General features: G+C 41.4%; 1 protein-coding gene across 4 annotated transcripts; it reads left to right on the top strand.

Annotated features, from left to right (window-relative positions):
• The first annotated feature begins 8,366 nt into the window (after positions 1-8,366).
• Positions 8,367-53,096, top strand: Traf5 (TNF receptor associated factor 5). 4 transcript variants are annotated; one of them, XM_071600100.1, is made up of 12 exons: positions 8,367-8,491; positions 8,894-8,990; positions 32,735-32,953; positions 34,291-34,348; positions 36,973-37,074; positions 40,068-40,232; positions 40,826-40,903; positions 41,193-41,267; positions 44,366-44,458; positions 48,006-48,146; positions 49,537-49,705; positions 50,815-53,096. In XM_071600100.1, the coding sequence occupies exons 2-12, from the start codon at positions 8,944-8,946 to the stop codon at positions 51,390-51,392; spliced, it is 1,725 nt and encodes a 574-aa protein (XP_071456201.1). In that variant the 5' UTR covers positions 8,367-8,491; positions 8,894-8,943; the 3' UTR covers positions 51,393-53,096. The 4 variants fall into 4 exon arrangements, with proteins under 4 accessions (XP_071456201.1, XP_027790527.1, XP_027790528.1 ...); XM_027934726.2 differs by having other exon boundaries at positions 8,873-8,990; XM_027934727.2 differs by lacking the exon at positions 8,894-8,990.
• The last annotated feature ends 572 nt before the right edge of the window (positions 53,097-53,668 follow it).

Below are 53,668 nucleotides of genomic sequence, written 5' to 3'. Positions count from 1 at the left end.
GAAGCAAGCTGACATGATGGGGAGGCCCTTGTAGCAAGGAGCTAAGGAGAGCCTTCTGCCAAACCAGCAAAGAACTCGGGCTCTCAATTCAACAACGTGCTAGGAATTGAATCCTACCAACAACTATGTTGTGCACTTGGCAATTGATCTTTCCTCAGTTGGGCCTTAAGATGACTGGAGCCCAGCCAACAACTTAATTATAGCCTGTGAGAAACCATGAAGTAGAGAACTTGGCCAAGCTGTGTCAGAGCTTTACTCACAGAAACTCCCAATTAGAGTGTACTGTTTTGAGCTGCTAAATTTGGGGTAATTTGTTTTGTAGCAATTAAAAACTAATACAGTAAATAAGTATATACCATGTTAACACTCATCTAAAGGAAGTTGGAGTTATTAACGTCAGGCAAAGATTTCAAAGCAAAGAATATTATCAGGGATAAAGATAGTTATTTAATAATGATAAAGTTGTCTGTTCATCAAGAGGATCTCTGTTAAAACTGCAAGAAGAAATAGGCAAGTCTACCACTATAGTTAGTGTTTTTAAAATCCATCTCTTGAAAATTGATAGTGTAAAACCGAAAAAGTCAGAATATTACTTGAAAACATTTACCAGTCACCTTTACCTAATTGAAACTAGATAGTTCTACCCCACAATTGCAGAATATTCTTTTCATGTGTACAAAAAATATTTCCAAGATGGATCATATTCTGTGCCACAAACAAGTTTTAATAAGTGGAAAAAGGATTCAGATCATCCAAAGTATGTTCCCTGAGTATAATGGAATTAGAAATCAACAACAAGCTGGGTTTTGTGACACGTGTGCAATCCCAGAGACTCAGGAGGCTGAGACAGGAGGATTGCAAGTTCAAAGTTAACCTTAGCAAGTTAGGCCCTAAGTGACTTATCGAGACGCTGTCTCAAAATCAAAATTATAAAGGACTGGGGATACAGCTCAATAGTTAAGTGCCCCTGGCTTCAATCACCAGTACCAAAAAATAGAAACAGCAGAAAGAAATCTGGAATATCCCCCAAATATTTGAAAATTAAATCTCATACTTAAAAATAACCTATATTTCAGAAAAGAAAGTATAAAAGAAATTAGGAAATAAATGTTAGTGTAAACTATATCAAAATAAATAATGCATATGCAACAATGCCATACTTAGACAGAAATTGATAGCTTTAAATGCATAAGAAAGATCTCCAATCATCTAAACTTGTTCTTGAAAAGCTAGCAAGACAGCAGCAAACCCAACAAAACCTAGCAAAAGACAGGAAATAAAGATTACCGTCTAATGAAATAGATAAAAAGAAAGTCACTGAAACCAATAGTTGCTTCTTGAAAAAAACAACAAAATGATTATGGTTAGAAAGAATGACCAAGAAAAAGACCCAGTACCAAAACACACACACACACACACACGAATGATGGATATCTAAACTGAAAGAAGAGAGATCATCACTACCAATCAACAGAAAATAGAATTATAAAAAAATATTATGAATATACCAAGACATTTGAAAGTGTTTAACAAATCTTACCAAAACTGTCTCATAAAGCAATAGAAAACCTGAATCAAGTAAAAATAAATTTATAACAAAATCTTTACACAGGAATGTCCTGACCCAGTAAATTTACTGGTAAATTCTATCAAGCCCTTAGGAAACAATACCAAGCCTATCCAAAATCTTAGAATATACAGGTTTTGAAAAAAAAATCCTACTCATTCGATGAGAATATTAGTGGTCTGATTCAAAGCCAGATGAAGACATTACAAGAAAAATAAAACTTAATATCTCTCATGAGCAGAGATTCAAGGATCTTTAACAAAATATTAGCAAGTCAAATCCAGCAACATTCAAAAAGGACTATACATTATCCCATGGAGTTTATACACCAGGGCTTCTCAACATCAGCACTATTGACATTTTAGGCTAGGTAATTCTTTATTATGCACTGTAGGATGTTTAGCCTCTACCCACCAGATCCACCCTCCCTACTAGTTTAACAATCAAAAATTTCTCCAGACATTGTCAAATATTCCCTAGAGAGCAAAATCACCTGCAGTTGAGAATCACTGCAATATCCCATACTAATAAAATGAGGAACAAAAGACAGGAATATATTAATAGACATAGAAGAGGGCATTTAACAAAATCCAAAACCTATTCATGACTTTTTAAAACTTTCAGAAAACTAGGACTATACCAGAACTCCTTCAACCTGATAAGGGTATCTACAAAAAAACTATAGTATAGTAACAACATATTTAACCAAATGCTTTTCCCTAGGATAAAGACCAAGGCAAGGATGTCTGCTCTCACCACTTTATCATTTTACTGGATGTATGAGCCAGTGCAATAAGGCAAGAAAAACAAAGGCATACATATTGGAAAGGAAGAACTAAAATAAATTGTCCTCTTTACAGATGACAAAATCTTTTATGTAAAAAATTCTAAGAAAACACCAAAAACCTACTAGATAATTGACAAGTTTAACAAAGGATACAAGATGAATATAAAATAAGCTTCATTTTCATATATTATGAATGAATGATCTAAGAAGTTAAAAAGTTATTTGCAAGAAATTTAATAAAAATGTGCAAGATCTGTCCACTGAAAACTATAAAATATTGATGAGGGAAATAAATTTAAAGATCTACATAAATGAAGGGTAGTACTGTGTTCATGGATTGGAAGACTTGTATTTGTTACAATGGCATTCTCAAATTGATTTATGGATTCAACCTAATTCCTGTAAAATTCTAGAAGGCTTATTTTATACAAAATGGTAAGCTAATTTCAAAAAATTTTGGTAATATAAATGACCTGGACCAGGGTTCAGCGAGACTTTTTCTATAAATGGCCAGAGAGTAAATATTTTAGGTCTTGCAGTCCATAATCTGTCACAGATACTTTACTATTGTAGTACAAAAATAACTGTTAGAAAACATACATGAATGGCATATCTCTGTGTCAATAAAATTTACAAAGACATCAACCCTAACTTAGATTAGCAAAAAATATTTTGAAGAAGAATAATATTGGGTGAGTTACTCTGATTTCCACACTTGTTTTTAGTTTCAATAATCAAAGCAGTATGATATTGGTGAAAAGATAGGTATAGGCCAATGGAGAAGAAAGACTCCAGAAATAAACTCACACATACATGCTCAATTAATTTTCAGTGAATGTTCTGAGATAATTCATTGATAGAAAGGTTAGAACACGTGTATGCAAAAACAAAAAGCAAAACCTAACCTTGATCCTTACCCTACAACATGCACAAAAATCAACTTGAGATAGATCATAGGCTTAAATGTAAGAACAAAAACTATACACTTATAGAAGAAAACAAGTCACCAAAAGCATGATTCATAATAGAAAAAAATGATAAACTGTTTTATCAAACTTCAAAAGTGTTGCTTTCCAAGGAACACAGAAAAATGAAAGGGCAAACTGCTGACCAGGAGAAAATATTTGCAAAATATATACCTGAAAAGAGATTTGCATCCAGAATGCATTTTTAAAAACTCTTACAGCTTATATAATAAAAGGGGAAGAAAAGTTAAAGGGAGTGAAAGATTCCAACAAATACTTGCCAAAGAAGATATGCAAATGGAAGCACATGAAAAGATGCTCTCATCATTATTCATAAAGGAAATGCAAAGCGAAGCCACAGATGCAGGAACACCTACAAGAATGGTTAATATAAAAAAAGACTGACAATAGCAAGAATTGTCAGGGATGTGGAGAAACTGGAATTCTTTCACATGGCTGGCAGAAATGTAATATGATACAGTCACTTTGGAAAACTATTTGGGGATTTCTAAAAAATTAAATGTACTTTTACTCCTACTTACCTATTTAAAGAAAAATTAAAATATATATGAATACAAAAAGTTGTTTTCACAGAAGCATTATTCATTAGAGTCAAGTACTCCACAATAACAAGGAAAAACTGCTGATATATGCAATATCATAGATAAACCCTCAAAAATATTCTGACACAAAATACTGCACATTTAAATGACTTTTTTTCCAAAAATGCAAAGCTCTAGAAAGAAAGCAGATCTTCTCCTACCTTAGGCCAGGCTGACAGTAGGGTTGACCTCAAACAGACACAAAGGGTGATGGATTTGGTCTAAAATTTTATTGTGGCTATGATTGCACAACTGTGTACATTTACTAAAATCTCATTGATGAGGTAAATTTAATGGTATTAAAACTATTAAAGTTTTAAAAAATAAGAAAGAAAAAATATGGACCCAGAAGAGCTGTACAAAGGACACAGCAGCCCCAGATGGCATGCCACAATAAGACACCCTCATGGTGCCAACTGAGGTAGCATGGAATTCCCAGGATGATCTCAAGGTCATGGAATACTGAGGTATGTTGGGGTCCAAAATATTGAATTTTAATTATCAATGTTTCCCAGGAAAGGCCCTTCCTGAGTTTATGCCTTTCCTTCATAATGCTTCTGACTTGTTTTTTGTGAAATGGAAGATATGACTAGAGAGGTTACAAAATTATTTCTTGAAATCTCTTCATAGAGAATAAGTGTCATTCTCGAAATACCAAATAGTTTTCCTGATTATTCACCTATTCCCAAATCTGACACAATCAAATTGTACTAATCAATCTATGATCCTACTTCATGGTTCCTAAGGCTAAATAAGTTTAAACTCTGTATTTTAATGCTTTATAGTGAGTACACAGAATTAATATGTTCCAGTGTTTTTTCCAACAGTGGTAGGAATTGCATTGTATGAATGTTAATAAATGAACTGTCAAAATGACTAGAATCCAGGCCTACATTTAAAACAATAAACTAAAAAGTACACTATTAGACAAGTGAATTGTGAAAAGAGATGGGAAGGGGGAAGATGTATGGATTAAAAGTGTCCCACTGGAGCAAATACAGAAAATATGGCCATGGGTATAATATGTGTCTGCTTCTTAAAAATTGGTGCTGACAATTACATAGAACATAGACTCTGGACGGTACTCAACCATGCTAATTCCCTACCTCTGACCTCCACGGGTCTACTAAATCATTGTTTCCTGATTACCTGATCTAAATAACTCTACATCATGTATAACCAGAAGAATAAGGAGTTATACTCCATTTATGATGTGTCAAAAGTTATTCTACTATCATGTATAACTAATTAGAACAAATCAAAAAATAATTTTTAAAAAATGGTGTTGAGCTGGGCATGGTAGCCCATGCCTATAATCCCAGTGACTCTGGAGGCTGAGGCAGGAGGATTGAAAGTTCAAAGCCAGCCTCAGCAAAAAGCGAGATGCTAAGCAACTCAGAGAGACCCTGTCTCTAAATAAAATAAAAAATAGGGCTGAGGATTTGGCTCATTGATGGAGTGCCCCTGAGTTCAATCCCTGGTACCAAAAAAAAAAAAAAAAAAGGTGCTAAATTTACAGTAGATAATAATAAAAAGTGATTGTTTCTTAAGGTCCAAAGTGAAAATAAAGTGTTTCTTATTTCAGCTGCAGGATACACATAAGATAGGCTTTCTGGGAATATGGATCTTTTTTTTTTTAATTTACATCAGTTTTAAGAGAAATTCCCCTGCCTCCCTCAGCATTCCCTGCCTCTCTTTGTGGTCAAACACACTAAGTGGCAGAACTGAGGTAAAAGTTATCTGATGGAAGCAAAAGGAACACATATCACTGCATCATAACATGAAACACAGACAACCCACAAACATTCATTCATTTACTGCCTCAGTGCAACACCTATTTGGTGAGCAAATGAGCATTCAAAGTTAGCAGGGCCCTGGGGGTTTGCTTTTTGCCTGAGCATGGTTTGCTGCTCTATCACAACTTCCATGTGTTCTATTACAAACAAAGACTTTCCATTATAACTTGTAAAGAAAGTCAGAGGTGCAACCCAAGTTCCAAGAAGAGGATTTTTCTTCCTTGTCTGATCTCACCCATCTCTAGGTAATGGAAAGTATGACCTTTTGTCCTGCTCAGCTAACCACATTTATCAATGTTGCAGAGAAGCCGCCTGAGGAAGACAATGCATCCATCTACTGTTCCAGAAGATGGCATCCTCACCACTTCATTAGCACCATCTTTACATTGACAGGCGGGGCTACAATTGCTAGCCCTACCAATTTATCCAGTAAACAGCTGAAACCCATTTTTTTTTTTATGTTTTAGACAATCTTACAGTGTCTAGAAGAAACAGATAAGATAGTTAGCCCTTCTCTTCTTGTGTAAAATATTGATAGTCCAACCCTACTCTTACTTTATAAATGAGTTTAGTTTGAAGACTGCACTTTGCTTAATGTTAGATGCAATAATGTTGAGCTTAATGTCAAAAATTTTCAAAACTGCTAAAATTTGTCTTCTTCTTAAGGTTTTATTTGTTAAATTTACACTCAATATTTCTTTGAGGGGCTAAGAGCACCCAGAACCAGACTTCCCAAGTTTAAAATTGACCTCTTCAAAACTAAAAGTTCTGTGATTTGGGGCAAATTACTCAATAGATGAGTTTTTTTCCATCTAAAAAAAATAGAATTGATCTATAGAAGAGGGGTGATGATTAAATGGGTTAATAGGATAAAATACTGAACACAGTACCTGGTACATAAGACTTAACAAATGTTATTATTTGCAAGTATTTAATGTTTATCTTACATGTACATTTATGTCCTGTCCTTCTCATCTACCTTCAAGATTCTTGAGGAAAGGGAACACATCAGACCAGGTAGCTCTCAGGGTCTGTCTTCTCTATTCTCCCAGACATCCTGTCTAGGAGTCTAGGGTTCACACAGGGAACTGAAAATATGTCCTTGACTTCTAATGCCTGCCTAAAGTTCCTCTAATTCTTCACTTGGGCTCCTAGCCCAGGATTCAGACAGATTCCACTTCCCACTTTTTGTCTGATCTCATGATGATGGAAAGTATGACCTTCTGTCCTGCTCAACTCTCTACCTTGATCAGTCTCTATATCAGCATGTGATTTCATCATATTGGTGGGGAGAAGGGTGAGCAGAGACAAGTGCATCATAGTCAACAATAGTATCAGGGACACCAAGCACACCTACATGTATGCATACTACCCATTGATGTGCCCAACCAGCGAAAGGACATATAACTTCTAAACACTATAGAGATTTGTATTATGCTGTGGGGATAATGAAAAAAGAAGAAACAGGTAACCATAAGTGAAGGCATATTGTATGGAGGAGTAGGGAGAAAAGGCTGGGTTATTAAGCACTTACCCTGTGTGAGGCATATAAGAAAGCTGTCTCATCTAATTATCACAAGAAGATCGTGAGCTGGATCTAGAATTCCAAAGAAATGTCCAACAGGCACCACTTTCCCTACAGAGTGGTTGATCTGCTCACTAACCAAAGGTTTGAATCCAGATTTTAGTTCTTGTTGAAAAATAATAGATCAGGAAAAAACAGGCTGACAGTAAGCAGAGGCTGCTCCACTAGACCCCACATCTGCACTTCAGTGCACCCATGTCCCTCATCCCTTCCCATGACAGAATCTTTACCTCCCTCCTTTGAGTTTCCTACACAGCTCCTATGCACAACTGCATGTCAAATCCCAAAGCAGATATAATTATCCCTATTAATTAATGAATAATTGAAATAGGTGGCTCAGCACCTTTCTCAAGTTTGTTTGAAAGTAGAGGGGCTAGAATTGGAATGTTGATCCATTTCCTTTTATTGAATAAAATATTGTTCAGAACACACACTCTTGGAGAGAACCCTTTGTAAGAAAAAACCCTCTCTGAATTTAGGAGCCAAGAGAGACTTGGATTCAAGTTATAGTACTTGCCAAATGTCTGACCTTGAGCATGCCACCTCGTGTCACTTCTCTGGACCTCAAGAGAGCTCATCTGTAGAATGACCAGGCCTACTTTGCTAGATTGTTCTGAGGACAACATGAACCGTTTGGAAAGCCCTTGAAAGTTCTACAACTCTGAAAAGACTGCTAATGTTGGCCAACAGCAAGATGGTAAGGTTGGCGAATAACATCTACTCTAAAGGAATGTGGGGGGGAAAGAGATTGGAACCAGACCTCAGACCTTGAGTTAATGGATCAACACGTGAAAGGACTGGCTGAACCTGGTGGTCCCACAATTCGAATGCACGTGAAGAAAAGCAGAGATGACACATTTATAGGCATTAATTTTCTTAATGGCCTGGGCCAAGGTCTCACCCTCCTGCGCAACACCTTCCAGCACCTCCGCCCTGCCCTGCGCAGGCCCGAGCCCAGCCGGCCGCGACCTCTCCCCGGCCCCTCCCCGGCCCGCCCCCGGCCCCGCCCCAGCCGTGGGCCGCCCCTCCTTCCCCGCGGTCTCTGCTCTGGGGCCCCCGCCCAGGGCCGAGAGCCTGGCCTCTCGGAGCAGCCCTGCTCCTGTAGACTGGCGTCGACCGAGCCCCGCGCCCCGAGCCACACGGGAGTCCCAGCAGGTGGCCGTCCGTCACCCTCTCGGCTGAAGCCTGGGTGAGGACACCGCGAGCGCCTTTCGGCTCGCCCCAGTTACTTTGAAACCGAAAACGTCGCTGCGGCTTCAGCTCGGTGCGGGGCCGCGGCGGCCGCTGGCCTGGCCGCCCTCCGGGCTGGTGTCGGGCTCGGCCTGGCCGGGCTGGGACAGAGGCGGCGGGGTCCGGGTCCTAGGCGCGGGAGGCCGGCGGGGCAAGTGGCCGAGTGGGTGCGGTGTGGAGCGAGTTTTCTTAGCAGGGGGGTGTGGCAAGGACAGAGACTGGGGTTCCCGAGCTGGGGAGCTGTTCCAGAGTGGCTGAGGGCTGGAGAAGCCAGGTTCAGGTGGGGGTGCTCTGGCAGGGTGGGACTTGCAGGCACACCCCAGCCCCTCCACTCCCTTAGCCATCCCTCCACTTCTGCAAGACTTTCCGAGCTGAGTTCACCTCCAGAGGGAACCGTTAATATTGCCATGAATGGAAACCTCCACCAGTTCCATTGCTCAGCACCCCCTCCCCAGAAGGTGAGTTCTAAGCGATCTTGAAGCCAAAAACCAAGGGTCCCAGCGATGAAATGAGTTGTTCAGGGGCACCCAGACAAGTCATGGATTCACCAGGACGTGTCCTCTCTCCGCACCCCATCCCCGCCCGCCATTATGGCTCTGCAGGGTTTTGGCAGTTGTGAGAACTCTCGGGGAAGATCAGGGCCAAGCTCTTGCTGCTGGTCGCGCAGGGCCGCTCAGGTCTACTTTCTTTCTCGGTTGTTCTGCTCCCTCCAGTGGTTTCCATATTTGGCTATTTCAGATTTACTTTCGTGAGAACTCGGTTATCTCGCAGTTGACAGGCAGGACTGCCAGAGGCATGTTGAGGTTAGTGAAATGAGGCGAGGCTCCCTGCCCAGGCTGCCCCCTGCAGCCCCACCCTCCACAGCTCTGGGCTCTGAACCACGTTCTGGGAGAATGGAATCTAGTAAACCAGTTTAAGGCACTAAATCTTTGTTGGGCACAGGTGCTGTGTGAGAACTGGACTAGGGCCAATGGATATGTTTCCTTTCTCCAGAGGTACATGCATTTTAAAAGGGTTTTAGAAGACCTAAAATGCAAAGAGATTGGCTGAAATACTTCTGGGAATAAAATAGGTCTGGGTGTGTGTGAGAGAGATAATTTTAGACACCAAAAGGTTGGGCTAATGGGCTAAGACCTCCCAGGGCCCAGCATGACTGGCTGCTCTGCTTTACACACACACAAAACCCAAGTCAGGAGCCTTAACATAATTGGTGGTTTGGATGAATATCTGCTGTCTGAACACTCCCACCTCCAACTCCCATCTGAAGAAGAGAGACAGAAATTGCTGCAGGAGAGATGAATGTGAGAGGGAAGTGGGAAATGCCTGGCCTTTATAGAGGGTTTTTGTTCTTGTAACTCTAGGACTGGGTCAGCTCTTAGAACTCACTTATCTCTCATTAGGTAAAAGGTAGGAGAAAGCCTCCTGTTGGAGCCAGCTTATGGAGAGGAGAAATGAATGGAGAAGGTGACTGGCTTGGAGTCTGTGTAGGTGGGGGAAAGAATAGCAGGCAGCAAGCATCACCTGAGAACTTTTGGATGTGGGTAGTAGGACAGTGGAATGAATATGGAAAAGAAGTGGGGGCCCCGCCATGGGAAATATTGTCGTGACTTGGGTGTTTCAGGGGAAATATTTGCAGAGTGGGGGAGCTAGATGCCTCTGAGTCATTCCCATTAGGCTAGCAATGGGAAAGGTGCCTCAGCACTTGAACAAATAAACCTTCTGTGATTGTCTCTGCTTTACTAGAGAGGACCATGAAGAAAAAAATAATAATAATTTCTTGTTGTAAAACTCATTCCTTTCCAAAGCATTTTTTCATTACTCCTGTCACTTTGTTCTTATTTTGTCCTCCATGACACCCTCATGAGTCAGGCCAGAGCAGGATTATTCTCCACACCTCCCAGATGGTGAGGGGGAAGCACTGAGTATAAATAACATTCAAGTGCTTCTGCTGGATTAGGCTGGGGGCTCTAAGGTCTGGTTCTACTGCTCCAGGACCCTCATCCTGGTTTCTCACAGAGCCTCACATCTGCCCATCTCCTCTTCATCTGAGGGGTCAGCAGGGGACCCAGATTCCTGGATGGTCTGTTCCCAGCAACATGGAGTAGATTTTGTTGGAGACTTCCACAGTCATTACCTGAATAGATACTTCATAGTCAGTTCTGCCAGCCAGGTGAACTCAGGGAAAGACCTGTATCTGTTTTTGTGTGTGTCCTGGAATCTGGCATAGAGTTTGCTGAATTGCACTGAATTCATTTAGGATGTGTCTCCCTTGGGCTGCAAGCTGAGAACATGTGCTGGGTAGGGCTTAGGAGAAAGATCTTGAACTGCTAGTAAGACTTGCTTAGATCCCAGGAATCAGTGTAACACTGTATAGTTTACAAATAGCCTATATCATTAGATTATCTCCTAGTTACTTCCCTGAGAGAAGGGAGAGGCAGGTGCTATTCCTTCCACTGTATCTAGTTGCAAGCTGGGGCTTAGAAGTCATGTGAAAGATCTCGGGTATGAGCAGAACCCAAGTCTTCTGAATGAAATTCCTGTGCTCTTCCCATGGTACTTTGACTAAAGGAATCCAAGATTCTGGGCAGGAAGGAGGTGACAGAACCAGCAAGGCATTCATCAAAAATTGCCAGGTACCTTTGTCACTGGTGGGGGTCTTTAAGAGTTCATAGACCAGGGGGAAGCGGGTAGTGGCAGATTCAATCTCTGAAGAATTTTCTCTGCCCAGGTTGTGGCTTTCCCAGTGTGTCTCTGAGCAGAAGCTCTTGTCTCAGCAGAGCTCCAGCAGAGGAGTACCGGTGTGCATGTGTGTTGGAGGTGGGGGGGACACACTAGGACAGAAATGATCTCTAGGACTGGGGGCACCTGCTGCTACTGCTGCCAGGCTTGGACCAACATGAATTTGTTGCTTTGCTTAAAGAAAAGCTTTATTGGAGGGACCCCTATGGCCTCTGGCAAGTCATGTCTTGTGAGGAAGTAGAGTGGAGGACCAGGAGACAAAAGTGAAAATACTCATTGGTCCAGAGAGAGGCACATTTTGCAAACAACGACAAGCACATTTTGCATATTGGTGTCGGCAGGCAGGTGGTGGTGCTGTAGCAGAAGCAGTGTGCACCCCCATGGCTTGAACATGTGCAATGTACATCAGACATGCAGTTCCTGTGGACACGGTGTTAAATGGCTTAGCCCAGTGAGCATCCCTCCTGGAGTAGTCTGAGAGGTATGTGCATGTGTGGCGGGGGGTGCTACTCACTTTCAGCAGATCCCTGTGCCTCATTTCCTGACAACATGAGCTCTGTCATTTTCACTCCTCACCAATTCACAAAACCCCTGGAATTCCCCCCCACAGCCTTTTCTTTCTTCACCGCAAAGGTGCTCTCTTCCCAACCAAACCAAGAGCACCTTCTCCACCTACACTCCTGAGTCACTCCTCCCTCAGAGACAGGTTCCCTCCATTATTCCCTCCCCTCTCCACAGACTGCCTTCTGCTGTCTGCCTTTACTATTAAACAGGAAGGCCCTGTGTTTTTCAGCCCTTCTTCTCTCTCCTTCACCAATTAGTTTCTGAAAACAGTAGCCAGCACTTGCTCCCTCTTCCTCACTCAGCACCCAGCACCTGCTCTGCTGCTCAGATTGCCTTGTGAAGACTTCCAGGACCTGGTAATCTTCTGTCGCCAGCCTCTGCTGCAGCTGTCACCAGGCCGCTACTCCATTGCCACTGGTGTTTCCCAGCTTGACCTCGAACTTCTAGTTCTCCCTCCCTCCCTGAAAGTGTCAGTGCGGGGCCCAGATTGCATCCAAAGGTGGATTTCTATTCCCCAGGCCCCTCTTCTAGAGCACTTTGTCACTCTGAAGGCTTAACCCCACCGTTTTAAATAAAGATTATTTCTCACCCAGCTCTATTCTTGGCCATTTTGATTTGTGATATTTCAGTAGCCCCTTAGATACTTGTCCTAAGCCACTTCTTCCTCTGCACCCTCCACAACTGTTGCAGAAGTCCTCTCTTTCCCAGTCAGTCCCCATCTAGTCTATTCCCAGATCAAGGCTCTCCAGCCTTTTTCCTGGATCTCTGAATTATCCATTCTCTCCTTTCCTGCCCCAGGCCATCCATATTCTCTTTTCCACACTGTTGCAGAGGGTCTTCTTAATACATCACCTAGTCAACACTTACTGCTTTCAGTAATATCAGAGTGGAAATAGTGTGGTCTTTGGAATCTAGCAGAGCAAGCTGCAGCTTTGAAGAAGAATAGTACCTGGCAAGGAGCAAACACCAGGAAAGCAAATAAAACTGATTTGGGAAGCAAAATGGAGGCTCTGGCTTAATCACCATGATCAGAGCAGTTACTTCAGTGATACTCTACTGCGAAGTGAGAACAGGATGAGCTGGATTTGTTGCAAAGCCATTAGCCAGAGGCCTTTCTGTTCTCTCTTCTCTCTCTCTCTCTCTCTCTCTCTCTCTCTCTCTCTCTCTCTCTCTCAACATATATTTATTTAGTTGATGATAGAACTTCATTTTTCATTTACTTATATGTGGTGCTGCAAATCGGACCCAGTGCCTTACACATTCTAGGCAAGTGCTCTATCACTGAGATACAACCCCAACCCCTCGGTTCTCTCTTACTAAGGCAGATGACTTAGAACAGCTAGGCTGAGTTCTGAGTCTTCCAATAGTGAGGCCCTTGATCCTGGAGGATGGAGGCTGGTGGGTGGGGTTAAGCTAAGCCAAAATCAGGAAGGTCCCTCCTCTGCCCTCATGCTGTTAGGACTCTGAGAGAGAGGTTGGGCATGTGATTCAACCTAGGAAAACTTACCATGCCTCCCAGTTTAACATAAAGCAAAGGATTAGATGCTAATCTAATGAAAGAAGTTATCTTTCACTAATCTAGTGAAAGAAGTTATCTAAAAATTGGGTGAGGTTGATTGTGGGGTTGGAGAACAGTAGACAGAATATGTCCATAAGGTCCATTCAAGAGGCCTCAGCTACCAACTGGATGCGGGGAGGAAAAAAGGCATCGCCAGGAATGATTCTGCTATTCTGGTGACTGCAGCAAGGCAGACAGTGAGTGTTCACCAAAAGGGAGCTCTGGAAAGACAGCAGCCAGGGAATGTGGAAATTGGCTCACTTTTGGATGTGCTGGCTTTGGAGTGTCTGCAAGGCATTCACAAGGACAGATGGGGTTGGCAGGAACACGGATAGTCTATAGGCAGAGGGGCTGTCTGGGATGGAGGAAGAGAGAATTGGGAGTTGTTTGTTCATACATGGTTATGGAGGCCAGCTCAGTTTGGTTTCAGTGAAGCTAGAGGGAAAGTATTTTCAAGTGTGAGAGTTGGATGTGGAGAGTTGGAGTTAACCATGTCACATGCTACCTAGAGGTCAGACAAGGGGAAAACTGAAGATTGACCATTGGTGTTAAAGACCCATAGTCACTGGGGGACGTGGCGAGAGCAGTTTTGGGGATTGGTGAGGATGTGAGCAGGCTGGTGTGGCTGTGGATTGGGTGGAAGAGAGGCCCACTCACATGGGGTATGAGGATGAGTCCAGAAATTTAGCTGTGAGATGGGAGAGAGCACAAGTTTTAGGGAAATCTGAGAGGGGGAATGTTTTGTTTTTCTTGAATCTTGGGAGACTGTGACTGTTTGATGCTGAAAGGAAGGAGAGGTGGTTAGTGGTAAAGGAGGTGGAGGTGGGTGAGAATCTACATCAAAGGATCCCTGGGAAGGGAGGAAGACAGGAGTCCAGGGCAGGTGCAGACCATCTGGCGAGATTGGCCTAACTCAGAAGTCACCTCTGCAAACACCCTGGGAGGGAGAGAGCAGAGAAAGGCCCCCTATAGGGAGATATGCAGATCTGGTGGCAGGAAGTGGAGGTCGTTCTGGTCTGATGACTTCTAGTTTTTTTGGTGTGTGTTGTAGGAAATTAAGTTTCCTGGTGAGACTGGGGGGAGTGGTCAAGGTTTGTGGAGAAGAGAGAAAGCTTTGAAATAAACAGTGAAAACACAAATGAGCTCAAATAAAAAAACTAGCCTTGCACCTGTCGACACGATCCCAAAAAGGACTCTGGCAAATGGCATTTTGGATCTAGCACCTGTGCAGTGCCTGGAACCTCAGTGGGGACACTATAAATGTCTGTTGAACTGAATTGTTGCCTATCCACCTACAGACATCCTTCTCAGCATTTCCCCCCTCCTTTCCAGGTAACTGGTGCCCTTAGGCCAGAGCTCTCCACTGTGGCTCCTAAGTGAGTGAGGAGCACTGCTCTAGCTTCACTCTCGACCATGTAGATCCTCCTTCTCCTTACCCTTCTACCCCACCCCAAGTCAGCCATCAGTAGTCAACCTTGCCCTCTCTAGCTGAAACTGGTAGAATTTGAGGACTTATGAACAGGTGGCATGTTCCATGGCAGCGAGGCTATCTGCTTTCTGTAGAATATCACTAAGGCTCTCAGTCTTCAGGTCAGTATTTATTGAGCATCTGTCATGTGCACCACTGTAAGGGTTGGAACCTCAGAAAGCAAAAGAAACAATCCCTGCCCTCTTGGAGCTTTTATTCTGCTAGGGGAAATCAGAGAGTAAAGAGGTAAACAGAGAATATCAAATGGTAATAAGGGCTTTGGAAAAAAATACAACAGGGGATGGGAGTGCCAGGGACATTGGGTTTCCATATAGGTTGGTTGGCAAAGGCCTCACTAATGAGGCAGTATTTGAGCAGATGCCTGAAGCAAAAGAGCAAGCCCTTTGGGCATCAGGGTGAAGAATATTGTAGGATTAGCAAGCAGAAGGCAATTGTGCCATTAAGAAAAAGCAAGGTCAGTGTGACTCGAGTTAATGGGGCGGGGGGGCGGGGGAAGATGGGGGAAGCAGTTAAGAAGTGAAGATGGAGAGAATGGAAGGCCACATCACAGTGGGCTCTGCCATCTGAGGACCCTGACTCCTAAGTGTGATGGTACCCTAGCAGAAAAGAAGTGACAGAGATGACTTCTATTTTTTAAAGGGCCACTCTGACTGCTCAGATGTGAATGGGCTATAAAGGAGCAAGGTAGAACAAGAGACCAGTTAAAAGATGAACGCTATAATTAGTGGAGAGATGGTAGCACCACTTAGACCAGGGTGGTTATTCTGAAATCAGTGAGAATTATTTAGATTGGGAATATGCTGGGATGGAAGAGCTAGTAGGATCTGGCCTTGTGAAATGGAGAAAGGAACCAAGGATGACTCCCAAGATTTAGGCCCAAGCAACAGGGTGATTGGTGGTACCATTTCACTGAGAGGGATAAAAGCTATAAGGGGAGCAGGTGGGAGGGGATTGGATGTGATAAGTTTGTGATGCCTACTAAATGTGGGGGAATGGACTAGGCAGTTGAGGGGTTCATATACTTAGAAATTGGGGCATTGTATGCTATTGATATTATGTAAGCTAGGATGGACTCGGCAAGAGAATGAGTGTAATTAGAAAACAAAAGGAAGTGCAGCACCTGCTTGGAGCTCCCCAAGAAGGGGGCCTAAGACTGCTATAGTAATCTAGTCGGTGCTTCTTGCACTGTTGCACTCACAGAGTCTAGCCTGGGAACTTGCTAAAATATCACTCTTCTCATTGCTGCTGAGAAATCTTGATGCTGAAGTATATTAATTAGGGTAGGCTAAACTACTATAACAAATAGACCCCCTCAAAGTAGAGGTCTTGTCCTTCGGAATAAAGAATCCAAGCCAGCAATTTTATTATGCTTGGGGACAGATTTTTAGGTAGCACATGCTAGGACCTGACCACTCTGAGAACTGCTGCATAGATATGACCCCTACCTGTACTGAACACCCCTTGGGAATGAGAGCTGTCCAGCAACCCACTCCAGCCCCACCCATGATAGAATAAGGCATAGACCTATCTGCATGCAATAGGCACTGAGTAAATCTGGCTGGAATGGAAAGGTTGATGTTACACGGTTATTAAGTGCTGATTTATGTGCCAGACACTATGTGCTACTAATTTATGTGCATTAGCATATTTAATTTTAACTATAAGCCTTTGAGGCAAGTATGGTTTTTTGTCACATTTTCTATATGAGGACAAGGTGCCACAGATCAGAGGAGGGCAGAAATCCCAACAGTCTGGCTCTAAAGCTGGTCTCTAGCCAGTAGGCTCTACCATCTTTCAAGACCACTTGGTGTTGGTTGAGATGGTGGAATATCTCTCAGCCATGACACAGAGCAAAGAGCACTGGATTTGGAGTCAGAAAGTTTATACAGGTTGAGCATTCCTAATTTAAAAATTCAAAATGCTCCAAAATCTGAAACTTTTCTATTGTCAACATGATGCCACCAGTGGACACTTGCACACCATGAAACTCTGTTTCATGCACAGAAGTATTAGAAACATTCTACTAATTACTTCCAGGCTGTGTGTATGAGATGTATAAGAAATAAAAATGAATTTTGTGTTTAGACTTGGGTCCTATCCCCAAGGTATCTTGTTATGTATGTGCAAATGTTAAAAAAAATTCAGAATACAAAAACACTTCTGATTCTGAGCATATTGGATAAGGAGTACTAAGCCTATATTTTAAATTCCTGCTCCACCACTTAGCTGTATGATTGGAGGCAAACTGCTTAACAACTTGGGGCCTAGATACTAGATTGGAAATGGGACAGTGAAAATATTGTCACAGGATTAGTGGAGGCCTGGGTGTGATATTATATGTAAAGTAAGCTGGCAACTGGTAGTAGGTGCGAGGCATCATCATCATCATCACCACCACCACCACCCCTTAAAAAATGAACTGTTGGGGGCTGGGGCTCAGCGGTAGCATACTTGCCTGGCATGTGTGAAGCACTGGGTTTGATTCTCAGCATCACATATAAATAAATAAATATATTGAGATGGAAGAGTTTGTTGGATTTGGCCTTGTGAAGTGGAGAAAGGAACCAAGGATGACTCCAAGATTTAGGCAAAAGCAACAGGGTGATTGGTGGTACCATTTCACTGAGATGGACTAAAACTATAAGGGGAGCAGGTTGGGCGGGGATTGGATGTGTTAAGTTTGTGATGCCTAACTAAATGTGGGGGAATGGACTAGGCAATTGGAATGAGTCTGAGGTTCAGAGGAGGGGTTCATATACATAGAAATCTATCAACAACCAAAAAAACAAAAAACAAAAAACTGAACTGTGGGGACTGGGGTTAGAGCTCAGTTGTAGGACGTTTGTTTGCCCAGCATTTGTGAGGCACTAGGTTCGATTCTCGGCACCACATATAAATAAATAAATGTCCATTGACAACTAAAAAAAAACAAAATTAAAAATAAAACAAACAAACAAACGACCACCACAACAAAAATCTGTGGATCCCCTGCAATTACCTAAAAGAGCTTCCAGATAGCAAACCAGAATAGTTCTTTGGTACATTTTTATGTGTTGGTATTTCTGCATGATATTTGGTTTGATGAGTTTTGCTGTGTTTGTTTGCTTGCTTGCTTTTTTAAATGTGAAGTTATTGACTAACTTAAGTCCTTCCAAACCTATGTGGCTAAATTAGGGAAAGAAAGAGCCCCTCCCCAGATTCTGCCTATTTCTCTTGGGTCTCCTTTCTGGAGTCTCCCTCTTCTGTGTTATCAAGCCATGAATCTCAAAGGCTAATGTCAAGTGTTGTCCCAAGGGACTGAGTTCTTAGAGTCAGACCTTACAATGACTGGCTGTGTGGGGGACAGATGGGGTATGCCTGAGAGTGGACCTCAGGAAGACTCTTCCCCTGAGGCTGGATTGAGAGGGCCCCCTCTGGTCCTATCTGCTTCTTCCATGATCATGGGCCAGAGCTGGCCTCACTACCAGTTAGGAGGGGGTTGCCCTACCTCCCACACAACATCACCTCATGCTCTAGCCACAAACTTCCAGCTCTGGCAGTAGAATGTTGTCAGTATGTCACATGTCTGTGACCAGATTTAGAGATATGTATCTCCACAGCTGACAAAGGCAGCTATAGGTGAGCATTTATAGGAAGGTAGGTCACAGCTAGAATGATGTTGACCTTTGGTGGCTAAGCATCACCAAGTGTTCAAACCACTCCTTATCCACAGGAGATATATTCCAAGATCCCCCGGGATGAATGCCTGAAACCTCAGATGATACCATATCCTATTTATACATACATACCTACTGTAGGGTTTAATTTACAAATTAGTCACAGTAACAGATTAGTAACAGTAACTAATAAAAATAGAATAATTAAAACAATATGCTACAATAAAATTGCCAGCATAACTCTTCTTGTGCCTTGGGGCCAGTATTAAATAAAATAATGTTTACTTGAACACAACACTATAAACTGGAACAGTGGGTCTGATAGCCAGGATGGCTATCAAGTGGGGATGCTGGACAAAGAGATGATTCACATCTCAGCATGGAGCGGGATAGTATGATATTGCATCATACTACTCAAAATGGTGTGCAATTCCAAACTTACTATTAGTTTCTTTCTGGAATTTTTATTAGAATGTTTCAGACCTTGGTTCATCACAGGTAGCTGAAACCAAGAGAGCAAAACTGAGGATGGGGGGAGCTACTGTACTCATTAGCATATCTGTTCTGCAGCCTTGTAGAGTGGTCTCAGATCCTTTGCCTTCCCTCAGAACACCTTTCTTAGGCCATGGAAAGTGGGGTTATACCCAGTCCTTACTTGAAAATACTTCTGAATTCACCCTAAATCTAAAGTGTTGTTTATTTGGCTATGTATCCAAGCTCCCATGTCCACAGGACCATTGGAATCCTATTCAGTTTCCTAGTATGTGCTCTGTGTGCCTATGTGAGCAAATAGGTAATTAGGAAGGGAGAATGGAAGAAAAAATTGGGCCTGAGATGGTAGTCCCATAACTCCTCCGAGTGAGGATTTGCCTACATTCAGAAATATAGTCCAGCTGGGGAGCAGGGATCCTTTTTAATAAGAAGTGGAATCTGTGGCAAGAACCAAGGTCAGATGGCTAACCCAGCCTGGGGAGCCCCACAAAGGGTAGGGTGCTGACAAAGAGCCTCCTAGTGGTGTGGTCAGGGCTGGGAAGAGAACCAAAAGTACAGTGTCCCCAGGGCCAACAGATCAGGGGGTTTCAAGAAGGAAGTGCCAAATGCCACATAAAGGGCAGGAGGACAGTGATTTAGAAGAGATGGTTTGGCAAATCCAATTATGTGATTATAGTTTAGATCATCAAATTAGCATAATGTGTTTTTCCATACTAGGACCGTTACGTATACCCCTCACCCTCATGATTTGGGCCCCCTCAGCCTATTCAAGGGTACAGATGAACTCAGGAGGGTAGGGAACACCACAGGAAAGTGCTGGTGAGATCTAATGAGGGACAAGAGTCTTTGGCCACTATCTGGATCAGGTACCACCCTGGAGCCGCCAGGAGTGGGAAGGTGTTTGGCTGGAGCTATGACTGGGCTTGAGATGGTGAGTGAACTGGGCTCCAGAGAATGAGAAATCCGAACCCATCAAACTGCACTTCTGTTTCCTCCCCTGCCTCTATAGGTGGTAGGGACTCAGCAAAGGAACTATTTGCACAAAGTGGTTGGCTAAATGAACGAATGTAACCATGAATTCAAAATACTGCATTGGGTGAAAAGTGATCAGAAAAAAAATGGAGGATAAAATAGAGAAATGAGAAAAATGACAACAGAAGACAGTTCTAGGTAGAAAGAAAGCAGTCAGCCTAGTTAAGAGTGCCAGATGAGAGGGAGCAGTTCTGTTGTATGTTTGGGGTCAGCAGTAGTGACTAATGAAAAAGCTCATGATGTGGGGGAAAAACATGGAAATAGGTACAGTTTGGTGAGTAAATATGAATGTCAGCCAGCAGTGTGCTGTGTCAGCCAGCCAAAAGGTTACAGTTATGACCTTGAGCCTTAATAGACATACTACTGACTGGGAGTGGGGAGACAAAGAGAGGGAGTAGGGAGTGGCCTGATAGGACTTGACTGTGGTCAGACCATGTCGGCCCATCACATTTCCTTCTGGGTCCAGCAAGGGGATAGAGATGCAGAAAAAGCAATGTCCATTCCCAGCAAACTGATGGGTGGAGAGACAAAGCATAAAAAGAACATGGGAAGGCAGTGGGCTTGCTAGGCTTAGGCAGGACTTCTTACTCAAACAGGTCTTCAGGAAGAGGGAATTAGGCTTTCTCCCAGGGGTCCTCACCTTTCCTATCTCACTGGACAGCAGCACCCAGGTCCAGGTATGAAGTCCCAAATCTTGAATGTTAGCCTTGGTTCCTTCTGTGCTTCCCAGCGTCACTTTCAATCTCCTGTGAAAACATCCCGAATCTCTCCCTCTCCCCACCCTTCTTGGACCCACACCATCTCCTTCCCCTGGATGGTGTTCAGTTTCTTAACTTCCCCTGCTGCCCCTGATCCTCCATTCTCCATTTAGCATTTGGAATGGTCTTCAAATTCCAGAACAGGTACTGCCAGTGGCTGCCTAAGGTGCTCATGTGGCTTCCTGTTGCTCTGTTCTTAGGATAAGCCCCAACTCCTTCCCTGGTCCACCTGTCCCTGTGGGTGCTGGCTCCCGCTTGCTCCTACTGCTTTTCTCCTCCAGGACACTTAGGCAGCACTGCCTCCCTTCTGTTTCTCTGACGTGGCCAGTCCTTGCCAGCACTGACCTTTGCCCTCACTGGCCCTCCCTCCATTCCTCACACCTGCTGCTCAGGTATCACCTCCTCCATGAGGTTTTCAGTCTAAAGTAGATGCTTCTAGCTCAACATATTGTTTATTTTTTTCAAAGACCTTATCATATCCTGTGATTGCCACCTTTGTTTGTTTTCCCTTTGTCACTTCCATTAGATTGTAAATGCCATGGACCATTTTTCTTATCCACCCTTGGCCCTGAGCCCTGACATGTCAGGCAGCCGGTTATCCTCAGAGTGTGTGATGATGATGGAGGCTTAGAGGAAAATGCTGAATAATTATAATAGCGTTTTGTGCAGCATCATTACAAGCGCTTAATGCGTGGGGGGGGGGTCTACAAACTTTTTCTGTAAAGAACTAGATTGTAACTATTTTAGGCTTTGTAGGCTATATGGTCTGTGTTGCAACTACTTAGCACTGCTGTGGTAGTGCACAGACAACCATAGGCAATATCTAAACAAATGAATGTTCCTGTGTGCCAATGAAACTTAGTTTACAAAAGTAAGTAGCAGCCTCACTGAGCACAACTGTAATCACAGCAACTAGGGAGGGTGAGGCAGGAGGATCCCAAGTCCAAAGCCAACCTCACCAAATTAGTGAGGTCCTAAGCAACTTAGCAAGATCCTGTCTCAAAATAAAATTTTTTTTTAAAAGGGCTGGGTATGAAGCTTCGCAGCTAAGCACCTCTGGGTTCAATCACTGGTACCAAAAAAAAAAAAAAAAAAAAAAAAGTATCAGACCAGCCATCCCCTGATGCATAGTATTAACTTAGTTAATCTTCCAAAGTTCTATGAGGTAATTACTATTATCACTACCACCATTTTCAGATGAAGAAACCAAGAGTCTTAGACACTAAATAACTTGACCTCAAGCAAGAGAGGTGGAACCAGAGTTTGGACCCACATTACTGCACTTCAGAGCCCCTGGTGGTGCCTATCAGATGCACCTCTCAGTGGGCCCTGGAGAAAAAGGGAGGAACCCCAGCTCCTGCTTATCCCAAGGGCCTCACTGCTTCCTGTTAGGAAGAACTCTCCAGTGTTCAGTATTCTCATTCAGTAATTAGGGAATGATGCTAATATGTGTGTCATAGTGTTGTCAGGGTTAAAATGGGTTAAACAGGTAAATTAGCTGGCTCCAGGCTTGGACACAGCCCTAATAAGTATAATCCTAACCCAGGATTGATTCTAGTCTTGGGTTCCATATACATCTTTCCATATCATTCCCTTGTCCTCTCCTCAACCAGAACAGTCCTGGATTCTCTTCATGGCCCTGCATACAGCAACCCTCTTGCACTGTGGCCTTGTCCATTAGCCCCAGCTTCCCTATTGATCAAGCGCTTGAGTGCTTGGCCAGGCATGGTAGATCTGAGGGTCAGGAGATTAATGGGGATGGCCATCCCCTCGGGCAGCCTCCTGAGGGGTTCCTAGATAACAGCGGGTCATTGGAGATTCACAGAATCAGAAATGAGGAAGGGTCCTAAAGTACTAGAGTCAAAACAGGCCTTCCTAGGGGGAAAGCTTTGTGTGACCAAATCACACAAAGTGTGATGCTTGCTCCCTTTTTTTTTTTTCTCTTGATTTAAATAGAGCAAATTTGAAAGTCCTCCTAATTCCCTAAAAGTAGCTCAGGTAGACTCTGGATGGTTCTGAGTGGTTTCCCTTCAGTGAGACTGACCTAAGGCATCCTCAGGATACGCGTGGGGGTGTCAGCAGCAGCAGAGATGCCTTTTAGCCATTGCACACTTTTCTGTTCACCAATGTAGTATGCAGTGCTGCCAGGAAAATGGGGAAGCAGAGATTTCCTAACAATTTGGACAGAATCACACTTCTCTTCTAAGGAATTAAGGTCAGAACTACATCACTCTTCATCCTGGTTGGTGGCCTATCATCACATCTCTTCTGGCTACTATGGTGTCACCTGGTCTGGCCTTGGTCGCCCTCCCTTGATAGGCCCCATGGAAGAGGGCTTCATTGCTTCTGCCTTTCACGAAGGCCCTTCCTCTTTGTCTAACCTGTCTGGCTAAATATCAATAAAGCCAGTTTCTCCCATAGGTCACCTAGAGGGTTTTTTTTGGTTGTTTTTAAGGTTAGGGTTGGAGGAGAGCCCTGGCAGTTCTTTGGAGCGGCTGCTTCTTCACAGTCTTAGATTGCTGGGCTGGGCTGTCACAGACAGAGTGTTTCAGTTCTCTCTTGTGCAATGGAAATAACATAGAGAAAAAGCTTTTCTTCCCACCACCTTTTTTTTTTTTTTAAACATTCATGGTAGGAAATCATCTTCTTGAGAAAGCAGATCACCGAATTCAAGGCCAGGTACAATGTTGAACAGGGAGTTGCTGGCCTCCTAGCTGGTGAGCCTCTGGCATCAAAGCCAGGGCTACTGTCTTCTAGAATACCCAGGGCACAGCTTCCAGAGCCTCCTTGGGTTACTGCATCTGGAAATTTTAACTTTTCCTAATTACTAGTCACAGTTTCTCCTCCTTTGAGCCCAGGGTCCTTCAATGGGCCTTAGGAAGGTTTGGAAAATAACATATTTGCATCCCCCTCATACTGCTGAATGTGAGTATTAGGGACTTGGCTGCAAATATTCCTGGCAAGGCCTGAGAAGAACTGAGAAATGGACAATTTGCAGTTGAGCAGCCCATCCCTGACTGGGCAGCTTTCCTTGGTCAGTGTGGTGTTGCTTCCCAACTGTCCATGGCTTGAAGTCTATCGTGGAGCACTGGGCCAGCCTTTGTATTCCCACCTCATCACCCAGTTCTACAGCCTTCACCTTCCAGAGAAAGCGATCTCTCTTGGCTCTTCAGCTTAGTAGCCTCCCTTGCAGAGGAGCCTTGGAGAAAGGCCAGGGGCTTCTCCTATATCCTCAAGATCCTCCCAGGTACCACCCCAGTACTTAACAGCGGCCCTTGACCCTGTGTGTTTTTGTCTAATCTAGTCACTAATAGCTTGAATCTTGGGCCTGGAAACAAGTCACAAAAGAGTCACAGAAGGCTAAAGGGGATATTCTTTGGGGAAAGTAGCACCAATTCAATCATACATGGGGTGTGACACAGAGGCTGTGCCCCAGCAATGTGTGTGAACAAGAGGGTTAAGGCTTTTATACTCACTTCAAAGAGTTTTCCAATGTGTTCTCTTGGCTTATCTTTCCATATCTTCCTGGCATAGACTAAACCTATTACATCAAACATCCCCACTAAGAAAAGTATTTGTAAAGTGAAAAAAATTTTAATTCCCCAGACACATTTTTAAAATTTTTTTAAGTTGACAAATTTTGCATCTTTAATGAGAATTCCTGGTGTTCTTAGATCTAACATACTGTTTTTTTTTTTTTTTAAATTGAGGTAAAAGCCACACAACATAAAATTAGCCATTTATAAGCATATAATTCAGTGGTATGCAGTATGTTCACAACATTATACAACCCTTGGGCAGGTTTTAAATTACTTGTATCACAAAGAAAACATGGCCATTCCTAGGAATAATGAAATTAAATGATAGTTTATATAATATGATGAATCATATAATTTTGATTAATCATATAATTTATTCCAATAGAAGATATGTGAGAGGTCAACTGGTCTCATTAACCCCACTCTACCAAGACTGTCCCAAAGGCATCCTGACCTTACAAAGCCTCCACCCACACCCTCGCCTTCCCTCTTGATCCTCTCTTCCTGGTGCCAGTCCTTCCCTGGAGTCTGAGTCTCATCTCCAGTCTCCTCTCCTTCAGCCCTCCCAGCCAACCCACTTCTACACCTAAGTATGTGACCTCACAAAGTGCTCCCCAGGCATGGGCCATTGCTTTGGGTCCGGCCGTCCTCACCTTCCTTTGCTCCCTTGTAGTCTCTTTCCATAAATTCCTAGCTGGGCTGTCTTCCACACTTACAATCCCAAAAAAGGATCAAAATCATGGGGTAAAGTGTGCAGTTACTGGCTATGGTATTCATTTGGGAATCTTCACCATGTGCTCCTCCCATCTCTTCCAACTAGTGTCACACAGATCTTTCTAGATATTTCCAAAAGCTAGTTAAGTTGTACAGGAGTTGGGCACAGGCCCTGGAAAAGCTGGGAAGCCAAATAGGATACTTGGAGGGAGGCATCCATACTCCTCCAGGGCTGAAGGCACCAGGGAGGGGACCCAGGAGCTGGGGATCATGCTGGGTCAGCCTGGTGGGAATTAGTCCATGAAGAGGGGTCTTTGGGCAGTGGAGTCTTAGAGCCATGGGAGAGACCCAGTCATGTTGAGATGCTGCCCAGCACTGGGAGACTGGGAAGAAATCCTCTGGCTTCTCCTCTCCTCCTACTTCCATCTCCTGCCACTGCCTTTCATTGACTGAAACCAGCCAGAAGCCAGGGAGCCTGGAAAGCAGAGTTTGTGGGGGTAAGCCTCACCCCACCTCATGGTGCAGACCCTTGCAGAACAAAAGTAGTGAGTAAGCAAGCCAGCAAGTGACCACAGTGTTCCTTTACTTCCACTATAGTGACAGTTAATTACTAACCATTCTAAGAGCTTTTATGATACCCTCTGGGAAATTCTTTTATGACTTTCATCTAGAAAACGCCTCCTTCTTGGGGACTAGCTGAAATGCTTTCTTCTCAGTGAAATCAGCATGGACACCTCAAAAAATGTTAGCTACCCCTCATCTGGGCTTCAACAGTTCTTTGTGTAAATCTCTTGGTGGCACTTGCCACCAGGATATTACAATTTATCATTTCTATGTCTGATTTCTTCTGCCCTTGGAGGGCCGCAGGTGTGGTCACAATGTCACAGGCTTTTGCATTCTTAAGATCTAGTGCAGGATGCAGTCAGTACAGCTGCATCGGTGCCAGGAACATACGGACTAGCAGGCTGTGGAGGGTTCTTGCCCAAGATTCCACAGCTGGTGAGTGGCTGAGCATGTGGTGGGATTGTCTGTCCACAATCTCTTACCCAGGAGACTTGGTCATGTGTCCTTTTTACTCTGGGATATGCTTTGCTGTAATCAGAACTACCCCAAGAATCAGCACTTGAAAACCCTGGAGACACAATTCCTGGGCTTATATCCTAGGAACTGTAATGTAGTGTTTAAAAATTTTCCAGACCTCCATGAATCCAGAGAGGGTGTCAGGGATCTCTACAGGTGGTGTGGACAGACAGACAAGGATTGACCTTTCTTCATTAAACCTCGAGACTAAATTAACATGTGGCCTTTTTGTTGTAGCTAAAGGCTCAATGCATGCTGCTTCTGTATGTGAAACTATTATATGTTCCTCAGAAACAAATAAATCAGAAGGAATGTATTAGTAAAGAATTTAAGTTGCGACATGCACATCTGTTCTTGGAATTCTCAAAAAAAAAATATTCTCCTGGAAAAGATGCATCCATTTGTTAAAAATCAAAAACAACAACAGAAATTGTGTTTAAAAGAAACTCTGTGGTTCTTAGGGAGCAGAGAGGTGAGATTTTTCTCTTTCTTGACCTGAGCTAATAACTCCTCAGCAGGAGGAGCACACTGTACACTCCGTCACCCACAGGAATCAGGTACTGTTGACTACAGAAAGACGATGTGCAAGTTCTATTATTAGTGGCTTTGATGATTTCTTCCTTTTTTGTAAGAACTGAGCTTCTTTGCTGTTCCTGTTACATAAGCTATTATACACAGAAGGGAAAGGCTTTAATAAAGCGGGGTGCTGACTCATTCCTACGAAACAGCTGCCTGGGAATAACAGAGGACCAGCTGGAGTGCCTCATTAACTAGAGAACCATATATGTTAGGCAAAGAGCAACCTTTTTAGTTCTGTTGTTAGGCTCTCATGTGGGTGGAGACCTGAGGAAACTTCAGAGGAAGGAGCAGGACCCCACCCTGCGATATACCACAGCTCCCTTTGCCATACAACAACATCAGAAGTCCCTACCTTACAGTTAAATGTAAGCGTTGGGTTTTTTATGTGTGTAATGAGATAAAAACTCAATTTCATATAAACAGATATTGAACAAGACAGATAAGGGCAGTGAACAAGCTCAGTGGATGGCTTGGGCTTGCTGAATAGGACTGGGAAATGTACATATGGGTGGGGAGAAGAAGGGCCAGGCATTAGTCCTCGGGCCTCTACCAGCTGTTGAGCAGCACCAAGGAGACTGTCTGTGAGGGTCAGCTAGGGCTGGACCAGCAATTGTGAAAGTGGCAAGATAAGAACCTACACAATAGCCTACTAGAGCAGTGGGTCCCAAAGTGTGCTTCAGGGTCCCTAAAGTGCCAGAGCATCTCCCACGAGAAAAGCATGCCCAAGATCTTGCTAACCTCGGGCAAGTTCAGGAAAAAAAACAGTTGTGTGCACCTCTTTCCAGCTGGTGCCCATGGACCTCCTGCATTGGTGGCTTGAAACCAGCCATGGAGGGAGTATTTATAGCCACAGAAGTTGGCAAATGCTACAGACTGGAGCTTTTCCTCCAGGAGAGCATATTGTTAAACATTTACAAGCACATCCCTGATTGGGTTGCCTGACACCCGTCCAGAGGGTCTGTACTGTCAGAACTATTTTCATAATACTAAAACATCCTTCACCACTTTCGCTCTTCTTTCCCAAATGCTCAGAGTTGCTTTCCAGACGCTGTGACACGTGATGCTGCAGATCAAATGTAGGAGCAGATGCCAGAATTCAGCTGTCTTCTTGTAAGCCAGATAGTAAAGAGATGTGCAAAAACAGTGCCACTCTTTTTACTGATTTTTTTGTGTGTGTGGGGGGGGGAAAATGTTTTTTTTCCTCAAAGATATTATTTATATTAAACATATGATTGGCTTATTATGTTAAAGTGAATCAATAAAGAAATAGTGTTAAGTTTATCACTTCTAATCTCAAATACAGTAAATATTGATAGATAAAATTCACATAAACAAAATACCTTAGGAGTCTTCATTTTTTTTTTTTTAGGAGTCTTCATTTTAAAAAATAGATTTATTTTAGAGCAACATTCGCTTCACAGCAAAACTGAGAGGAAGTTTAGCATATCGATTTTTTTTTTCTTTCCTGGATTGTGCCTTTGGTGTTATATCAAAAAGTCATTGCCAAACCCAAGAACTAGATTTTTTCTCCCACACTGTCTTCTAGGAATTTTATAGTTTTTCATTTTATATTTGTATCTGTGATCCATTATAATTTAAATTTTGGGATGTGTGTAAGATCTGTGTCTAGGCTCATTTTTTTTTTTTTTTTCCCAATGTGATGTCCCGTTGTTGCGGCACCATTTGGCTTTGCATCATTGAACAGTACTACCTTGTCAAAGGTCAGTTAGCTGTATTGATGTGAGCCTATTTCTGGGCTCTCTCTCCTTCCATGGGTTTGTTTATCTGTTATTCCCACACTAACACTGTTGTTGATTACTGTAGTAAGTGTTGAAGTTGAGTGGTGTCAGTCCTCCAATGTTGTTCTTCTCCTTCAGTATTTTGTTGGCTATCCTGGGTCTTTGTGTCCTGAATTTTTAAGGGTATCGTCTAGTTTATTTGTATTGTTAGAATAAAATTTACCAGGTTACTAAAGAGCAGCAATTTATCTCACAGTTCTGGAGGCTGGGAAGTCCAAGGCACTGGCAGGTTCAGTGTTTGGTGAGGGCTATTCTGTTTCTAAGGTGGCACATTTTGCTATATCCTCACATGACAGGAGAATAGAAGGGCAAAATGTCTTGCTAATTCCCTCCGGCCCCTTTATAAGGTTGCTAATCCCATTCATGAGGGTGCTACCCTCATGATGTAATCACTTCCTAAAAGCCCCACCTCTTAGTACTATCACATTGGATCTTAAGTTCCAACATAGGAATTTGGGGGGCACATTTATAGTCAAACCATACTACATGTGAAAGGGGAGGAGTCCTGAGACCACAAAGTTTGAGAACTGCTGTTGTAGAGAAAGATGGACATATAGATGAGTGCAGCAGATTCTTGTGCTGGGAAAGAAGACAGAATGTAGTGGAGGGAAACTGAACTGAGTTTTGTACATCTCCCTGCTTGTTCTAGAGACTGAATGAGTCTGTTAACTTTAGGGTGCATCTCCAAGATTCCATATGTAGATGCTGTGTGACACAGGCATGATCCTTAGAAGAGAATCCCAGAGGGTCGTAGAACATGACCTCAGAGTGTAGGATGTGAAATGTCATCCTTCCTTGAGACTAGAGACCACAGGGCAGGTTAAGGCAGTGGGAGATTGGTTCTTGCAGTTTTCTGAGAGAAAGGTGGCTTTTTGGTTATTAGGGTTGTGCATGAAAATCATGCAAAGAGGCATACCTCTTCATCTTCAGAATTAAAACTTTGTTAAGTACCAAGAACAAACCATGTTAAAAGGGGAATAATAACACTCACCTCTCACCTGTCAAGATTTACAGGAAACACATGCTAAAGGGAAGAGGTGGGGGTAGGGTCTGGTCTCAAACCTCAGGATTAAAAAAAAAAAGTCCCCTGGTCTGCCAGACTCCTCCAAGGACAAAGCTTATTTGCCTAAAGAGGCCAGTTGTTTACTCTACTCCTTTCTCCCCAGCCACACTCCAGATTTCCACCACTGTGGCAGAGAGAGAAGCCAGACAGGTTACATAGGAAAGAAAGGCAAGCAGATGACCCAAGCAGAGCTGGGTGGCAAACGGGGCTGTGTGTCTCTCCCCTGGCTTGTTGGAGCTTGCAGCTGCTCCCAGGCCCAGCAGAGTCATAAGGATCTCCAGAGCAGCCAAACCAAGCAAGTCTGCAGGCCAGGCCTTCCCAACCCTGGCCATGTGGAGGGGTAGCATCCCCAGTAACCACTCCAAAAAGCCTCCTATCTTTTAACCTTTTGCCAGATTCTGAAAGCACATTTCTACACGGTGCCCCAAAATAACCTCTGCTGGCAAGGCTGGATTATTCTCAATCTGGGAACAACCAGTATATTCCGAAGGTCCTAAAATGTTCAGAAATCTGCTCTGTGTGTGTGTGTGTGTGTGTGTTATTTTGGCAGAGGGAAGATCTAGAGTTTTCATGACATTTTCAAAGAGGGGGGCATCTTGCACACACACACAAAAATGTTAAAAATGGCTACATTAGAGACCAGCACTAATGAAGTTGCACTATTGAGGGTTTTTCAACGTTTTGTAGAATTAAAAATATTATTTAAATGAATAGCTGACTTGTTCTCCACGCCAGGCATAATGCTAGATGTGGGAATACAGTGAGGAACAAGACCAGATGCGAACTGTGTGTCACTGAGGGACACAAACATAAATCAAAAAATTGCACCAATGCATGTCTAATGTCAAACTAAGTGTTGCACTGGAGGAACGGAACCTGGTTCTATGAATGATGTGATTTAGTGGATGTTTAGCTTTTGTTTTCTGTATTTATTTATTTTTTAATTGATAATGCATTCATTTTTAAAAACTGAAAAGGATGATGTAGTGAAAAATCTTGTTCCTCATCCACTCATATTCCCAACCCTCTCTGAAGGCCACATACATGTTTTACAAACTGGTCATAGACCAGGAGAAGAGAAAGCTTAACCTGAATATATGACTCTTGAAAGACACAACTGGAGTATAACTTCATCAAGAAAAGAAGACTGGAAAGAGACAAAGATGTTCCAGACACAGGCAACAGTCTTGCAAAGGCCCTGTGGTAGGTGTATTAAAAGAACCAAAAGAATGCATACATGGCAGGAGTGCTGAAAGCAAGGGTGAGAGAGACCAGGATATCGCTGAGTGGGAAGGATACAGCCTTGTAGCCTGTTCAGCACTGTAGACTTTCCCTCAGAGATTGGGGAAGCCCCTGAGAGACAAAGGGTGAAAACTTTAAATCATACTTGAATTTTGAAAATAATTACTCTGGCTAGGTAGCATGGAAAATGAATTGGAAGAGGAAGCAGTTAATGGTTTCCTTTTTCATTCAGGTGAGAAATGATGCAACTTGGCACTGGTCTTGGTTGGGTTGCTATCTCTAACAACATAGACTGGGGAGCTTATCAACAACAGAAATTTCACTCTCATAGTTCTGGATATTCTAAGTCTGAGATGAAGGTACCAGTATGGTTGAGTTCTGATGAGGACCCTCTCTTGCAGTTTGCAGATTTATTGTTTGCAGCAAGAGGGTGAAGGAGCTTTTCATTTATTTATTTTTCCACATATTTTACTGATGTATTATAGTTGCACATAATGATGGGATTTGTCGTTATATACTCATACTTGCACACAATGTAACTTCCCTCCTCCCTGCCTGTCTCCCACCCTTTGGTCCCTTTCTTCTATTGATCTCCCTTTGATCCACCCCATCTTTCTTTTCCTTTTCCTCTCTAGCTTCCGTATATGAGAGAAAACACGACCCTTGACCTTCTGAGTTGGACTTATTTCGCTTAACATGACGTTCTCTAGTTCCATGCATTTTCTTGCAAATGACATAACTTCATTTTTCTTTATGGCTAAATAAAACTCCAATTGTGTATATATACCACATGTGCTTCATTCCTTGATGGATAACTAGACTGGTTCCATGGTTAGGTCATGGTGAATTGTGCTGCTGTAAACGTGGGTGTGCATGCATCACTGTAGTATGAAGACTTTAATTCTTTAGGATAAATACTGAGGAGTGATATAGCAGGTCATATGTTGGCTCCATCCCTTGTCTTTCGTGGATCCTCCATACTGATTTCCATAGTGTTTGTACTAATTTATAATCCCAACAGTATAAAAATTTCTTTTTTCTCTACACCCTCTCCAGCATTTATTATTATTTGTCTTCTTGATGACTGCCATTCTGACTGGTGTGAGATGAAATCTCAGTTTAGTTTTGATTTACATTTGCCTAATTGCTAAAGAGGTTGAACATGTTTTTATATATTTGTTGGCCATTTATATTTCTTCTTTTGAAAAGTGTCTGTTTAATTCATTTGTCTGGCCTCTTTTATAAGGTCACTAATTTTATTCATGCGTGCTCTACCCTCTTGACCTATTTACCTTCCTCAGGCTACACTTTCTAATTGCATCACCTCATGGGTGAGGATTTCAACATGAATTTCGGGGGCCAGGGGGAGACAAAAATTCAGTGTGTTAAGATAGAGGAGTGGGAAGAAAGTGCGTGTGAGGGAGTGAGGGGAGATCAAGATTGATGGTAAGAAATGTATTTGTGTATAAGACATTTGCTTCTGAAATTTTTTTTTTTTAACAAAACATCTGTTTCAATTCTCTCGATTTTGGAAGAAAAACCCATAATAGTTTGCTTATAATGTACTTAACCCCTGGCAATATTTTATCCAAACATGTGGCCAAACTGACATGACAATGTAGCATCCTATAAAAGGTTAATGAACAAAGAGCTAAAGTCTCAGAGAATCTTGCTAGAGGTCATCTGGACCAGTTTCCTGGCCCGGTACCCCAAGGTCATCTCACCTTTGCAGGAGCCTCCCCATTGGCAGGAAGTTATTATTGTTGTTAACAGATCATAACAGAATGAGCGTGCGGGTGATGTTCACTAATTTTGAAACAAGTAATTGAACACTTGGTGGCTGTACTTGTTTGGGTGTTTTCACACTTAATTTTCCTTCTCTTCCCCCGACTCCCCAGAATGGCTTTTTCAGAAGAACAAGGAGGAGCCCCCTGTGGTTTCATCCGCCAGAATTCCAGCAACTCCATCTCCTTGGACTTTGAGCCCCACACAGAATACCAGTTTGTGGAGCAGTTGGAAGAGCGCTACAAATGTGCCTTCTGCCACTCGGTACTTCACAACCCCCACCAGACGGGTTGTGGGCACCGCTTCTGCCAGCACTGCATCCTGTCCCTGAGGTGAGTGGGCAGGGCCTGCAGCTCCAGCCACAGCAGGCCAGACCCAGGCGGGCGTGTTCCCGGCATCTAAGAGTCAGCGGGGCCACTCAACTGTAATCATGGTTTTGGGAATTCCTGTTGCTGGCCACAGAACCACAATAGATAGCAGGAGCTTTCTCAGGGGTCCTCTGTGAGGGCCTAAAGAGTAACCTTCACTTTTTGCCACTTATGATATATACCTTTTCTCAAAACCCAGACTCTGCCCATTTTGCATGGCAGAATAGACCCAGTTGCACAGTCTGTCATGAGTTGGCTATCAAGAATGGATTGTATCTTACAGCATCTGTGTTGTAACTTCCCTGACTGTTCTTTCCTTGAGGTAAAGGTGCTGTCACATCCATAAAGGACTTGTTGCCATGGCTGCTGCCCACTCCAGGTCAGCTATAAACCCTGTGTTAGTCAGATTTCCATCACTATAACAAAACACCTGAGACAATTACTTTATAATGAGAAAAGGCTTATTTTAGCTCTCAGTTTTGGCGATTCCAGTCCCAAACGATCAATTGGCCCCGATATTATGGGCCTGTGGCAAGGTAGCACATCGAGGCAAGGGCATGTGGTGGAGAAAAAACACTTACCTTATCAGACAGGAAACAAAAGAAAAAGAGAGAAGGGGGCTTGGGTCTCACTATCCCACTCCAAGGGCATGCCCCCAATGACCTAAGGACCTACCACTAGGCCCCAGCTCCCAAAGGTTCTACCATCTCCCAATAGAACCAGCCTGGGGACCAATCCTTTAACACATGGGCCTTTGGGAGACATTCAACCTCCCAACTGTAGCAGCCTGGGTCATGCCATTTTGAAGGTCAGCAGAGGTGAAGAAGCATTCTAAGGGGGCTTCTATAGGGTCATTAAGGCAGTTGTTTTATCCTGCTGACTTTGAAAGGGATTATCAAGCACATTCTTATTTACTCACATGTTCATACATTCATCACTTGCTCTCCTAAGCTCTAGTGTAGGGAGGTGAACAGCTAGAGTATAGTGTGGAAAAGGACCTGATATATGTCTTCTAGAATGTCTCAATCAAGTGAAGGAGATAGATTATGGCAAAGGACAGGGGCATTTAACACTGTCTGGGGGACTCCATTCTTGACTACATACTGAAGGATGAATGGGAGTTTTTCAGGTAGACTGAAAGAAGGAGGGGCCCAGGGGTGCCTTCTGGGTAGAGAATAGCATGTGCAAAGTCAAGGTCCAGCCACCCAGGGATGGAGTGTAGCTCAAGTACTGGGCTGCTCTTAAAAAAGCAATTGAGGTTAAATGCCTAATTCTGGCTCTATTTTTATTTTTCTCTCCAGAGAATTAAATGCAGTGCCAATCTGCCCTGTAGATAAGGAGGTTATCAAATCTCAGGAGGTAAGAAAATCACTACTTTGCCTTAGCATCTGTCTGGGTGATAGTGAAGAAGAAGCTGGCATCCTGTGTTTAATTGGACCTTAAGGAGAGTGGTCAAGGGGGACCTTCCTTGGAGTCTCTATTTCTCTGTTTTCGGGTCAAGTCAGACCCTCCTACCCCTGTTTGAGAGAAGCTTGCCTGGGTCTTTGCTGACCACACCTCCACCCCAGGTCTCCTCTCCTGCTTCTTCCTCACCCCCTTCCTACACTAGCGTTAGCCACCCCAAGCTGCTGGGAGAAGTGGAGCATCCTGCCTGGATTTCACCTTCTCATCTGGTTGATCCCTAAAACTTCCTTTTATTATATGTTTGTTAACAGCTTTATTGAGATATAATTCACATACCATGAAATTTACCTATTAAAGTGTAGAGTTCATAGTTTATAGTATGTTTGCAGGTTGTTAAGCTACCATACTATCCAATTCTAGAATATTGTCATTACCCCAAGAAGCAACCCCATGTCCAGTGCTGTAGTTACTCCCCACCCACCCTCATCCTCAGCCCTTGTAAACTACTAATCTAGTTTCTGCTTCTATGGATTTTCTATTCTGGATATTTTTATATAAGTAGAATCACATAATATGTGACTTCTTGTATCTGGGTTATTTTACAACATAATTGTTTTCAAGGTTCATCCATGTTGTAGAACATATCAGTACCAAATTCCTTTTTGTTGCTGAATATAATTTCTTTGTATAGGTATACCACTTTTGTTTGTCCATTCATTAGCTAATGGATACTTGGGTTGTTTCCCTTTTGTACTATAATGAGTAATACTGCTATAAACATTCATATACAAGTGTTTATGTATTCCTATGTATTTCTCTTAATTATCTAAGAATGGAATTACTGGGTCATACTCTATGTTTAACATTATGAGAACTGCCAGAGTGTTTTCCAAAGCAACTGAACCATTTCTTTCTTTTTTTCTTTTTTTTTTTATTCACTCTTTTTCCTTTTCTTTATTGGTTCTTTTTAGTTATATATTACAGTAGAATCCATTTTGATGTAATTATGCAACATGGAATATATATTATATGTGTGTGTGAGTGTGTATGTGTAGTGTGTGATATATATATATATGTGTGTGTGTGTGTGTGTGTGTATGTATAGGCTCTTGCATCTAGTTTTTTATTTCTCCAGACCTCATAAAAATTTGCTATTCTGTCCTTTTTGAGTATAGCCTTCCCTTGTATGTGAAGTGAATTCATTTGTGGTTTTGATTGCTTTTCCCCCTTGGCTAATAACATCGAGTATCTTTTCATATACTTATTGGCAAAAACACCTATTCAATTCCTTTGCCTCTCTCTCTCTTTTTTTTTTAAGTGCTGGGGATTGAACCCAGGGCCCTGTGCATGCAAAGCAAGCACTCTACCAACTGAGCTATATCCTCAGTTCCTCCTTTGCCTTCTTTTTAATTGGGTGATTTGTAATTGTTGAGTTATAAAAGTTCTTTGTGTATTCTGGATACAAATTTCTTATCACATATATGATTTGCAAATATTTTTCTCTCATTCTGTAGGTTGTTTTCATTTTCTTGATGGTGTACTTTGAAACACAAAAATTAATTATTTTGATTTTAAGTCCAATTTCTTTAGTTGCTTGTTCTTTTGGTATTGTATCTAAGAAACTCTTGTATAATTTATGATCATGAAGCTCTTCTCTCTTAAGCTTTCCCTTAATTAGATTCAGTTTTCTTCCTCTAATATTGTGTTGCAGGATGTCCAAGCTTTACCTTCTCTGGGGCCTTTCCAAGCACCTGGTCTGATGTCCTTGCTTCTTCTCTAAACTCTTTATGATGGGTTTTGCAAATGCTTCTCAGAGGACTGTGCTGTACCTAGTGTCTGACCCACAAGACTGGGGCAGGGGTGTGGGGGTTGGCATACTACACCTTGGAGCAAATTTAGTCCACCACCTGTTTTCATATGACCTGTTAGCTAGGAAAATGGTTTTTGGTTTTATGTTTTTTTAAAAAAGGGGTTGAATTTCAAAATAAAATTTTACTTTAAAAATCAGAAAATGAGTAATTTTTGTGACACATGAAAAGTATATGAAATTCATATTTCAGTGTCTGGAAATGTTTTATTGAAACACAGTCATGCCTGTTCCTGTAAGTATTGCGTGTGGCAAAGTTGAAATAAGGCAATAGAGATGGTTGTTATGTGGCTTACAAAGCTGAAAATATTTGCTGTCTGACAGGGAAAGTTTGCCAACTCCTGGTTAGTGCTGAATAGCAAGTCAGCACAGCTTCAGGGACATTCTCTGATTTACCCTGGGACAGGAAGCTGAAAGCATCACCCTTGGCCACAGCTCCACCTCCTAACCTTTACTGTGAAGGGTCAAATTCACCATGCGATTCTCCCAGCAGTAGCAGCCTTTTGCACTGAGTCTTGAGTTACCTCGCTTGTGGGATGTATGTATCTGAGATGGCCTTTTCTTTTAGTGTGGTGGTGAGTGTGATATTTCCATTCCAACTACTGGAAGTTTCCACCTGACTTCAGAGATATACTTGAAGATCAAACTTACAGTAGCTTCATTTGCATTGCTGTTCAGCATCGGAATAAAACCTATCATCTTTATCTTTTAGGTGTTTAAAGACAATTGCTGCAAAAGAGAAGTTCTCAATTTATACGTATATTGCAAAAATGCTCCTGGATGCAATGCCAAGGTTATTCTGGGACGATACCAGGTTGGTATTACTTAGGACCAATGTTTACCTTTGCCTTCTTTTAAGTGACATTTGTTAAACCTGTTGATGCCACAGTGCCAGGGTCAGCATGAGAGAGGAATTCATTGGCTTAGCCCCAGCGGATTCCCAGCTAGTCATACAGTGAGTGGCAGTGATATAGCTGCCAAGGACCAAGGTGTAGGAAGGACACAGGGGGTACATGCTTTACTTGGTAGAACCTGAATGGTGGGTTAGGGATCCCTGAGCCAAAACAGAGGGTGTTGGACATGCCAGGCAAAACGAATGCACAAGCAAGACTGTGTCATTTGGGGGTAACTGAAGGAGTTGGAGTCCCTGAGGTAGGAACCAGGCATGACTGCAGAAAAACATGATAGTGAGGGTCCTTCCCTGAAAGCATCTGCTGTGTGTTGTTGTGGTGTGTGGGCTCTGATCTGCAGAGTTATGACCTAAGGCAGATCACAGAGACCAGAAAGAAGTAGTATGTAGTTTTTAAAGGTGAGCTATTGATATGAGATGCCAGCAAACAGGTATACAGGGGAAGTGTAGGTGAAAAGATTTGAATTTCTTTCATTCTGCAGGAGAAGGCTATTAGTGGGAAGCTGGAAATGTGGCCCTGCCAGGCCCATATCAGGTTTGATCACACTGAATGAGGGAAGACTCGGGCATCACCAGCTTCCAGGGAATTGCCTGGAGGCTGCTGAAATTTTCCCTTTACACCCACACAGTTTGGAACCCTTATTTCAGATGATTCAGCCTTTTCTTTATCAAGCCTCCAAGTCCCCCAGGCACTGAGGTAATAAATGTGTAAATGATTTCCTTCTTAACCCAAGGAGTGCTTTGGAGGCTCACAGAATATTTTTGCTTTCCTGTGACGGTTCTTGGCTACTTGCTGTAAATGGCAGGGCCTAGAAGGAGGCCTCAAATCCAACTTTCTTGTCACTAAGCCTGTATAGAAAATTAGGCTCAAATATGTATCAGACAGCCACAGTGACCAGACCACAGGCTGCTAGAGAACAGGGGCTAGTTTCTTTCAACCTGTTTGTTTGTTTTGTTTTGTTTTTAATTTCCTGCTAGGTGTGATGGCGGGGCACACCTGTAATCCCAGTGACTCAGGAGGCTGAGACAGAAGGATCACAAGTTCGAAGCCAGCCTCAGCAACTTAGTGAGGCACTAAGCAACTCAGCGAGACCCTGTCTCTAAATAAAATATAAAAAAGGGCTGGAGATGTGTCTCAGTGGTTAAGTGCCTCTGGGTTCAGTCCCTGGTACCAACCAAAAAAAAAAAAAGAAAAAGAGAGAGAGAGAGCAAGTGAGAGATGTCACCCCTAAACTACCTCCATCTGGAAAGTCCCTCCCCTATCAGATTACTTTTTCCTTTTCCCGCAATTTCCTTTTATTTCTTGTCCGCTTCCCCCTTGTGTGGCAAGGTATAGGATCTTACAGGTAGCAGAATTTTGATGACTATTGACTGAGTGTGTTGTCTCAATGAAATTTGGAAATTTCAATGTTGATTATAAGAGCCATTTGTTGGGCTGGGGATGTGGCTCAAGTGGTAGCGCGCTCTCCTGGCATGCGTGCGGCCCGGGTTCGATCCTCAGCACCACATACAAAGATGTTGTGTCCGCCGAAAACTAAAAAATAAATATTAAAAAAATTATCTCTCTCTCTCTCTCAAAAAAAGAACCATTTGTTTCTTATTATCAGAAGCAAAGAAAAATAGCTATCATCTTTATCCTGCTGTTGAAAAAAGCTGCTCTTTTCCTTCAGAGAAGAGTCAGCAAACTGCTTCTGCTAAGAGATAGCCAGTAAATATTTTGGGCTCTTCAGGCTATGTGGTCTCTATTGAAATTACTCAGCCTTCCCACATTAGAAGCAAGCAGCCATAGACAGTATGTGAATGAATAGACATTCAATAAAACTTTATTTACAAAGATAAATAGCCAGGCCAGATGCAGCCAGTTGGCTTTAGCTTGCCAACTCTGAAGCAGATTTACAGGGAGACAAGCTCACTAAGGTTTTGGTACCTTGTCAGCATCACAAGAACTTGCAATGATCTAATGGTTTTTATTGAGATATGCCTGCTTTTAAAAATCTGGAACATGAAGAACCCTAAAATGAACACTATCATGTCCTTAATCTCTAAGGTTCTAGTTAAGAATATTTCCTGATTTTTTTTTTTTTTGCGGTGGAGGTGCCAGGGATTGAACTCAGGGGCACTTGACCACTGAGCCACATTCCCAGCCCTATTTTGTATTTTATTTAGAGACAGGGTCTCACTGAGTTGCTTAGCACCTTGCTTTTGCTGAGGCTGTCTTTGAACTGACGATCCTCCTGCCTCAGCCTCCTGAACCGCTGGGACAGGTGTGCACCACCGTGCCCAGCAAGAATATTTCCTGATTTTATAAGTCTGACCATTCCTGTTACCTTTGGCCCATGAGCTCATGTTTTCCTCTCTCTCTTTCTTTTAACCACTTCTAGAACACCTTCCTTTCCTTCTTCTTAGTTCTTTACTTTCCTTCTTTGAGTTAGGAGATGCCCCTTTCTCCTTCCTTCTTTTCCTTCTGTCTTTTACCATTTGCTATGCACAAACCAGTATGAGGTACTGGGGATGGAGAGTAAACAAAAGAAACAAAAAATGTCCTCAAAGAACTGGCAAGTTAATTGGCAAACCTAAGGAAAATATCCCAGGACTGACCTGAGAAAATGAGCAGATTCCTAGATCACCTAAAACAAATGGGATATGAATTTCCCTTCCCTTCTCCTGATTCCCACTAGACAAGGCTAGCTTTCAGAGCTTCGGTCCCAGCAGCCCTCTCCATGCCCTGTCCTTAGCAGATGCAGTGGGTGTCCTCAGGGATAGCCGGGGAAATATTGCCCCTTCCTCCCCTGTGCCAGCCTTCCTGCCCAGCTGCGCCCCTCTTCTCTTGCCCTCACTGGACCTCCAGCTGGTCCCTCCCACCACCCTGTTCTGCAGCCTGTTGTTACCCCTCACAGGACCACCTTCAGCAGTGCTTGCTTCAAGCTGTGCAGTGTTCTAACAAGAACTGTCGGGAAGCAGTCCTACGGAAAGACTTGAAGGAGCATTTGAGCGCATACTGTCAGTTTCGAGAGGAAAAATGCCTTTATTGCAAAAAGGATGTGGTAGTGATCAACCTACAGGTAAGAAGCACAGTTGTCTCTGTGGGGCTGTGTTCCGAGTGGTTGCAGTGAGGCGGGTGGGATACCAGAAGCACGTTTCTGCATTTATTTATGTACAGAATCAGGTCTATAGAGTGAGATTATCTGAGTTCGAAAGACTCTTGCTGGCAGGACTCTGTTCACTGATCATTGGCAAAAATAGCACTTGAACACCTGCTGTGTGTGAGTGTGGTTGGAGTGGCGTGAGGCCTGGATCACAGGGAAGTGACGCTAATGGCTACACTCCAGATTGTGTAATCTAGCTGCAGAGGCTGGATGTAGGCAGGCAAAAGAGACCATGGGTACCTTTCACATGTGCCAGAGCAGCCACACTGGTAATTCCCCAGGCTGCCTTCTTTGAACCCCATGCCCTCTAACCTTCTTTTGGAATAATCAACAAATTAAATTTTAAATTGAATTCATTTACACTCAGAAAGCAAACTTTTTTGGAACTAGGCCATAACTTCCTGTGGAGAGCAAGACACATGAAATATATCCCCAAAGAGACAAGCCTACAATCACTATGAGGCCACAAAAGAGACTTTCTCTGTTTTTCATTACTTTCTCTCTTTCAGAATCATGAAGAAAACTTGTGTCCTGAGTACCCAGTATCTTGTCCCAACAAGTGTTTGCAGATTATTCCAAGAACTAAGGTGACTAAATAGTCCTCTCTGTAGATTCTATATAAGATAAGTTTTAAGCAATCATTGTGGTGTTTGATAAAATTCCATAGGCAAAGGCCCATGGTAAATGTGTGTCTAGCTTCCCTTTTCTTTGCTCTAAGAACTCTTAGATTTCATCCTAGTTTTTACCAGCTTCTCTCCTTGTCCCGGTCCCTCCATTCCTCCCAAGCCACCCCTGACTCCCTGCTTGCTGCAGGTATACCAGACAGTTGAATAATCAGAGGCGAGTCTCTGTAGCCGAAGGTTGTCTGTTTTGCAGGTGAATGAACATCTGGCTGTGTGTCCTGAAGCCGAACAAGACTGTCCTTTTAAGCACTATGGCTGTACAGTAAAGGTATGGGATGTCTTTTTTAAAAAATATCTTTTAGTTGTTGATGGACCCTTATTTAATTTCCTTAAATGTGGTGCTGAGAATCAAACCCAGCACTTTACACATGCGAGGCAAGCACTGTACCACTACTGAGCTGCAACCCCAGCCCCAGGAGATGACTTTTTGTTTCTTCCTTGCATTCTATTCTGTAAACTCACTTGGTGAGTCCATTATACTCATTGATTTCATTCAGGATGCATAAGGACATAGAATTTTGAGAACTTCGAGATTAGGGTTCTCCAGAAAAGCAGAACTTAATACACACACACACACACACACACACACACACACGGTGGAATTTGTTTTAAGGAATTGGCTCCTGCAGTTGTTGGGGTTAGGCAAGCCAGGGATCTGGAAACTCTCACTGGAATTTCTGTGTTGTGGTCTTTAGGAGCAGCGCTTCTTCTTCAGAAAACTTAATTCTTTTCTGGGTAAGGCCTTCAACTGATTGGATGGAACCCACCCACACTGCACATGGATAATACTCACTTAAGGTCCACCAACTGTGTTAATCACAACTAGTTGTCTGGTCAAAACTCATCTAGGTGTTGCTATGAAGGTAGCTACAAAATACCTTCACAGCAACACCTAGATGAGTTTTGACCAAACAACTAGGTACCATAGCTCAGTCAGGTTGACACATAATATTAACCATCATAGTAATAATTTCTAATTCTGGCTCTACTTTCTTTAATCACCTTTCGGAATCTTCCAGAGTCCCATTGTTACAAATCTTGGTCCTATGGTACTCTATATATCACCAATTATTTTGAAGAAAAGTGACTTAAAATCATGTTTAAAACTTATTTTGTAGCTTTTTTATTGCTTTGAAAATTTATTTATTTTGTTGCTTTTTTAAATGCATCCAAAATAATTCTTCAATAAATTATGTATCATAAATTAAAAATAAAAGAAAATGGAGTCTGATCTCTACTTCAACTCTTTTAACAGATTTCAGATGGATCAAAGTTGTAGATATTTAAATATATCTTGCTTTGAATTATCATTCTAGGTTTTCTGAAAATCTAACTCCAAAATAAAGTTTATTTAATAAATTCTAAAAATACTAGAAAAAAGATGAGTGAATTTTTCCTCTTTTTTTTTTTTTTTTGAGGGGGAGGTACTGGGAATTGAACCCAGGAGTGCTCTATATCTGAGCCATATTCCAAGCCCTTTTTACTTTTTATTTTGAGACAGAGTCTCACTAAGTGGCTGAGACTGGGATTACAGGTGTGTGCCATTGCACCAGGCTGGATTTTTTTCATTCCCTAAAATAAAGAAGCCCTTTCTTAGATGACTAAGTACAACACCAGAAATCATCTTTTTGGGGCGGGGTGGGATCACTTAACCACTGAGCCACATCCTCAGTTTTTTTTTTAAATATTTTATTTAGAGATAGGGTCTTACATAGTTTTTTAGCATCTTGCTAAATTGCTGAGGCTGGCTTTGAACTCAAGATCCTCCTGCCTCAGCCTCTAGAATCGCTGAGATTATAGGTGTGTACCACCAACCCTGGCCCAGAAGTCGTCATTTTGATAAATTTAATCACAAATATTTAAAACTTCTGTTGGATTTTTAAAATACTATAAATAATAAAGTCAAATGGCAAACCACAAATTTGGGGAGGGGGCAGAATCTCCAACATGACCAGACCCCCCCCAAAAAAATGGGAATTGTTTCTTTATTATACAAAGAATTATTACATTTGAATAAATTATTCAACTTAATAGAAAAGTAGGCAAAGGAAAAAATAGGCAGTTTCAGAAAAAATCCAGTTGACTGATAGATGTAAGAAGAGGTGCTCAATTTCACTCTTACATAAATATAACAGGAAATATAATTTCACCATCAAATTGACAAAGACTAAAAAAAAGTATAGTATGTAGTTGTTTTCAAGGGTAGTTTGATTATATCTATGAAAATTAAAAATGAACCCAGGGCTGAGCATATAGCTCAATTGGTAGAGTGCTTGCCTGACATGTCCAAGGCCCTGGGTTCAATAATCCCAAGCATCATACACAAACACACAAACCAAAAAAAAAAAAAAAAAAAGAACCTATATATTAACCCTGTAATTCTGCTACTAAGAATTTGTTATAGAAATCCTTTAATAAGTGTACAGTGATCACACACATAAACAAACACACGCACACACAACAGTGCATATTTTAGCATTGTTTGTATAGCAACCCCCCCCCAACACAACAACCTTTGAGTCTATCATTAAAGGACCAACTATATAATTATATATTAATATTTTAGAATACTATGCATCTCATAAACAGAATGAGATAAATAGAAAAAAAGAAATAGCATCTCATTTTTGCTATATATAGGATAAAGAAATGGCTCTCATTTATGTTAAAAAGTATATGTGCTTTTACTGACTCTGGTGAGATAGATTAGAGAATTGGGTATGAAGATGGAGAGAAGGAGCCTTTTACTTTTTAATCTACATCTTGCTATATTGTTTGACATAAACACAGATTTTTTTTAATTTTTAAAAACGGAGGTGTGGGTGTAGCTTAGCAGGAAAGTGTGTGATTAGCATGTGAGAAGCCCTGAGGTCAATCCCCAGCAAAAATAAAGGAAGAAAATGGTTTGAAGAAATGTATATTATTAAAGTTTTTTTAAATTATAAATGTTTGCCTAGAATATGTGGAACACTTAACCTTTGTTTTTACTAGTAATGGATTATAGGTGTGTACCACCAACAAATTAATATTTTAATGATCGGGGGAGAAATAACCATTTCTTCTTGCAAATGTATTTTATGGTTTTGAAGGCAAGTAAGAAAATCAGCACTGAGAATTTTGATAGTTGCCTCACTGATTCTCTGTGTAAGTAAGTTTAAGATTGCCTCATGGGTACTATAGAACCCTAAAGGCTGGAACGAGACTTGGTGGAGTCAGTTTTCCAGCAACACACCTAGGGAGGGTTGCATATTTAAACTCTTATAGCAAGCAAAGTTGCTAAGCTACTGCATTAGCAAAATATTCCACTGCTTTTCTTATTTTTGGAGCCTCTCAGTCACTGGACTTCTTTTTCTTTCCATATTGAAGGATAAGCGGGGGAACCTGCAGGAGCATGAACATTTAGCCTTGCGGGAACACATGCTTCTGGTTTTAGAAAAGAACTTTCAATTAGAAGAACAGGTAAGTCTTCAAGAATTCACGGATAAAGGGAAGCCAATTGCTGGGGTTTGCCTGTTTTATGTTGCTATTTTTACATTCTTCTCTGTTCAGTGTAAGCTGATTGGAGATAGATGTTTTTCTACCAGTGGCCAGACAGGCTCATAGGATTATAGAACCTTAGGACTGGAAGGTACTTTTGAGATCTTAACCCCCTTATTTAAGAGATGAAGTAACCAAGCTCAAAGAAATGTTGATATGTTTGTAACTGATAGGTGGCAGAATTCAATCTCAAGTCCATCTCCTCTGACTTTAAATCCAGTGTGCTTTATGGTGTACTGTACGGCCTCACCATAGCCTGTCCACACACTTTTCAGTTCTTACCTGGCATGCAGTAGGTGTTTGATGTTTTAAAACTAAATCAATATTATTATAAAACAGCAGTTGACTATCTGTTCTAGGCACTATGGGAACTATAAATTTTGTAGTAAGTCTAAACTTCCTTTGAGAATCTTTGCAAACTGATAAATGCATATTTATTTCATATATACATACTAATTTAACTGAGTTGTGATTATCAGTTGAAATTATATGTGTGAACACTTACTGTTAGCCTGGAGCATTCATAGTAGACCTCAATAAATACTGATTGTAATAAGTGATTATTATGAGTTATTTCATTGTAACATCTCAGACTTTTCAAGCCCACATTGGGAAAAAGACCATCCACTGTCAGAGAAGGAGTTGGATTTTACTACTGAAATAACTTTCTGATGTCTGATTCCATGTTAAAGTGGATATGTGAGTTCCAAAGTCAACTCTGGGGTAAAATGTAGAAAGACTGATTAAATGTTAACTTTGGTAAGAGGCATGTTGCCTAGTATCTGTCTGTAAGCTGTTGCTATATCAGTTGCCTCATTCATCCATCCATTCGTTCAACAAACATCTACCATAAATCATGTACAGTGTTCACTTCTAGGAACACTGAGTAAGGAAGACATAGCCTCCACCATGAAGGACTCAGAGACATTATGCCTCATGGGACATGTGATGACTCCATCTGGGGTTCAGAGGTGGCAGGAGAAAATTACAAAAGTTGGGAAGGGTTTTTCAATATCAGATATCCAGTTGCATCTTGAAGAAAGAAAAGATTTGTTAGTTAAGATTGAGGAAGGAGGACACACAGAAGGAGAGAACTTGTGCCAAGGCAAGGAGGCATAGGAGATGCCGCTGGTTTAAGGAAGTGGGATTTTGGTAAAAGGGCTCCTGAGTGTGAGACAGGGAACAGCTGGAGACAGATGTGTTGGATCCAGATGGTGATGGCCTTCCACATAAACTAAGAAGTGTTGAGCACTCACTGTGCGTTCAAGTCCTGTTTTATTCATGTACACTCTGCCTTTTTTCAAAAAGGATTTAAAGGTAAAAAGTTTGAACTAATGTTTTTCAGGGAGTTAACGGAGGTTTTTAAATAGGAAAATACTTGGCCATCTAATTATTTGGCTTTTAAAAGTAAGACAGCTGATAATAGAATGGCAGTTGGTTAAGAGTGAGGGCCCTAGAGCCAGAAGACTGCTACGAGTGCAGACAAGCTACTTTACCTCTCTTCCCTTGTCTCCTAATTTGTAAATGAGATTCTGGTGAGAGGAAAATGACATACTCTATTTAAGCTCTAAGTACAGTGCCTGGTACATAATAAGCATTAAGTGGAGGCAAGATGCTAGAGGTGGTGGTAGTGAAGGCTCATGTCAATGGGATGGCGAGGGAGCATGGAGAGACATTCTGAGGTTGAAAGGGATTGCTGTAAGCTTGGAAGGTGGGGAACATAGGAATTATTATTAATAATTATTACTGAGATGGACTCCACAAGAACAAGAGCAGGTTAGAAGTGATGGCAGGGAGAAGGGATGCTGACTTTGCTTTGGTTCTAAGTAGAAATCTGCCCCAGTGGTCTACAAAGAAGATTCTGAGGCCCAAGGTCAAGAGCTTGTTATGATAGTTTAAGCATGCATTCATCAGACACACATGCAGTGCCTTCTGTATGCCAGGACTGTGCTAGGCCCTGGTGATAAATAAATGAGATCTAGCCTCAAGAAACAGTTTAGTGGAGTAAAAGGAACAAAACAACAACAAAAGCAAGTTTTAAGAGTGGTAAGGATAAGTTATACACAGGAATGTAGATAGGGTGATCTGAGTAGATAGTATTGGTCAGGAAATATTTCTGAGAAGATGTACCCTTGAATGGCAGCTTAAAAAGCAGTAGTTTTAGATGAAGATGGAAGTGTTTGAGTGAGCAGGGCCTGATGGGAACTAGGAGTTGTGTAATCTTGATGGTCAGGTTGAACTTGGGTTCTGAATGGGCATGAGCCCAAAAGCATAGCCAGGGGCAGATCAAGTAGGGGGCCCAGTGTAACCTGTAAAAGAAGAACACACATTTAAGTGGGGAAGGCATGAGATCAGATTTGTCTCTTAATATTATTCTGGTCACAGTATGGAGCATGAATTGACTAAAGACAAGGAGAGCATTCATGCATTCATTTATTAAATAAATATTTATCAAGCACCTACACCCATTCAATCACTGGAGTTACAGTGGACTGTGAAATCTTCATCAATCCAGTTCCCACAGAACTTCCTGGTATATATCGGGGTAGAAGGTGTAATGTAGGCCCAGTTAGGAAGCTGTTTGTCACAGCTCAGGTGAGAAATAATGAAGGTTGAAATGAGAGGAAGTGAGAAATGTTTTTAAGAGCTTTTTTGTTTGTAGTCTTGTGTTTTAGGAGTTAAAAGTTGGCAAACATTCCAGATTGAATGGATGTGAGGATAAGAGAAGGATTGTCAAGGATTGCTCTTAAGTTTCTGGTTGTTTCCCCCAAATAGATTACAAATTCTAAGTAAACAGACTACTCATTTGTTTTGCCTACTACTTCCTAGTTCATATGCTGGGCGGGTTACTTAAACCCTCTTCTGTTTTATCTTCTTAAAGTGGAACAAATATTTGCACCTTAACTTATAGGGTTCTTTGAAGATTAAAAGAGCTAATAAATATAAGGGTATGATAGAAATTGGGAAGAAAATGCTTTAAACATTACTGATATAGCAAAAATTACTTTAAAACCATGTACATATAATGTATAATATAAATTACATATATATTAAACATTACGTACATAATATATAACTTATTTATATAATATATAATGTATATTACATATATTACATATATGTTATTATTACATTTATGTTATATATTATATACATAATATATAATGTGGTATGGTGATCAGTACTCTGGTTGTTTAATAAGTGTGTACTTAAATGGGTGAAGTGAACAAGTTCTGTAAATTCAGCTAAGTGATGTCATTTTATTAGCTGAACCATCATAATAGGTTAAGTATAGAACAAGCTGATGAGAAATTCTGTGGGTCAGATTTTTAGAAACCACCTGCAAATGTTTTCCTAGAATTTATGTATATTTTCCCTAGAAACACATTCTTAACTGCAAGGACTGTTTTAACCGGAATGTATACATTTTAATGACCTCATTTTTTTTCATTCACATCCCTGTTACTAGATTTCTGACTTATATAAGAGCCTAGAACAAAAAGAAAGTAAAATCCAGAAGCTAGCAGAAACTGTAAAGACATTTGAAAAGGAATTCAAGCAGTTTTCACAGTTATTTGGCAAAAATGGAAGCTTTCTCTCAAATATCCAGGTGAGAAATGGCCTTTTTACTCAATGCAAATATCTGGCTTTTTCTTTAAGTTTCTAAAGTGGAAATAATTTTAAATATATAGATAAACGATAAGAATAAGATGGTGCAAATAACATGTCCTCTGCCCAGATTCATCCATTGTCAATGTTTTGTCCCATTTGCTTAATTTGCACCTTTCCCCCTCCAGCAAGTGTGTGTGTGCACACACGTGTGTGAGTTTGTTCTTTCTGAACCATTTGAGAATGCACAACAAATATTACAAACTTTTACCTCTATGTGCTTCAGTATTTATTTCCTAATAAAGATCATCTCTTTCATAAGCCCACCACATGTAGCAATGTCAATAAATTTAATATTTATATAATACTTTCATATAACTTAGGGAATTAGGGTTTTAATTAATGTTGGGTGAGTGTTATTTTATTTCAGATTCTTCGAGAGCATCTGTAGTTCTGCATTTTGTAGGGAACAAAGTGAAACTATATTCCCTTGGAGAGAAAATGCTTTAAGCATCATTAAAATATAGAAAAAATTACTTTGTAAATCATGAATGTTAAATAATCACACATGGATTCCTAATGAATAATGTCTTCATCATGATTAAAAATTCAGACTGAAAGATTTCAAGACATATAGAATGATTAGTATATTTGAAATCTAGTTTATCCCAGAAAACCTAGAAATCTAGGCCATATAATTTTCATACTTACTCATCATATTTAATTTGTGTGTGTATAATATGTGTGTATATTTACATATACATATATGCATGTTTATGTGTGTATAAAAAAAGTTATATGTTAAAAAAGTAATCCATTATATGTTACTTTCTCAATTCTGGTATTGGTTTAATACAAAGACCAACTAGTTAGAATGAAGGCACTTAGGACAAGGTAGTTTTATTTAATCTCTTTCACCTAAGAGAACAATCAAACATTTAGGTCTTTTCAGGCTTTCAGTTCCACTTGCAGTGCTCAGGCCGGAATAGGTGGGTCTGTTTGCAGGTACACTCTGCCTTATAGCAGAGCAGGAGTGAATCTAGAAAGCAGCATCTAAGAGAAGGAAGTGATAAGGCAAGAGGAGAGACAACCAGAGAAAGACATATAAAGATGGGTTAGAGAAACAAGCACAGAAAAACTGGAGGAGGAGTAAAAAATAAGAAGAAAGGTTCAAAGATTTGGAACAGGAGTTGGGATAAGAGAAGAGGAGGAAGGTAATTAGGAGCTTGTCTCTCTGAAGTCCTCATTGATTTTTCTGAATTTGTGTATTTTTCATTTCATTAATTGATTAAGTGAGAAATGTTTTGAGTTGAAAATTTTTAATCTCAACACATCACTAAAATATTGACTTAAAAGTTATTTTAACGTTATGATCCATTTTCTGCTGAAAGGTTCTTGCCAGTCACATGGACAAGTCTGCTTGGCTAGAAGCTCAAGTGCGTCAGTTATTACAAATGGTTAACCAGCAACAAAATAAATTTGACCTAAGGCCTTTGATGGAAGCGATTGATACGATGAAACAGAAAATTACCCTATTAGAAACCAATGATCAAAGATTAGGTATGTCTAATATTTTACTTCTCTTTTGGTGATTCATTTATTGGCATGTATGCATGACACAAGCAAACATCTTGTAGAATAATCACATCTCTCCAGGATAAACAATGGCTGAATTTATTATTTGTAAAAAAGGAGTGTGAGATTCTGGCTGCTCAAGCAAAAATGAGGGAGGCTTGAATGGGGAGTGGAAACAGCAAGGGGTAGAAATGGGCCAGGAAATTCCAAGAACAGGGAGTGGTGATTTTTAAGGAGAGTGGAAAATTAGAAAGTTAAAGGAGAGTGTGATAAGATGATTTTTAGATGTCAAAAAACCAGAAGAGTTTAGCTATTTAAAAGAGTTCTGATTAGAAGAGTGTGGGACTCACCATGTCAATTCATGCTATGCAAATGCAGTGTTTGATCTACACTTTGGCAAGCCTCTAAAGAGTACACATTCCTAGCAAGGCGTTTATGCCTGAAATCCCAGGGATTCAGGAGGATCATGAGTTCAAAGCCAACCTCAGCAAAAGGTCCTAAGCAGGCCCTTAGCCAGGCCCTAAGCAACTTTGCAAGACACTGTCTTAAAATAAAAAAAAATTGGGGCTGGGGATGTAGCTCAAGCGGTAGCGTGCTCACCTGGCAGGCGTGCGGCCCGGGTTCAATCCTCAGCACCATGTACAAACAAAGATGTTGAGACCGCCAATAACTGAAAAATAAATGTTAAAGTTCTCACTCTCTCTCCGCCTCTCTCTCTTTGAAAAAAAATAAAAAATAAAAAAAAAATTAAAAAGGACTGGATATGGCTCAGTGATTAAGCCAAGCACTCATGGGCTCAGTCCCCAGTTTAAACACACACACACACACACACACACACACACACACACATTTCTTTGTGTATGTGTGTTTTACGTGTGTGTTTTGTTTTGTTTTGTTTTGTTTGCAAAGACTTAATGTTCACTGAGATAATATTATTAATAATATTAATAAGTGGTTCATTTATGGGCATTGAATTCAGTCCATCGTTAGGAGTCAGAATTTTATTGTTTCTCTTCAGGTAATACAATTCCACTTTGGGCAAATTTTAAAGAAACTTCTCAGGCGATGAAACCTTTTGTTTGTTTCCTTTGCAGTTGTTTTAGAAGGGGAGACTAACAAACATGATGCACACATTAATATTCATAAAGCACAGTTAAATAAAAATGAAGAGCGATTTAAACTGCTGGAGGGTGCCTGCTATAATGGAAAGCTCATTTGGAAGGTGACGGACTACAAGATGAAGAAGAAGGAGGCAGTGGATGGGCACATAGTGTCCATCTTCAGTCAACCCTTCTACACCAGCCGCTGTGGCTATCGGCTCTGTGCCAGAGCATACCTGAATGGGGATGGGTCTGGCAAGGGAACCCACCTGTCCCTGTACTTTGTGGTGATGCGAGGAGAGTTTGACTCACTCTTGCAGTGGCCATTTAAGCAGAGGGTAACTCTGATGCTTCTGGACCAAAGTGGCAAAAAGAACCACATAATGGAGACCTTCAAAGCTGACCCCAATAGCAGCAGCTTTAAAAGACCTGATGGGGAGATGAACATTGCATCTGGCTGTCCCCGCTTTGTGGCTCATTCCACTTTGGAGAATGCAAAGAACACCTACATTAAAGATGACACCCTGTTCTTGAAAGTGGCTGTGGATTTAACTGATCTGGAGGATCTCTAGTTCACTGTTCCTGGGGTGATAGGAAAACTTCTTGGGTTCTAAAGCATGGTTCACTTGATTATCATATTGAGCTGGACTTCACTCAATGTATTTGGCTTTTTGCCTTTAATGTTTAAAGTCGGTTGAAAATGTCTAAATGCTGTCTTTTTACATTCTACTCTGGTGAAGTTTGTAATTTAAAAATCTTAGAATGTCCTATTTATATTTTTATATCTCACGAAAGATGGTAAGTTTCTTGAAAACCAGGTCTGGGGCTTATCTCTTTTGCTGGTGCTTAGTGAGGTGTATCAGACATTCTACAGTATTCAATGTTGTTGAGGACACAGAAGTATTAGAATTCCCAACTGAAAAATATTTTTGTATTTATTGTTTGGACTGTTGATTCTATCTCTGACCTTAAGACTGGAAAAGCCCTCTTTTCAAAGGTAGGCTGTTCCAGTTAAGTAGTGCATGACATAATTAGAAGTCAATATAATAGGCCCAGTTTGGACCCAATTTTTTCATTTAAATACTAAATTTTGGGAAATTACTGCACTCTTAAATGTTTTCATGAAATTCACCAAAAGTCTGCATAAGAACTGGTAAATGGTATAAACATTTTCATTCTTCTTCTTGAAGTAAACCAGAAAGCATTACATATTGTGTGTGTATGTGTGTGTGCACACGCACATGAATGTATAGAGAGCTAGCCAGCTAAAGTGAAGATTTTATTAGGGTCCCTAATGTCACAAATGTGTAAAAGGAATTTAAAACCTAAGGAGAAAACCATTAAAATTTCCAGTGGCAGAAGTACTCCCAATCCAAAACTGATTGCTGAAAATAGTATCTCCTTTTTCTTTTTGGAGACCTTTTGAATTTATAAATTGGTATGAAAATGGGCATTTAGTCAGCTTGTGAAGTTTCTTTTAGAGTCCTGAGTACTTTGCAAAGAATAGAAATGATCTTATACTTTTATCTATATAGACCTAAGGGTGTATATATAAATCAAGATGAGTCCTTATTACTTTTGATAAGCATGACTTTAACAAAAACTGAAATACTGTTTTCCTGATTAGAAATAAATTATTACGCCATTACCATTGCTCATATGTGGGCTGGCTCTCCTGAGCATGTAAGGACAAGTTACATGACCCATTGGTCACTGAAGAACAGCTCACTTGGGTGATGGCCATGCATCTTACACTTTCTAAAGAAGAAACATGATTAGGCTTATGGGAATTACGGGAATCTTACTCTCTTCTATGGTACTTCCAATATACTAAAGACTCCTATTGCAGGAATCACGCCAAAGGATTAAATTCAATGAAAAAGGTGCACAATGGAAAGAACTGTAGTGAACGAACTCTAATATAGTTAAAGGTCTACACATCACCTCAGACAAACTCAGGATGCATTCTGTAGCCCACAATGCCAGACCCAGAGGTTTCTGCGTGTTTGTTCTGTTTTTAATCATGTCCAAGGCCACTCTCTGTGTCTCCGTTGAGTAACAGGTCATTTTGTTGTAATTAGTTTTAAGCAGCTGATGTCGAAAACATTTAAAAGTGAATTTGTCAAAGTATTACCTATCTTATGCACATAAAATGTCTTCTATGCATATAAAATATGTCATGGTATGGTTTGCTTAGCAGTTCAGAGTCCCTTAATCACTGAAATAGTGATTAAGTGATCAAAGATTAAGGAATAAAAAATATACCTTTTTCAGAAGAGCTGTGATTTTTTTAAAAGTGAATTCTTGTAATCTATTTTTCCTCTCTTATGGTCTGAACTGTTTTTATTCTGTATAAACAAGACTTAAATTTTCATTTTTGTCTACTGTCAGTTTTTGATGAAGAAAAAAAAATACTCTAGACATAATACTGGAGTTAACATCCTTGAAAAAGGTTTATAAGGATCACAGTAGGATGGGAGATGAGGGAACATATTAATACATATTGACTAGTCTGAATTCTGACCAAATTTGACATTTTTAGAGAAATAAGAGATTGTCGCAGCTGGATTCAATATAAGTTCCAGTCCTAAATATAAGTAAATAAGACAGCAAAATACAAACCTTTCATGGGGTCCCTGGACATCAATCCACACCACTGACTACCCTGTCTCTCTTAGAAAGTGGTTGGAGACATGTGTCTCAATCATATAAGAATTCTGAGCTGGAGATAAAGATTTGATGGATGCACAGGAGGGGACCTTGGGAAAAACACATTTTATGGGAGGAAGAAGAGAAGCCTGCAGAGCATCTGGAGAAGGAATTGCCAGAGGTAAGAGAAGTATGGAGG

The sequence above is a fragment of the Marmota flaviventris genome, chromosome 12 (genome assembly GCF_047511675.1).
Source record: "Marmota flaviventris isolate mMarFla1 chromosome 12, mMarFla1.hap1, whole genome shotgun sequence".
Taxonomy (NCBI): Eukaryota; Metazoa; Chordata; class Mammalia; order Rodentia; family Sciuridae; genus Marmota; species Marmota flaviventris.
This window is presented reverse-complemented; position numbering and strand designations above follow the sequence as displayed.

Bases quoted from the DNA above. Each gene is read 5' to 3' on its own strand.
- Traf5 (XM_071600100.1), top strand. From the start codon at position 8,944: ATGGAAACCTCCACCAGTTCCATTGCTCAGCACCCCCTCCCCAGAAG. The intron at 32,954-34,290 runs GTGAGTGGGCAG...TTTTCTCTCCAG, and splicing joins CACTGCATCCTGTCCCTGAG to AGAATTAAATGCAGTGCCAA. The intron at 40,904-41,192 runs GTGACTAAATAG...TCTGTTTTGCAG, and splicing joins AGATTATTCCAAGAACTAAG to GTGAATGAACATCTGGCTGT.